The sequence below is a fragment of the Coffea arabica genome, chromosome 6e, assembly GCF_036785885.1.
Source record: "Coffea arabica cultivar ET-39 chromosome 6e, Coffea Arabica ET-39 HiFi, whole genome shotgun sequence".
Classification (NCBI taxonomy): Eukaryota; Viridiplantae; Streptophyta; class Magnoliopsida; order Gentianales; family Rubiaceae; genus Coffea; species Coffea arabica.
The window spans coordinates 19,797,510-19,861,982 of NC_092321.1; the positions used below are offsets into that span (position 1 = coordinate 19,797,510).

General features: G+C 34.8%; 1 protein-coding gene and 2 long non-coding RNA genes across 3 annotated transcripts; 1 reads left to right on the forward strand and 2 right to left on the reverse strand.

Moving 5' to 3' along the window:
- The first annotated feature begins 2,148 nt into the window (after positions 1 to 2,148).
- Positions 2,149 to 3,529, forward strand: LOC140009577 (uncharacterized). The gene is made up of 2 exons (XR_011817045.1): positions 2,149 to 2,905; positions 3,276 to 3,529. It is a non-coding gene; the product is annotated as an uncharacterized lncRNA (long non-coding RNA).
- Positions 3,530 to 25,728: 22,199 nt separating this feature from the next.
- LOC113696546 (ferredoxin-dependent glutamate synthase, chloroplastic) lies at positions 25,729 to 60,044 on the reverse strand. Its single transcript, XM_072055603.1, has 33 exons — positions 59,333 to 60,044; positions 56,329 to 56,641; positions 51,730 to 52,172; positions 51,493 to 51,624; positions 51,013 to 51,111; positions 50,728 to 50,798; positions 49,432 to 49,528; positions 47,418 to 47,510; positions 46,516 to 46,661; positions 45,923 to 46,082; positions 42,506 to 42,616; positions 42,115 to 42,330; positions 41,555 to 41,712; positions 39,900 to 40,029; positions 38,261 to 38,319; positions 37,607 to 37,712; positions 34,733 to 34,829; positions 34,477 to 34,592; positions 34,095 to 34,292; positions 33,874 to 33,984; positions 33,518 to 33,757; positions 33,324 to 33,422; positions 32,179 to 32,274; positions 31,877 to 32,074; positions 31,714 to 31,788; positions 30,545 to 30,673; positions 30,363 to 30,461; positions 29,381 to 29,523; positions 29,110 to 29,203; positions 28,524 to 28,762; positions 28,339 to 28,417; positions 26,683 to 26,766; positions 25,729 to 26,234 (listed from the first exon to the last, which is right to left on the reverse strand). The coding sequence occupies exons 1-33, from the start codon at positions 59,618 to 59,620 to the stop codon at positions 26,073 to 26,075; spliced, it is 4,881 nt and encodes a 1,626-aa protein (XP_071911704.1). The 5' UTR covers positions 59,621 to 60,044; the 3' UTR covers positions 25,729 to 26,072.
- LOC140009578 (uncharacterized) lies at positions 49,011 to 49,347 on the reverse strand. Its single transcript, XR_011817046.1, has 2 exons — positions 49,253 to 49,347; positions 49,011 to 49,139 (listed from the first exon to the last, which is right to left on the reverse strand). It is a non-coding gene; the product is annotated as an uncharacterized lncRNA (long non-coding RNA).
- Positions 60,045 to 64,473: the final 4,429 nt, after the last annotated feature.

Sequence of the window (64,473 nt, forward strand, 5' to 3'; positions counted from 1 at the left end):
ACTAAGCTCCCTTGAGACATTAAAAATTACACCTACCTCCTTTTGTTTATCTAAAATGATAATACCAGTTTTAACATTTCAATAAAACCCTCTTGTTGGGTATACTTATACACAAAATGAGTTTTATACCTATATTTTATTTCCTTTTGTCTCCTTATTCCTCTTTCTTTATATTTTTCCAGTAAAACAACAACCATAATATTGACCTTAGTCCTATCATTTCTAAACGTTGAATTAGTGACAATTTTTGTTTTTTACAACTTTGAATGTGACCCAATTTTTTATGGATTTTTTTTAATATCAAGAGCAACAATAACTCAAAAAGAAATGGCCCAAAACTATGATAGTTTTATCAATTTAAAAATCCAAAAATTGTAGAAAAAATTATAATGATACTTTCTTCTCTCACTTGAAAAGAATATGTATTGCCTATAAAACACTATGAAATGTAGCCTATCATAGTGATTTGTCAAAATTACTTATCAAAGAATAAATCTATGTATTGAAAACCACACTCTTTCCTTATATTTGTGCTAAACAATGTGCAATTGTTTTGCAAAGTAATTTAAACATTATAAGATAAGGGTGTTTTGGGGCATTTATTTAAAATTTTGACTGAATCTAAGATTTGGTTACCAAAAATGTTAACTTAGAGGGGGTAGTCGTAATTTTTGAAACCTCAAGAGAACTCAGTGAAATAGTCAAAAACCTCAGAAGAGATCTTTTTTTTTTTTCTTAGGAGAGGTTTATGAAATTGTCACTTAAAAGAGTATAAACTATACGCATATAAGCCATTATCATATTGATCTTTTGCAACCAATACTCATAGTTCTTCCATACGATCAACAATGCAAAAACTTAATCAAATCTTTTCTTTTTATTTCTTATCATGTCTCAAAATTGAAATACTTTTTTGTATTTTTGCAGGAAAAAAGGAAGAAAATCTCAATTCACCTATGGGGGCTAAAGCTAACGGAGCCTTCAAAACTCATAGATAAGAGATCAATTCAAATTGTGGTAAAGCAAAATGGAAATCTAAAAGCATTTAGGATTGCTTACCAAAAATTTACTAATTATATAACAACAATTTTTTAATAAGAAACTGAACTGTTATACAAAACTTTCTAAAACAATTATTTTGTACGTAACTTATTCCTTTTTTTTTTGGGTTCATGTCGCACATAAACTAATGAAGATGTACAAACTACGTTGTACTATTTGTTTTTATTTACAAAATGTGAGAGACACAAAAGAATTATTGTGGATAATTGATGATATAGTGGAAAAGAGGAAACTTAATATAAAGTTGGCTGTTGGAAGCTGTGGGAAGTTTACTTACGCCGGGGAACTAAAGAAAAATAGAAAAAGAGTTAAATCTACGTGCTACCCCTCCCTTTTTAAGTGCCTAGTCTATTCAAGGCAGTCACTAGTCTGTTTCAAAGTTTATGCACAATTACAAAGGAATTGTTTCCGATTATCCAAACAACTACCCAAAAAAAAAAGAAAAAAAAGTTACAAAGGATATTATAGGATTTAATTGTGATTGGCCCATGGGTATATTGTAAGGTTTATGGCCACCTTTGTAACAGGGTAACAAATATTAAAATTTCGGATAAAAAATTTACTAATGCTTTATTAAAGTAACCGTACATGGTAACAATAGTAGTAGTGCCATAAAAAGTAAAGAAGGATGATAATTAACTAAAATCATCAAAACCAGACACTTTTTTGACTTCCTTGAGTATGGAAAAACATATACACAGTCTTAGTACATACAAGATAAGAGTAGAAATAGAAATTGTATATTAGTATTTTTTTTTGACAAGTTAAAAGTCTTGAATCGAAAATCTTTCATTTACAATTCTTTATTTTCAAAACCTAACCCAACCCACCCTGTATAATAGTAATTTATACATCATACACGAATAAAATAGAAAATTTATGATAATAATTCATCATAGATCAGAAATTTTCTACTTTTTTTTATTTTTCTTTGTCAATAGGTTGAAAAATTGAAAATGTAAAACATCTATTATTCAAGTCAATATTTTTCCAAATCCAATTGAGATGGTTAGAGAATAGATGGGGCTACATATAAATCATATACCTCTTCCTTTTTAAATATCAAAATCAATTAAAAATAAACAAACCAACCTATTGCCAAGTGGGACAAAAACAAACTCAAAAGTAAATTACACTGCACTAAAGTAGAACTAGATGTTTATGCTTTCTTTAAGTATTTACACAAAAATCCTTTGGTACCATGAATCTACCCCTAATCTAATCTTTGTCTTTACGTTTTCGGTTGGGCGGCTTACGTGTCTGATTGACTACGACATCTGTTGCAAAACTCCCCCGACAACGTTAAAATCTCGTAACGCCTAAGTCAAGTCTCTCAAAACCTCTCTTCTACAGTTCTTCCACCTCCCCTCCGCCGTTCACCTCCTCCTGGTTGTTCAGCTCATTCCCTGCTCTTTTTTTCCTACATCAACTGGTGGGATTTCAACAGAATATTTCGCAGATGGGCAGAGGTTATGATGCATTACAAAATTGATCAGAGAACCGAAGTATCTTTTGGCCTGAACTTCAACCTTGCTGCCGTTGAAGACCAAAAGGTGCACAGGAGTTTGATGTCTAGATACTTCAACGCCAAAGGGATAGGGATAATGGTTGTTTCGACGTTGGCTCTCTTGTTGTTGCCGCTGGTGTTGCCGCCACTTCCTCCGCCTCCGGTGTTGGTTTTGTTTGTCCCAGTTTTGTTACTAGCCCTTCTTCTTTACTTCGCTTTTTTGCCTTCTAAAGTACCTACTCTGGAGATTAACTCGGGTAATGATCCTTAGAAGATGGAAGAAAGAAATTGATCCAAGGAGGGTGCACCTGTACATTAGTTCATCTGCATTTGCAGGTTGAATACTAGTATTAGTCTTTGCTGGAAATGCCTTTCTTGGTTTCAATTTTTTGGTTAATCAAATTTTGTTGACAAAAACAAGATCATGATTCAGTATGTGAAGTTTCTTGTTTTGAGTTTAACTCTAGGATGATGACTTGCAAGGTTGTTGATAAGAACGGCTTTTTTTAGATTGCTCTTTTAGCTGGATTTTAATTGAATTTGGTGAAGTTTACGCTTGCCCTTTACTCTACTCTATTGCCTTTCTAGATCAATTAATTCGTTTTACAATATTACAGTTTCAAGAAATGTACAAATTCGTTTATGAAAACACTTTTTCCCCTCCTAATGTACGACAAAGTTGGCCATTCACTGAAACTTTTGACAGAGGCAGGAGAGAAAGAGAGAAAGGAAGATGGTGGCTATGTAGTTTCCCAAGTCAAAGGCCTGATGCCTCTATGCAGCTGCAGCAATCAATCTATTATATTATGCTTTGACCTTGTAGCTTCTGAAATTTTGTGCTTTTAAACTTTAAAGTCTTTTTATTTACTTTTTCCTTTCTCCCAAAGAGTGTAACAGGAGCAATTTAGGAAAGAATTTTCCCAGGTGAGACGCTTAGAATTTTAAACGGTTGTTAGTCAACTCAAACGCGTTTGGCCCAGGTAGAGAAGAGGTGAGAAAGCAATACTTGCTAAATGCAATGAATGTTTAACAATGTCAATGTCTGGAGGAATATAGACAATATAGGAAATTCCAGAGGTAAGTGAGGTGGACGGAGTACACGAGGCAAGACATTTGGCATCAATAGCTGGTGTGTGTGTGTGTGTGCATTTTTTTTTTCTTTTTCTCCCCTTGGTTGGGGTTTTTTGTGTTGGGGGGGGGGGGGGGGGGTTGTGGACCTGGTGGTGGGTTCTTTTGACCACTGCATTTGCATGCTAAAAATAGGGAGACACGTGAGAGACGAATTTTCTAGTGTAGGGTGATGTTTTTCAAGAAAAAAGAAAAAGTAGGTTTTTTTTCCTTTACTTGTTTTTGGGGGATTGGGGTTGTATTTTTTTTTTTTTTTTTGGGGTTGTTGGGGGGGGGGGGGGGTGTTGTTCTGTGGGCTATAGATTCATCTGTATTTGGCCAAGCAATTCATCTTTACTAGGTGGTTTTAGGAAACAACCCTCTAGTGTTTATGACTTGCTGCTGCTGATGTTAATTTTTCCTCGAATCTTGATCAAATAGATTCATGCATGAAATTTTAGGAGGTTTTGACTTGGGAGACACTTCTACATTTGTACGGCTGTACACTACCTGGATTTGCATCTCCACAGGTACGGCAGCAAAATCTAACGAGCTTTGTTGTTCGAGCTTTCTTTACCTTGGATCTTATAGCATGTGAATTAGATTAATTATTCGTATTGGAGGGATAGATTCATCATTATTTATTGCATAATGAGGAATTGTAAAATCTGCTATATTGGCTGTTTCTGAAGTACTAAGTCCTTTGAACTTGCATTTTCTATTTCATCAGCATCAGAATTCAAAATTGTAAAGTGTTCATGAACGTCATGGATAAATAAATAAATGCTTCTAACCTTTTTAAATTTATGTAGAATTTGAATAAGAAGCTAGACCAAGAATATGGATGTTGATGTATGCATATTGAATTATTGATCTAAGGAAAGGAGCAAAACAATTGCTACAATTGAATTGAGTCGAGCGTTTCTTTAATTAAGCCTACGAGCTGCTACACACTGATCTTCTTGGTTTGTCCGTATGAAATGGTTAGCTGTATTTATTTATTTTTCTTTACTTCTTTTTTGAGGGTATTATTTTCTTTACTTTTAAAAGCAGTTATTGTAACTGGTATTAGGCTAGCTAAATACTCTTTGTATTTGTTCAGTTGCTCACTTTGTGGAAGTTATGCTAGACAACTAGGGTGAACGACTCTTCACACTTCCGTTAATCACGCTTATAACTTTAGGCAACTAATAGTGAATAAAGTCAGGGTTAATTACAATCAATGTTTTTAAACTCAGATCGAAGAGTGAATCAGAAAACCTTTCAGTTTGTGGTTCAGTCGGTTCAATTCCGGTTCAAAGGTTTAATAATTTCTTATTTATATTATTAGTATTAAAAATTTTGAAAAAAGCTAAAATATTTATTTTAGAAAAATAAAAACTTAATAAAAACTAGTTGAACCTCCTAATTTTTATTGATTTTTACCAGTTCAACCGGTTCTTGTTTGGGTTTGACCGGTTTAATTAATTCTTTGGATTTTTTATTAAACTGGACCGGAAGTATGGTCGGTTTTTGCGGTTCAATCGATCGAACCAATCAATCCGATCCGATTTTCAAAAAATTGATTACAATTTATCCTCCAAAAGTATATCTTAATTCTTACTTTATTCTCTAACCTTTATTTTGTGTCATTCAATCCACTAAGAGACACATATATCCCCCTATTCTACTAATTTTTTATTTCTAAATTTTCTACTTTCTTTCTCCAATGAATTTTAACAATTCAATTTTGACCACTCTAGTTGATGGTGGTGAAGTTTGACATAATAGAAATATAAATATATTAGGAATTATCCTAATACTCCCTCTGTCCCATTTTGATGGTTCTAGTTTTTTTTTTTACACAATTTAAGAAAAAGTAGTTAACTTTGTTAGAAAAACAAATTTAGATTGTTATTTTCCTAAAATACCCTTCATTAAATAAAGTTGGCTTTTCATATGTCAATATGTTTTGGAAAATCTAAATGCATTAAATGGGGTAGGTTATATTCAATACTAAAAATCTATATTAAATAAGGTAATTTATAGTAATAACAACTTACATTGAATAAAGGTATTTTAGAGAAATTAAAAGACAACTACATTCTTCAATTGGAAAGTGGACTACAATTTGGGACAGACAAAAAAGGAAAACAGGACTATCAGAGTAGGACGAAGGGAGTAATTAATTATTCTTAAAAAAAAAACCAAGAAAATATCCTAATAAGCAAAAATCTATTGCAAGAAAAAATAGAAAAAAAAAATCTAAATAACAAACATGTGAATGTGTGATTGTAGATCTAATTACAAGGAAATATAATACAAATTTTTTTCTTAATCTCTTAAATCGGAGAATAGATGAAATCAACATGTAATTAAACTACTTATGCAGAAAAATGATATAGTTCTTCAATTCTATAAATTAGAGAAATGAATATCCTAAATTTTTGGTTAGGCAAATTTTTTATTTATTTAAAAATAAAATTCAAAGAAAGAAAACTAACTTGGAATGAACAAAAAAAAGAGAAGAAAAAAGTCAGCATAATAGAGGGGTATTTTTGGCTCTCAGAAGGTTAAGTTATCCAAAATAAATACTAGGGGATAAATGAGAATTAGAATATACCTTAGGGGGATAAAGTGTAATTAACCCATAAAGTAACAATGAACATATAGGATTTTGACTAATTAACCATACATCTGAGAGCAAGACCCAAAGCATGCTGGTAGTGACCTAAATGACTTATATGTTGAAGGAATTCTGCAGTGGAACTATGGCCAAAATCAATGTAATTAGACTTGGATATGATGAGAAAACAAGAATTTTGCTATATTTTTCCAAATAATGTTGTCCATCCTAATTTCTGGAAACATTAACAGTTTTTCTAAATTTTCTCTTATTTTGGATAAATAACCTACATTCAACCTTATGCCTGAGGAACCATATTTTTCGGCAGATCATTCTGAAGAAAAAGTGAAGTTCTTTAATTAAATGACCTGTTCTAATGCTAACGTCATCTTCTAACCAGCTTCCCAAGAAACTTTAATCTGAAATACCCCACTATCCACTATTAATACTAAATTTCTATACCCGTTATTAGACACTAAAACAGATTCAACAACGCCTCAAAAACTGCTTATCTCAAATAGTAAATTCCAAAGGTCACGGCCAATTTGTAACTGCAATTAATCATTATGACTCTTGAATTTGTAATAGAATAATGTCTAATAAATCTCACTTTTTTCCGTTAGCCTACCTTAATTTATTACAAATTAAATGTCTTATAAATCCTGCTTACGTGCCTTAAATGCTGTTCGAAACTGCCAATGGACAGGAATAGAAATTTGGACCCTTAATTTCGTACAGAGTCTAAACAAAATTTAAACCTAAGTTGCCACTTATAATCTCTTAAGGATTGTGAGTGCTTCCTTTACGGATGTATTGTGCACATCTCTTCCTCAAGGTATTGGGCATGCATCTAAAGAAACAGCTTTTTTCGTAAATTTCATGTTTGGATTTGCTCTCATCTCATGTCTGCATTTCAATCCTCAACCGTGTCTGGATTCTAGTTTAGTGTGCATTACTTTCATATCTCAAGAGGTGCCAACTTGTTTTCTTGCTTGAGCGTATTAACAGGCTAGAATAACATCAAGTTAATTGATGAATTTTGGGTATAATGTTTTTTTGAAAATTAATGAATAAACGGAAAGTGGACATAGTTGCTTAATGAATCATGAATTACTGATAAACGTTACTTCCTATTAAACCATGCAAAAGCAAATTTACGTCTGGTTAATAGATAAACTTTTAAAGCACTAAACGGTTAATAATTATCTTCTGTCTTCTCCTATTCCAAATTGAAGCGATTTTTGATTTCACAAAAGTAACTACAGGAGACTTTGACGTTACAATAGAGAAAATTGGTTTTTCCCGGTCGGCCAGCATAACAGAAACAATATAAATTGAAGGTTATGCTGCTTCTTGGTGTTCCCCTATCTTGGTGGGGGAAGACTTGAAATCAAAGTATTTGCTTGACCGTTCAAAGTGGCATCCATAGTTCATTATAGGAAGGAAAATATGCTTATGATGTATGTAATTTCATATATGAGATTCTTTGATTGATAACCTCAAAAGTCCAATAGGTGCAAACTTCTTCCTTGTAAACCTTTTTTTATTTTTAGCAAATTTAACAATTTTATTGATATGCAGTAAAGCTTTACACTGGAGAGTTCCTCATCCTACTGCATCACAACTATCATTAGTGAATCAAGCGCTATATAACACTAGACCGTGACCTACATTACTGAATGATCAAATATATCAACCCCTTACTCCTGCAAACAGTCCATATTCATCCCCCACCTCAAAGCTAAGCGCCTATTCCTTTCAGTCCTAGGAGCTTTCTGTTGTAAAAAATAGAAGTATTTTAAAAGTTTTGTCCCACATCGGAAAGCTAAAGAGGTTCTTCATCATTTATAATACTTACTCATTTATTGGGCTTGTGTTAAGTTGGCAACTAGTGTGGGCTCGCGTGCATGTGAGGGGGCTTGAGTTGGGCCATTTCAGGACAAACTGATGGATTTTGAGCCCCCTCTGCGCGTGGATTAAACATGGTCCAAGTTGGTTTTGCTACGAGTAAAAATAAAATTTATTTATTTTTACTTTTACATCTTACAGATCAAAGTTAGGGCACGTAATCTGATAATAGTTTCTGTTACAAGAAATTAGCCCATGTTTTTGTTATGTTATTAGATGTTATCCTCTCCAACGTATATTTTCTAATGCCTATAAATAGTAGCTATTCTCCCTTTGAAAAATCACACCATTTTCTCCCCCTGACAGTGGATACCTTCCTGTCAGCTTTCTTCTTCTACTTCTACTCCTTGTTCTCTTCTACTAGATTTACGTTACATTTAACTAGTTCTGATCCTTCTTGTTGATGATAGGAAAAAGGCTTATTTAATCTTGGAGAAATATTTCAACCTCATGAAATAGTTTTTTAGAATAGTGCTATAAAGCACGACTCAGGCTACATTATATTAATTTCAGTTAAAAACTATTTTTTTTGGCTGTTTTCTCGTACAATCTAAGAAACTATGGCCTCCGGCAATGTTAACACTTCACAACCTGCATTCACATCAATTGTTGTTGCACTACCGTTGGCTAAACCTTTTCCAGACGTTTTCAAAATTGAAGTTTTTGCCAATGAAAACTTCAAAAGATGGCACGAACGTGTGCACTCTTCACTCGACATTCATGGAGTGGCCTATGCACCGACAGATGCACAACCAATTGCGACTACGGATATCAAGACGCAAGAATCCTGGCAATATGTCAATGAAATATGTTGGCATACTATTTTACAAATACTTTCAAATGAATTGTTTGATGTGTACTGTACCTGCAAGGAAGCTAAGAAAATTTGGGAAGCCTTGATAACAAAATTTACTGCCGAAAAAGCCACCAAACAAAAATTTATCGTGGGAAAGTACAACCAATGGCAGATGACAGAAGACAAAGAAATGAAGGTATAAATCACGGAGTACCAAATGCTGCTCGAGGATCTCAAAAATGAAGACATAAATTTGCCTGAAAAATTTGCTGTTGGCATGCTAATTGAAAAGCTGCCCGAATCATGAACAGACTACAAAAATAACCTGAAGCACAAGCAGAAAAATTACACCATTGATAAGCTCGTGAAACATATTTTGATTGAAGACTCCAACAGAAAGGAGTTAAAGACTGTCAAAGCTAAGGAGATGGCTTTCAAAGATAACCTGGTCCAAAACAACAATAAAAGGTACGCCAATAAATCTCAAAATTACAAGCCCAAAAATCCCAACTTTAAGAAAAAGAAAGGCATTTGCTATGTTTGTGGAAAACCAGGACACTATGCTGCCAAATGCAGGCACAGAAAGAAAGGTGACAAAGCAAATGGCAATCCTCCTAAGGTTAATTTAGCCGAAGGAGATGACATAATTGCTGCAGTCATCTCTCAAGTTAACATTGCAGCAAATATGAAAAAGTGGGTAGTAGACTCTGGGGCTACTCGGCACATATGTGCAAATCAAAAAGTATTTTCCTCCTATGCTCCAATAGGGGATGATGAAGAGATGATCTACCTTGAAAACTCACGAACTGTTAAAGTTCTGGGTAAGGGCAAAGTTCTCCTGAAACTTACATTTGAAAAGACTTTGGCCCTCAATGGTGTGCTGCATGTACCGAATATTCGGGCAAATCTGGTTTCTGTAGCATTACTATGAAAAATTGAAGTGAAAGTGTCATTTGATTATGACAAAATAATGACAAAAAATAATGTATTTGTGGGCAATGGCTACTGTAATCAGGGACTCTTTGTACTCAATATTTCAAATGTGATCATTGAAAATGCATATTCTTCTGCTTATATTGTTGATTCAATTTCTTTATGGCATGCTAGATTAGGACATATTAATGTTAGCTACATAAAGAAAATGCAATCAGTTGGGTTACTTTCTAGTATTAATAATAATAATATGGAAAAATGTCAAATATGTGCAGAAACTAAAATAACAAAGAAAAGTTGTCTAATTGTTCAAAGAGAAACTGAACTACTAAATCTAATTCACAAATATTTAGGTGATTTAAAACAAACTATGACTAGAGGAGGAAAAAGATACTATGTTACTTTTATAGATGATTATTCTAGATACACTAAACTTTATTTACTTAGAAATAAAGATGATACTCATAATGCCTTTTTATCTTATAAGTTTAGGTAAAAAATCAACTCAATAAAAAGATAAAAAGAATTAGATCAGATAGAGTAGGTGAATATTTAGTTTTAGATAAGTTTTGTGAATATGAAGGCATAATACATGAAATAACACCTCCTTACTCACCATAATCCAATGGAATAGCTGAAAGAAAAAATAAAACACTAAAAGAAATGATGAATTCTGTGTTAGTTAATTCTCATGCTCCAGATAACTTATGAGAAGAAGTTATATTATCTGCTTGTCATCTACAAAATAGAATTCCACATAAAAAGACTGGTAAAATACCTTATGAGTTGTGAAAAAATTATAAACCAAATTTAAAATATTTAAAAGTATGGGGGTGTCTTGCTAAAGTGTTATTACTTGAATCTAAGAAAAAAAAATTAGGTTCTAAAGCTTCTGATTGTATGTTTATTAGATATGCTGAACATAGTGTCGCATATAGATTTCTTGTTTTAAGAAGTGACGTACTTGATTGTAATACAATTATTGAGACTAAGAATGCTGAATTTTTTTAACACATTTTTCCAGTGTCCAATAAAATCTCTCATACACCTGTTAAGAAAAATAAAGAAATAACCTCTAATGAGGAATTGAGAATGAGTAAAAGGCCGAGAAAAGAATTTACCTATGAAAATGATTTTCAAACCTTTGTTGTTGACAATGATCCTTTAACTTATTCTGATGCAATTTCTTCTTCTGATTGCAAGTTTTGGAAAGAATCAACTAAATCTGAAATTGATTCTATTCTGAAAAATAAAACATGAATTTTGGTAGACTTACCCCCTGATGCAAAACCTATTGGTTGCAAATGAATTTTTAAAAGAAAATATAATTGTGATGGTTCTATAGAAAAATGCAAGGCTCATTTAGTAGCAAAAGATTTTTCTCAGAAACAAAATATGGACTATTTTGACACATTTGCACCAATAACAAGAATTTCTTCTATTCGTGTTTTATTTGCCTTAACTTCTATCCATAAACTTATTGTTCATCAAATGGATGTCAAAACAACTTTTTTAAATGACGATTCAGAAGAAGAAATTTATATGTTTCAACGTGAAGGATGTGTTGTATCTGGACAAGAAAATAAAGTGTGTAAAATAATTAAACCTCTTTATGGTCTAAAACAAACTCCTAAATAGTGGCATGAGAAATTTGATCAAATATTGATAAAAGACGGATTTTGGTCTGTAGAAATGGATAAATGTATATATACTAAAGTTGTGAATGATCAATATGTGATAATTAGTCTATATGTAGATGACATGCTTATATTTGGTACAAGTATAGAGATTCTTAATAGTACTAAATATTTCTTATCTTCTAATTTTGATATGAAAGATTTGGGTGAAATTAAAATGATATTGGGTGTTAAAATCATAAGGAGAAATAATGGTATAATGTTGTCACAAGAATATTATACAGAAAGACTTCTTAGAAAGTTTGAAAATTATCATGTGATACCTGTAAGTACTTCTTATGATGCTAACACTAAATTAAAGAAAAATAATGGCGACCCAATTGCTCAATCCAAATATGCTCAGATTATTGGGAGTCTGATGCATTTGATGAATTTTACAAGATCTGACATAGCTTATGCTGTGTGTAGACTGAGTAGATATACTTACAATTCCAATAGTGAGCATTGATTTTCATTAGTCAGACTAATAAAATATTTGAGAGGTACCATGAATTATGGTATCGTATATTGTGAATTTTTCACTATATTAGAAGGGTACAGTGATGCTAATTGGATCTCGAATTCAAATGAGACAAAATTCACTAGTGATTATGTATTCACCCTTGGTGGTGGTGTAGTAGCATGGAAATCAGTTAGATAGAAAATCATTGCTAGGTCAACTATGGAATCAGAGTTTATAGCTCTGGAGTTGACTGATTCTGAGGCTGATTGGTTAAGAAACTTCTTAGCCAATATTCCTCCGACTAAGGATCTATTGCCTCCTGTATCCATACATTGTGATTGAAAATCGGCAATTGCTATTGCTAAAAATAAATCATATAATTGTAAAAGTCGACACATGAAATTAAGACATGATGTCATAAAGCAGCTGCATAGAGATGGAATTATTTCCATTGATTTTGTGAAGTCAGATTTGAATTTGGCCGATCCTCTGACTAAACCTATAGGAAGGAAATTAATTCTTCAAACTACAAGGGAAATGAGACTGAGGCCAACAAGTTGTCAATAGAGATAGTAACCCAACCTATGTGATTGGTGATCCCATGAAATAGGTTCATATGGGTAATATCAAATCAATATTGACGGTAAAGCACTTTCAATTTTAAGTCCCTTTGGAGATAAGTGCTTTGATTACTAGTAATTGTGAGGGTGAGTTAAAACTCTTAATGAATTCATATTCCTTTAGGGAGGTGTATTTAAAGCAGTATACACTTGATGAATTCACCTATATGAGAGTGGAGTGGGGCCGCTTCTATAAGATTCATTGGTCGAATCTTTGGAGTTCTCATGAATAACCGGGCAAGCGCACTGCCTAAAAGAGTAAAATCGCGTTAACAGCAAATCGTGGGTTGCAATGTGATTGATAAAATCTCTATCATACATCAAGAGTTATTGGTTCATAGAAATCCATATTTCACTAATAATTCTGTAGGTCATATTTTATCAATCTAAGTTTGTTTCATAGTCCAAAAGACACCAAACTAATTACATTTTACACAAATAAATACAGTAGATTATTTTCTTATCTTCTGTCCAAAATCTTTTGAAATAGGAAGGAAATTGTTGTAAAAAAATAAGAGTATTTCAAAAGTTTTGTTCCACATCAGAAAGTTAAAGAGGTTCTTCATCATTTATAATACTTACTCATTTATTGGGCTTGTGTTAAATTGGTAACTAGTGTGGACTCGTGCGCATGTGAGGGGGCTTGAGTTGGGCAATTTTAGTACAAACTGATGGATTTGCGCCCCGCTGCGCGTGGGTTAAACATGGCCCAAGTTGGTTTTGCGATGAGTAAAAATAAATTTTACTTTTTACTTTTACATCTTACAGATCAAATTTTGACTGTTTCTACCGAAAGTTAGGGCACGTAATCTGATAACAATTTCTGATACAAGAAATTAGCCCACGTTTTTGTTATGTTATCAGATGTTATCCTCTTCAACGTATACTTTCTGATGCCTATAAATAGTAGCTATTCACCCTTTGAAAAATCACACCATTTTCTCCCCCTGACAGTGGATGCCTTTCTGTCAGTTTTTTTCTTCTACTTCTACTCCTTTTTCTTCTTCTTCTGCTGGATTTACGTTACATTTGCTAGTTATGATCCTTTTGTTTATGATAGGAAGAACACTTGTTTAATTTTGGAAAAACATTTTAACCTCATGAAATAGTTTCTTAGACCAGTGCTATAATGCACGACTCAAGCTACATTATATTAATTTCAATTAACACTGCTTTTTTTTTTTGGCTGTTTTCTCCTAAAATCTAAGAAACTATGGCATCCGATAATGTTAACACTTCACAACCTATATCTGCATTAGTTGCTGTTGCACTACTGTTGGCTAAACCTTTTTCAGACGTCTCCAAAATTAAAGTTTTTGCCAATGAAAACTTAAAAAAATGGCAAGAACGTGTGCACTCACCACTCGATATTCATGGAGTGACCTATGCACTGACAGATGCACAACCAATTGCTACTATGGATGTCAAGACGCAAGACGCAAGAATCCTGACAATATGCCAATGAGATATGTCGACATACTATTTTACAAACACTTTTAAATGAACTGTTTGATGTGTACTGTACCTGTAAGGAATCAAAAAAAATTTGGGAAGCCTTGATAACAAAATTTATCGCCGAAGACGCCACCAAACAAAAATTCGTTGTGGAAAAGTACAACCAATGGCAAATGACAGAAGACAAAGAAATGAAGATACAAATCACAGAGTACCAAATGCTGCTCGAGGATCTCAAAAATGAAGACATAAATTTGCCTGAAAAATTTGCTGCTGACATGCTAATTGAAAAGTTGCCCGAATCATGGACGGACTACAAAAATAACTTGAAGCACAAGCAAAAAAATTACATCATTGATGAGCTCGTGAAACATAGTTTGATTGAAGACTCCAACAGGAAGGAGTTAAGGAATGTCAAAGCTAAGGAGATGGCTTTCAAAACTAACCTAGTTCAAAACAACAGTAAAAGGTACGTCAATAAATTCCAAAATTACAAGCCCAAAAATCCCAACTTTAAAAAAAAGAAAGGCATTTGCTATGTTTGTGGAAAACTAGGATACCATGCTGCCGAATGCAGGCACAAAAAGAAAGGTGACAAAGCAAATAGCAATCCTCTTAAGGTTAATTTAGCCGAAGGAGATAACATAATTGCTGTAGTCATCTCTCAAGTCAATATTGCAGCAAGTGTGAAAGAGTGAGTAGTAGATTCTGGGGCTATTCAATACATATGTGCAAATCGAGAAGCATTTTCTCCCTATACTCCAATAGAAAATGATGAAGAGGTGATCTACCTTGGAGACTCACGAACTGTTAAAGTTCTGGGTAAGGGCAAAGTTCTCCTGAAACTTACATCTGAAAAATCTTTGACCCTCAATGATGTGCTGATTGTCAAGCGACAATTGCTATTGCTAAAAATAAATCATATAATTGTAAAAGTCGACAGATGAAATTAAAAAATGATATCGTGTAGTAGCTGCTTGTAGATGGAATTATTTCTATTAATTTTGTGAAGTCAGAGCTGAATTTGGCCGATCCTCTGACTAAACATGTAGGAAGGAAATTAATTCTTCAAACTACAAGGGAAATGGGACTGAGACCAACAAGTTGTCAATAGAGATAGTAACCCAATCTATGTGATTGGTGATCCCATGAAATAAGTTCATATGGGTAATAACAAGTCAATATTAATGGTAAAGCATTTTCAATTTTAAGTCCCTTTGGAGATAAATGCTTTGATTGCTAGTAATTGTGAGGGTGAGTTAAAACTCTTAATGAATTCATAAAGGGAGGTGTATTTAAAGCAGTATACATTTGATAAATTCACCTATATGAAAGTGGAGTGGAGCCGCTTTTATAAGATTCATTGGTCGAATCTTTGGAGCTCTCATGAATAACCGAGCAAGCGTAAGGCCTAAAAGAGTAAAATCACGTTAACAGCAAATCATGGGTTGCAATGTGAATGATAAAATCTCTATCATACATCAAGAGTTATTGGTTTATAGAAATCCATATTTCACTAATAATTCTGTAGGTCATGTTTTATCAATCTAAGTTTGGTTCATAGTCCAAAAGACACCAAATTAATTACATTTCACCCAAATAAATCCAGCAGACTATTTTCTTATTTTCTGTCCAAAATCTTTTAAATAGAAAGGAGATTGTTGTAAAAAAATAGGAGTATTTCAAAAGTTTTATCCCACATTGGAAAGCTAAAGAGGTTCTTCATCATTTATAATACTTACTCATTTATTGGGGTTGTGTTAAGTTGGCAACCAGTGTGGGCTCACACGCATGTGAAGGGGCTTGAGCTGGGCCATTTCAGTACAAACTGATGGATTTGCACCCCCCTGCATGTGGGTTAAACACGGCCCAAGTCGGTTTTGTTACAAGTAAAAATAAATTTTACTTTTTTACTTTTACATCTTACAGATCAAAGTTTGACTCTTTCTACTGAAAGTCAGGGCATGTAATCTAATAACAGTTTATGTAACAAGAAATTAGCCCACGTTTTTGTTATGTTATCAGATGTTATCCTCTCCAATGTATACTTTTTGATGCCTATAAATAATAGCTATTCCCCCTTTGAAAAATCACATCATTTTCTTCCCCTGACAGTGGATACCTTCCTGTCAGCTTTCTTCTTCTATTTCTACTCCTTCTTCTTCTCCCTCTGCTGGATTTACGTTACATTTGCTAATTCTGATCCTTCTTATTTATGATAGGAAGAGGGCTTATTTAATCCTGGAGAAACATTTCAACCTCCTGAAATAGTTTATTAGCACAGTGCTATAAAACACGACTCAAGTTACATTATATTAATTTCAATTCACATTGTTTTTTTTGGCTGTTTTCTCCTACACTTTCAGTCAAGTTGTCCCAGTATTCTGCACAACTTTAACTATGAGTTCCATAACTTTGGCACCATATAGAGCCATAGATTGAAGGATTCTTCTATTCTTTTCGTGCCATATATGCCACATAGAAGAAGCAAGAGCCAATCTTCTTACTTTGTCTGAAAATGTTCCAGCACCAGCATGTTGACACCACCGCAATACTTCTTGTTCCCAGGGTAACACTCCTCTATACAAGAGGCACAATCTCTGAATTTTTTCCCAAATAGATCTAGAAAACTCACATTGGAAAAATAAGTGCTTTGTCGACTCATTCCCCTGATCGCATAACACATGCCTAGGAGATATATTCACCATTCCTCATTTAAGTAATCTATCCTTAGTCATTTTCAGTGACGGAGCCAGGATTTTTTTTTTTTTGGGGCCAAAATTGAAATTCCATTCAAAGATGACTAATTCATATATATATATATATATATATATATATATATATATATATATATATATATCAACTCTCATAATATAAACTAAAATTGAAAAAATTTAGGGGGGGCCAATTTTATTTTACACACATATTTACATATTATGAATTAAAATTCTCAAAACTTAGGGGGGGCCATGGCCCCCCTCTGTCCCCCCTTGGCTCCGTCATTGGTCATTTTCTTCTGCATTATCAATCACAAGATGAAAGCATATTTAGAGACATAACCTTTACCACAAACCAAAGGAAACCCTGCCACAGTTTCTCCTGAACCAAATAACTCTTTAATATATGATTTAACAGAAAATTCGCCAACCCCTGCTACATTCCATTGTGCACAGTCAACTCTATGCAACTGTTGCAACAAGCTATCAAGAGTAACAAACTGGAACTCCTTAAACATGGCAGTATATCTTCTGCCACTAGGCCAGCACCATCCATCATTACTAATAAAATCCCCCACTTTCGAAGTTACAGTCAATCTGAAAGCTTTAAGCAAAGATTCTGGATAATTCAAATATAAAGGACCAAGAGGATGCCAATTATCCAACCAGGAAAAAGTACTATGACCATTTCCAATCAAAGGTTTGATTAATGGTTGAACAAGTGGTCTTAATTGAAGTAATTTCCTCCATATCCAGGAACTATCAACTGGTATATTTACTTCCCAAATACTATGGCCTTTTAACATCATAGAATGCACCCATCTTGCTCACAAAGAATCTTTTTTCTTGCAGATATTTCATATAAGTTTCGGCAGCAAGAACTTATTCCACTGAGAAAAGATTATAGACTCCAAACATTTTAAAAAGAAAAAAGAACGTCAAATGTGGAGTCATGGTATAATTTTTTTTATTACTACATTCATCCGGGGGATCTCAGATGATAATCAAATCCAGCTAGCATATTGCTTGACTACTAAATTGTGACAAACAAATGCCTAGCATTTTGAAGGAAAAACATATACATCTTAATCATGCATGAAAGAAAATTTTCTAGGCAATGCTTTTGGTAACTAAGATGTTACAATTATTTTTTAAAAAAAGAAGTAACTAATAAAAAAACTAACATGTCGTGATTAGGGCACGAATCAAGTGCACTAGGAGCCTTCTTCCCTTCCCCCCCTTCTCCCACCTCTAGGGTAGAGTAATTTAAAGGGTCGTAGCGCTTTCTATTCTTTTGTCAATCTTATACAGTTATAGTTTACGATGACGCTTAGTTTATACTGTATTTAGTTTGTGTTAGCAAAGTAAACTAAGATTTGGGCTCTATAGTTTGACTTGTGATTGCCTTCAAAGTAAAAAGAAAAAAAATAAATCTCAACAAACTGATGACATAATTGATACTGAACTTCTTAAGAGTTAGATATGTTGGGTTCATGAGTAAAGGATTATGTCCCATATTGGTCCAAGAGATAGAAAACGAGCGGTTAATATATAAGTAAGGGCCCAAGACCAAATGGTTTAAGCTTTTGGATCAGAGTTCGGTTCATGACTTATATATTGTACTCTTTGGTGGACTCTTTCGAGATGTTTCCCCCTATCAAATTAGTATCAGAGCTTCAGGTTGGGAGACTGGATTACTCATGGGCAAGTGAATTCTTCTCGGAGTTGGACCAATGAAAATTCTCTTCTTGATGGTGGACCAAAGTACCACAACTGCTAAGGAGTTTGGGTAGTGTTGCATCAAGTGTGCCATGGATTTGGCAGGGGGTCTGGTTGGTGTTAGACCAAGGAGCCAAAGGTTGGTGATAAGATGGACTTGCATTGAGTATGAAAGTAGGCTTGAAGAAGGGTTTGTAAATTTGGGTTTAGGAGTTACTCATAAAGGGGAAAGTTTGTTAGACTCATGAGTAAAGAATTATATCCCACATTGGTCCGAGAGATAGAAAACGAGCGGTTAATATGTAAATAAGGGCCCGAAACCTAATGGTTTAAGTTTTTGAGTCAAAGTTAGATTTCTGACTTATATATTGGGCTATATGATGGACTCTCTCGAGGTGTTCCACCCTATCAAGATGCTTTCCATTTTTGAATTAGAAGTTTTTGCTATAGTAAAGTTCCAATAATTTTGTTCAAGATATGGAACAATGATAGTTTCTCGTCTTAGTTATTTTTTGTTAACCAAGCACTATGGGTTATATATAAGATGTTATGTTGTTGTATTTAGTTGAGAAGAGTGATAGAATTAACTATAGAGTCTTTGTATCTTGGTAGGGCTGTAAATCGAACCGAGAAACTTGGTACTTGACTTGAATTCGGTTTGAACCAGACTCATTTAAACTTGTTTGTTCAAGTATCAATCTAAACCCGAACATAATTTCAATCTCGAAAATATTAACAAACCAATCACGATATTCACGTTGTCTGGCTCGATATGTTCAGAAACATATAAGATAAGTAAATTTATAAAAATATATCTAAAATTTCCTTCCTTAACTCTACTCCTTTCCTTCCTATATATTGCTTATTTTATAAAATAGCAAACATATAATATTCTTATCTTTTGAATAGGTATAATTGATTTTAATTACATCCATAATTTATCGTAATGGATTTCTTAAATATGCGTAATTGACTTTAATTACATCCCTAATTCATCATAATAGATTTCTTGAATATTAGAGAGTAAAAAGTAAGGGAAAAAAGTAACAAATTAGGGTGAAAATCTCTATATAATACAACATGAAATTTCAAACCAAACCAAGCCAAGTTTTGATTCTATGTGCTTGAACTTGATACTAAGACAAGCCAAGCTAAACTTTTCATGAACATACATCAAAAATTTCAAGCCGAACTCGATCAATTTCTTCTAAAAAATTATCAAACACAAGTCAATTTCAAACATTCCTTTGAATTTTGAAACCAATTCTGAACATACTTCTGTCCAATTGGTTGAGGTTTGTTTTCAATCATATATCTTGGTTGTTAAAAAGGGTCGATTCCAATATGAGAGTCGCATGTACTTTATAATTGTTTAATTAATAAACTACTCTGTTTTCAAATATTTTTATACGTTTTAGATATCCTGCTGTGTTGTTTTATATATTTATAAGTGGTATCAAAGACCTAAATTGTTTTAAATATTTACAAGCGTTATTAAAAGCCTAAATTTTGATCTTAGGGTGTTTGTCAAAATTAGAGTAACAAAGTGGACACTGATAGGATTTTGAAGAGTGACTTTTTGAAGAGTTAAGAGTCCTCAAACGTCAAATAAAATTGGGCTACTAAGTTGATCTTGGGTACTCAATTGTTTGGCAAATATAGAGGAAAAATTAGTCAAAATTGTGATAGAGATCTAAAAAGAAGGACCTTATCGTATTATTGTATTGGTGATTGGAGAGTGATCAATAAAAATGGAATCAGTCAGAAGATTTATACAAAAAAAATTCCTGTCAAGTTTCATTGTGATTCATAATTGACAATTTTGATATACATTGCCATCAAGAAAGGCTAATAAGTTGAACATGAAGTGAACGGCGACAATCGGTTTATTAAATTTCATGGATTGATATGATAAATAGATATTTTAAGATAGTAAATTTTTTTAAAAAAATTTCAAATGGGTAACAGTTGAGCCAAAGTTTGGTTTAATAGAAGCGTTATTGACATGATTACAACCAAACCTAATAAGGGTTAGATCATCCGTAGTTTTGAATTAACCGTTTTTCCTATAGTCAAAATTTACTAATCTGTTTATTTATGGTATAAAATGATTACTTGATACTTTCTTGTCTTAGTTTTTGCGGTATTGTATTTAGTTGAGCAAAGTTAAGAGAAAAAAAAAATGGACAGTCTTGGTCATTATAAAGGCAATTTTACCTAGTTTTGAATAAAGGCAAGTTTTAATAGCTCCTCTTCTCCCACATATTTTTATACCCTATTGTTTTACATGCTTACAAGAACAAGCAAGAGTTGCATCTGATCAACACACCACTTAGTCACAATACACTCCAGTTTTGACATTTTCTAAACCTAACGAAGTTTCAGGGATTGAAGACTACTAAACCAAATTCTATTGCCATATATATAACAAGTAGTAATAGATTTTGTGGCGGAAAAGGCAAGAAAAGGAAAAGGAAATCAAACAAGGAAAATATAGCCAACAACAAGAATAGGAAGAGATATTTCAGTCAGATAACAAAAATATTTTTCACTTTTAGCAGAAGTAGAAGATTCTTTTTAAAGAAGATGAACACCTTAGAGACATGAACAAGAATTGAAGATGTCAAATAGGTCCAATGCATCATCTGTACAAACCTAGGTTCTTACTCCATGTTTTGTTATCATTGTGTTAAAAATTTGTTTAGATTTTGATGCTACGTGAAGATAGAAGCGTTTCTGATATAAGTTAACAATAATCACAAAATTCTGCGAATATTAGTTCACTCCAAAATAATTTGCTAGATGATGTAAATAATCACATTTTATAGATGACTCTAGATTAACATGAAATTATAACCGAGGTAGGAGACAACCTTATTAATAATTGATTTTACCGTAATTTATACTAAATAGGTGAAAATAGATTTTTTTTTTAAAACTTTTTTGGGATAAATAGGACGTCTTGGATTATCCAAGACCTCTTACTTTCAATTCTTCCCACATTACCACCCAACCCAACCAAACCCAATAGATGAATATAGTTTAACTTACCTTTGGCCTAATTGAAAGAAGGTTAGATATACTTCACCTATTATTTCAAAATACGGAAAATCTCGTTTCAGAACAAAACATTCAATTCAAACTATCCAATGTATTCAAACGGATAATACAGGCTCCATCATCCCAACTTAACTTGAAGACGGTGGAATGCCCCGTTCAATAAGTGCATTATTTTGTGCATTGTCTTTTGTGGGATTCTTGTCCTTATAGAGCCGGTGAAAGTCTAAAAGTTAGGAAAATTAAATTTGTCAAAGGTATTTGGTTCTCTAAATCAAATTGACAAACCCATCTTTGAGTATGAGGTTTGCAAGTTTTTTAGCAACCATGTTACATTCTCGTCGATACCACTGATATAACAATTGTCAATGGTACTCATCTGGTGCGAACATCTCAAAGTTCCATTTTAGGAGCCTATACATCGTATTTTCGCCCTCAAGCCCCTTCTTTTTTTTTTTTTCTAACAATCCGGCCGCATAATGGTCACTCTCGTATACAACAAAGTAGACTTTCATTTAAAAAGGGTTGAAAGTATTAAACCGTCCTAAACTTTATTCATAGTTGCACTTTATTTCTCTCAACCCAATAAATAGGTACTTTGCCCCTTCTGCTTTATGTTTTAGGACAAAAGTGTCCGTTCCATATTAATTATTACTTTATTTCTTTTTCCTCCATTTTTGCCATTTTTCTACTTGTCCCTTTTCTTTATTTTTTAAAAATTTTCTCCCTTTTCTCATGTGATCAACTACTTTCTTCTCTTTGCTATTATTATCTATATATTAATTTTAATCTTCTTAAATTTATTCTTTATTTATTTCTATCTTGTTTACCATTTGCTATTGAAAGTAATAATGACTAAAGTCTATGCTATAACAAAGTATATGTTATCTAAGCGTATAGATTATTTCATATATTACTTAAATCAATACATCTAGAGTATGGAATAAATTAATTTTTAATAATAACAGTAACAAATTCAAATCATAATAATATAGCTAGTAATCAACTATATATAAAAAAGTAAATAAAAGTATTTGTTACTTTATTTTTAGATATACCTTTAAATATTAACTAATTTAAAGTTCCAGTTGGCTAAAATCTTTTTAAATAGTCAAATTGCCAGTAATATACACTTTTTTTTATTATGGTAGGCACATATTAGTTTTTCATGCTATATAGTTTGTTTTGAATTTTCTAATAATGTAAATAAATAAAACAAGAATGAAATTATAAGTGAAAGTTAATTATAATATTATAATAAGTATACAAATTAGTAATACTAATAGGAAAGTGAAACAAAATAGTAACATGAGAAAAGTAAAAAAAAAAAAAAAAACAGTAAAAAAAGTAAAAGCAAGTAGTAGAAAAGAAAAAGAGGGAACAAATAAACCAAAAAGAAATAAAATAAAATAATAAGGACACTTTTATCTTAAAATATCAAATAGGAGGCAAAATACTTATTTAATAAATTCAGAAGGACAAAGCGCAATTAAACATAAAGTTCAGAAGGGTTCCTTTTAAAAATCTTATCCACAGTGGATTCGAGACCCTCATGACACACCGAATGTTACATGTTCATCTTGTTACGATCCACATGACACTCAACTCATAATAATTGCATTCATCGTCAAACAATACATACTGATGTAATTATCATCTTGCTGTTTTAACAAAATAAATAAATAAATCTACTAAACTGATTCAAGAAAGCCAGTCATAGTAATTATACAGGTTTGGTTTTGGGTGTTTTTGTGTAACTTGATAGCTAGCTACTATTCGCTATAAGTTTCTGCCTGTTTTTAGTTACTTCCATCATTTTTTTTTTTCAAAACATTTATGGTAAAACCATATATTGTTCTAGTGTTAAGTGCGTTCAATGTCAAATATGGTTTGTCTTCAAATGTGAATTCTTTGGGGATGGAATGAAAAGAATAACTAACAAGAGACCAATGAACGTGAGTATGTACATTTAGATGGAAAGTGACAGTAATAAAAGACAAATAAAAAGTTAGTAAATAGAAGGAGTGCAAATTTTACATATAATTTTGAATATCTTTCTATAGTTGGCTTTAAGAATTTTACAAAGCAAAGCGAAGCTAAAGGTGGCTCCAAACGTGGAATATAAGGATTTGTTTGAGTTACTTTTGGGATGCTAGGTTTTACACAAGGAAGTGGAATTAGATTAGTCATATTGTGTTCACTGACAATACAGTGTTACATGTAAAACATCATGGAAGGTTCATAAACATTACGAAAACTACAACTAAATACTGCATGAGATAGAACCAAAACGATAAATCTTCCTACTAATGCAATAAGTAAAGCTCACTTTGACATCTAAACGAATTCGATGTTTACAAAGTCAGACTGAATCAGCTGAATTTGGCCAATTGAACCAAAACCGGCCATGACATCGGCTCGATTATATGTGAAAACAAGAAAAAGTGAAAAATGATCAAATTCGATTAAAACTTGGTCAAATTGATCGAAACCAATATAACTTGAGTGATTGAACCAGCTGACCTGTAAGAATTTTTTTTTTCTTTTTACAATCTATTAGTATTATTCACATTTATTTTTTCACATGAATAAAAAATTTGAACTGTTGACTCAGTCAGTGAAATCAATTAAATAAAAAAGTGGGAACTCATCTATTACTCATTAAGTTGGGCTCAAAAATATTTACACAAATCAAATCATCCTCTAGTTTTCCAAAAGACAAATGCATGTGAAAGTTCTTACTTGATGCTCCCTAACCTGACCCAAGCGACATCCAACCAACTCGTGTTTCCTTTAAGAAAATCTTACTATCACAACTTACATTACACAACCAATAACTAGAACACATTGTAGATAGATCGTCTATAACATAAAAAAATCACTTTCCTTTTTGACAATTACAGAGATTTAAATTGCTTCAACTCCATCCAATAGTTTGAAAAGAATAACCATTAATAACAAATGACATAGACCCTTTCAATAGTTTGAAAAGAACAGCCATCAAGAACAAATTACACAGATGCATACCAGAGATAAGAAAAACGTCACATTTTTGGATACGAACTACAAAAAAAAAAAAAAAAAATTACATAAGAAATTAAAGATACAAACTTTGCACTCTTACATTATACAACACCAACGTATACGATATAATAAAACTTCAGATTATGTGGCATAAACTAAAAGAAATATCAATATAAGAAATGAGAGAGACAAATCTTGCAATTTACATATTGTTAGTCAAGTCTCTTAAGTTTATTCTAACAATTCTTTATTTCAATATTTGTTACTTTTTATTTGTAATGTCATAAAGTTGCAAGTATGCATAAATTTTAGTGGGTTTCTTGTATTGATATCAAAAAAATAACATCACCCAGGTCTATTTAATCCATACTCATATGCATTCATACCTAAATCATGTTTATTTTCTTAGGTACACTCATGAATGTTAACCCTAATTTTCAATGTTTTGAAAAACAAATCAAACCAACTGGTTCAACTAGTCAAACCACAAACTGGCCATGCCACTTGTTGATTTAATGATTAACCCAAAATTGCAATTAAACTGATCGAACTCTATCAAAAACCGATTGGACCAATAAAAATCGAACAAAATTGAAAGATTCGACCAAAGTTCACTCTTTTTTTAATATATTTTAACAAAAATATTTCACTTTCATTTATAATTCTTAATACCAAAACATACAAAAAAAAAAAAGATTAAATCATTGAGCCGAGATGAAACCGATTAAACAGCAAACCGAAGTCTCTTTCACTTCAATCCTCAATCCAGGTTTAAAAACATTGCAGACTTTATAGAGCTTTAGAGCACTCCATTTTGTCTCTTTTTAATGTCAAAATAGTTATGTTTTCTTACCTACCTTTTTTTCGTTTTTTTTTTTTTTTGGGGGGGTGGGGGTTGTGGGGGTGTTGGTATGACCAACTCAAGCGTCGATGACAGAAAATCGTAGAATGTTGATTTAGTGAAATTTTGCGTCTAAGGAATATGTTTAATATTTATAGTCTTGATCATAAATTACATGATACAAGACAACATTTACAACTTATTGGGAAGACATGGAATATCAGAGAAAGCCAGAAAGGGGCAGCAAAAGGGACTTTTTAAAGCCATATTTACATTTGCTGTTTCAAATTCCAAAATTTCCAGTCACAGGCACCAGTCCAGACAACCATCGTAAGATTCAGAAAAACCAGTATCTAACATCTGAAGTATGCGCAGCATCACTATACAGCTGCTGAAGCATGTTATGAAACACCGGTTGCTCGATGAAGATCAAGGCCTCCAGCTTCAGACGATGATGACCGTTAACGTTCGAAATCTTTTTCCATCTCTAGGAATCTGATGCCAGAAGACATAAATAATCTCCTTTACAATTCGACGATTGGTTGCAACAGGCCACAGATTTGAACTTAACTCCACTGTTGCCTATGCTGACTGCAACGTCACCTGTCCAGTGGCTACTTGTTCGTACTCTGCACAAGCCTCAGGAGTGTCTTCTTCACTAGGTGGAACTAGCTGCCAAAAGAGTGGCAAATATTTGTCCCACTCCTTGAGAATGGAGGAGCCCTTGCTACTCCCAGTTTTCTCCTACGTAGAGTATTGGTTAGGTGCATTAGAAAGGCAAGAGGACGCTAGTTCTCCAGCAAGTGTAAGTTAAGATTCTGGAGACAAACTAGCAATCAAATTGAAGTCTCATATGGAAGTACTGACAGAAGCAGTGTCCATTAAAAACCTTTTTAAGGGTAACAAATGAAGGGAAGTGCACTATGTTCCTATTTTGAACACAAACATTGCAGGAAAACTGAAAATGTTATAGTGGATACTGGTAATAGTTTAAACTTTTACCAAAGGAAGGATAGCAATATGTATCAACGACTACATCTCTTAGCCAAAAGAAAGACCGTGAACCAAAGGAACAATTCCAAGCATTCTGAAACCATACAATTTATTTTTAGGAGTCCAGAACATTCTCTCTCTTCTTCTCGTGAACAAGTATTCATGCAAGAAATAACGTGATTGATTATGTCTAACTTACAACATGGGCCTGAATAAGACTCTTAAGCTGCATCTGGCCAACAGGAGCAAGCACTCTCTGGATCTTCACAATTTCTTTGTTCACCTGTTATAAATAACATTGAATAATTCACAAGCTAGGAATCATTAAACTTAGAAAAGATACAGCAGGTATGACATTCATTAAGAGGGAAAGCATTTTTGACGCCAGACATCAACTTTATGAGTCCATGTCATAATAACACCACAAATGTAGGAAGATCAACACATGCTATTGCATAGCAAGAGCTCATGAGTTGAAGAGAAAGTAAGATCAACAATAGCAGTTGACTATCTCGTATAGTTGAAGAGAAAGTAACAAGACTACTGATGCCTCAGTTAAGAAGGGAAATGGCATATATTTTGATATAGCTTTGTTTGTAAACCCTCTGGAAAGCTCGTATTTATGCACTTCGGAATATCATGAGTATCACTACCAAGAGATCGGCACCATGTTGGCTTGCATGTGACAGGCAAACATTAATGAAATCAATAAAAAAATTTGATATAGGGCCAAAGCTGTCTCAGACTCATCCTATATAAATCAACTTACAATTCCTAACTATCCTAATCAAAGATTATGTTTTCATCTGTAACTTAAGTCATCTTCTTTCTACGTCCAGATCAAAGAAGACTGCTTACATCTGTTAGCATATAAATCATTCTCTGTGGTTTCAATTGTCTTCTTACAAGCAGTTTTTACATTATCACATTCTGCTGTTAATTTGCAACCAAACAACTTCGCACATTGAATTCACAAAAATTCAAAATTATCATTATTAACAATTTAGATTTTCCAATTGTCTCAACATTCCTCAGAAGAAAGAGCATCAGGGGCAAGCTAAATCAAAATTCTCAGTTTCTATTCAAAGGTCAGCCCCTGGCTCCGTGAATATATTTTTTCCTCCATAAAAAACATTATTGAGCTCATGAAAAATGACTTATATTGGATCTCATTGTAAAACTTGTGTAGGAGAGTGTCAGAGCAGACCTTCCTGCAAATACAAATACATTCATGTTCATTGCCTTAGTGCACCTTATTCCATCTCCTAAGGATCTCAATAGATAAATAGAAGATTAAACATAAAATACAGATGTCTACTAATAATCGAGTGCTCTAACTGGACACGCATGTTCTTATGCATACAAGAAGTAGGCTGTAAATTGTCAAAACATCTAAAGGATCAAAGTTGGTCTCAATATTCTCTATTAAATTTAACCACAGCAGTGTCCCCACTCTGTATTTGCAATAACCACAAAGAATTTCTTTATGCAGTTTCTTAAGTACTTTCACTATAGTAGAAAGTTGAAAATGTGGATGCCATCTACAAATGTGGCAGATATGTCAGACAACTTCCTTGACTCTGGAATCAGATGACATAAAGGAAAGAACCAAAGATGGTGTTTCATGCTATATTTGTAAGAGGGAGACTTTGATTTGGGAAATTCACCTCCTATTAAACGTGCCCTGGATTAGCTTTCCCTTTTTCTTTTTCTATTTTTTCTTCCTAGAGGGTCCCAGGTTGTCAAGGAGACGAGGTAGTTGGTGATCCATTTAATTAGTGTAACATAAGAATTAACATATGCATGCAGAACGTAAACATACACCTCTATTGTTCACACATCTCATATCACAAACCTTGGGGATAAGAGTATCATCCTCATCTAGAATATAAGCTAGACCTCCAGTCATACCAGCCGCAACATTTCTACCAACCCTACCAAAAAAGCAAGATACAACGTTTTTATCTGAAGGAGGACAAAGTACGTAATTGCATTCTTCTTTTCAACAATGAACAGAACATGATAAGAGAAGATACTCACTTGCCAAGCACCACCACACAACCCCCAGTCATGTATTCACAACAATGATCGCCAGTACCTTCTACAACAGCTTGAGCAAGTGAGTTTCTCACAGCGAAACGCTCCCCAGCTTTTCCTCTTACAAAGACTTGACCTCCTGTGGCCCCATACAAACAGGTATTTCCTACAATTGTAGCATCCTCTGGGCAAAATCCAGTACTCTCAGCAGGAGTTACAACTAATTCACCACCAGCCATACCCTGAAAATGAAAGCTCATCTTAGATGGCTACATAAATTAAATGCATGATGATCGTATACCTACTGGGCAGTGGGAGCATGGGATGACAAGAAATATATATCATACCCTTTTTTTCCTTTCAGTTTAGTTGTAAGTTAGCTTTATGACATAATTACGATCCATAAAGTGGACAAAAGGTGTCGGACATTAAAAAGAATAGGCCATTCAAATGAAGTGACTACCAAATCACCCAAGCAAATATTTACTTGAAAATTCTAAACATGACCCAACAACTTTTAGAAATAATAATCAAGTTCCATGATTTGGGCTACAGAATTATCTAACATATAAGAATTTCATTGACAAACCTTTCCGACATAATCATTAGCTTCTCCAGCAAGTCTGATGTTCATTCCAGGTGTGAGAAAACATCCAAATGATTGGCCAGCACTCCCTGTAAACCTGTAGAAAAGAAACAAATATGCATCCATTATTTGCAAGAACAAGTTTATGCCCTGAGAAGAAGAAACATGAAATAAGAAAGGTAAATGCATCTTGCATGTAGAGGATCACTATAACATGAGAAAACACTAAAATTTCCTTCTAAACTCAATGTTCAAATCACTAAGCCATATTTACGTTATATTGAGCTGCCCAGCGAATCCAGTGTCACCATATTTCTTTGCAACTACTCCTGCAATACGGCCACAAACAGCACGGTCCACATTGTAAATTGTGACGGTTTTGTGGACCACCTTTTCATTCTGAATCGCATCTGATATCTGTATACAAAGGAAAAGAAGAAAAAGAGCATTTGAGAAACAAGAAATTCATCAAAACAGTATGAAAAAGCAGTTTGCAGAATTTAATTATACAGGAGGTAAACTAACAAGATTCCCTATATCCTTTCGTAAAACAAACTTTCAGTAATTGCAAGCCTGTAAAATCCAGTACATGACAATGTCGTAATGAATGCTCGCTGTTGTATTCTTGTTGTTTACCAGTGCTTTACATAAAAGCATAAAATTATTCATGATACCAAATAGTGTTCACATTTTTATCGCTTACTTCCACATAAAAGTATCAAATACTTGCTTGTACAGGTGCCAGCAATCTCCAGCATGATTAGAAGACAGACAGGAACGAGAGGGAGAGACACAGAAAACAGAGGCCCGCTGGGGGTGGGAGGTGGGGGAGTGCAACTTTCCTTTATTGTTCTGTTATTACTTGTAAACCCTATCCTAACAAAAATGTGAATCATCCTGAAGCCCTCCAAGTTAGCCGGTAAAATCAACAATCAAAGATTCACGCTTGCCACCATTCAATTGATTCAAATTGGCTGTTCTGAACAACAAAATGGATATCATTCAAATTGACACCCCTTCAACCAAACCAATCACAGGCCAAAAAGGCAAATGTTTCTTTAAAAGATGTGACAAGCATTTTTCTCAATCTACCAGATGAATTTGAGGGTTCAGTCTTTAACAATCCAATAGTTAAATAACCAACTCAAAGTCTGTATATTAAAATTGACACGTAAAGTGAAACCCATATAAAGCCATTACTGCCAAAAGGCTCATTAGATTCTTTCAGTAAGAGTGTTCTTGAAGTATTATACTACCTCTGGATCTGATAGCAAATTATCATCCAGAACAGGACCATTACTGTGAACATCTTGATTCCTAATGGTAGTGCTGCTCCACTTTGGTAGTCCAACATTCTAAAAAGCAAAACAGAATATCATGGCCAAAGAAACAATCTGCAGGGTGCAAATGATCAACAAACGATTTCTAGGAGTCATACAGAAAGAATATAGCTTAGATCAAGATGTTGTGTCTTCACTAATGAAATATCTCGAGATCTTAGTAGATCCGTGCGCCCAATAACATCATCCAGTTTCTCATAACCCAGTTGTGCCAACATGCCTCTTACCTGTCAAAATATTTCCAAGAATGGCCAGCACATTAGAGAAAAGGGAGAAGCAGGTTTAACTGAAACATTTTCAGAGACTACAAGTGGAAGAGAGAGAGAGAGAGAGAGGACAAAATATATACAAGAAAATTAAATTGCTTGCTTTGTGATCCATTTTATCTGTTGTCTAAATTATAGGCTATACATTCAAATGCTGATCGACAGGAATCACTGAACCATTATGTTTTCACCAACAGTCTATACAACAGTGACGCATTTATTGGACCTACCCGCTAAGAGCCGCAATGTGTTTCCTCATCTCTCATCATACTCTGTCCAAATCATCATTCTTGTTGAAGCTAGAATCTAGACTAACTGAAAAATATAATTTTAATCAAGGTATTCCATTTCTCAAATTCCAGAGTTCTGGTATTGCACCCTTAATACATATTAGCTTCCCCAATCCACAGATCTTGGATGAAGAAACCAAAACGATATATAAGTGTTTAAGCACCAGTTTTGCATAATGAAAAGCCCAAAATGGGCAAAGCATCTCCAATATCCAAGACCAGTTGCTATGTGAACTTTGATTTTTGTGGATTTACAACTCAGTGTTCAACATAGAGAGAAGCAATCACTGTAGCACCATACTGTGATATGTTTTAAGTCGTGCAATCAGCCAATCCCAACATGAAAGACCTGTGGTCATTGGCAAGCTAGGAAATGTATATGTTCTAATAGAGTGCTCCTAAACCTTTTTTACCCATAAATGTTTTTATGATCTCCCCACATGGAAGGGAGCAGACATATTGGCTTCAAACCTAACTATCTCCTAAGTACTGCTTAGAAAATGCATAATGTCATGTTACTAAGGAGGAGAAGATGCATTCATTCTAAACTAGACATGAAAGAAGGCCTCTAGTTTTGTCAAAGGCATGTCCAAATACTACGCTAAAGCTGGAAATCTCCTTAGCATGTTCAACTGCTAAGACTGCTAATGACTAAATAGGCCCTTTCAAGTAAAGCTGAAAAATGCATGATCTTTGCAACAGAAGTATTACCTCTTCAGCAACATAGATAAAGTAGTTAACGAGGTCACCAGGCACACCAGGGAAACGAGCTCGTAGTTCTTCCCTCTAAAGAAAAATGGATCACCAGCAAAAAGTCATAAACACCAAGCATTGATAAATGCTATAGAAATATTTACTAAAGAATAATCTATACCTGGCTAGCAACGCCAACAGGACAATTGTTTGTGTGGCAAATACGAGCCATTACACAGCCAGTTGCAATCATAGCCACAGAACCAAATCCATACTCATCAGCTCCCATAGCTGCAGCCATAAGAACATCAAATCCACTTTTGAAGCCACCATCAACTCTGAGTATGACCCGTTCTCTAAGCCCATTTTCAATAAGGGTCTATAACAGAATTAACCCCAAAAGATCAATAGGAAAACATGAGATCATCATACAAAATAGGATACAGTATTATGACAATTCATTCTAACATATATTCTACAAACCTGGTGTGTTTCAGTCAGTCCAAGTTCCCAAGGACCACCTGCATGCTTAATTGAGCTTACAGGGCTAGCTCCTGTTCCACCATCATGCCCTGATATCTGATAAATCAAATTGTCAATAGAGGATTGCAGCAGCTATGGTGGATTATTGTTTATGTTTTTGTTGTTGTTTTTTCTTTGGTGGGTGGGTTTTGGGGGTGGGGGGGGGGTGCAACCAAATACTGACAACTAGAAGGAAAAACCATAGTCATAGTTAAGCCAATTGTTTTCTCTTTTTGTTTTTCCTCCTTGGATGTTCTTTGCTTAAGTGGTGATGGAGACAGTTATATACAAGGTCTGATTTAGTTTTCCTTTGATAGTTAGTTTTTGTCCCATGGTTACCACCCTGAACTAAAAAAGTTATCCATACTTGACAAAAGACCAAAGAATACTACTTAATGAAATATTGTATTCATAGATCTTGTAGATGCAAAATGAGAAGGCACTCATGAGAAAGGAAAAAAGCACAAAACGCCAATAAATTATTGTGTTCATTGATGACCAGAAATTCTCAATCATGCAAAAGTAAAGCTGTGTTCTAAGAAAGAAGCAAACTTGATCACTGAAGTAGAACAGGAAGAAAGAACAAGAACTGCAATTTTCAATCACGGCTCCAGGATCACATATATGGAAATGAATTTTCTGTTCTCAGACTCTAGCAATGTCCAAACCTCTTCCTTAAAATCCAATAGCCCCAAAAAAAAAAAATGGTAATTGCACAACTACAAGATGATAAAACTCTAACATCCCAATGTTATTATGAATTATTAGAATCTTCACCATTCTACTTCATATGAGTGAAATCCTAGAGGAATTCTGTACAACTATTCCTATCCAAGAAAAAAGCAATCGCCGTTACCTTGTTTCTTTGACAGACAAGCCATCACCAAAATGTTGGATTAGAGTTAATTAACGATTATCATTTACCCTTGCCTTTTTCTAATTTGGAATCAACCAAAGGAAGGGCAAAGTTGTTCTAGGCTTTCTGTCACAAATATCCTAAAGCTGACAATTTTGAGCAAAAAGTGCAATATACACGCAGGCACACGAACACATGCAGATGCTGAATCCTCAAAAGAGCATATAGACAATTAGTCACATCTTGATACCTGTATAATATCAGCATTACCCTTCGCAACTCCTGAAGCAACTGTGCCAATGCCAGCTTCTGCTACTAGCTTTACTGACACTTTAGCCTTCGGGTTAACCTAGTTTTAGATAGAGTCTTATAAATTACTTTTCTTGTTTGAATTGACATTTGTATTAAGCATTACAAAAAAGAATTGCATACTTAAATTTCAACCTGATGGAGGTCAAAAATCAACTGAGCAAGATCCTCAATGGAATAGATATCATGGTGTGGAGGAGGAGATATAAGGGGTACACCAGGTTTAGAATTTCTTAATCGTGCGATGTAAGCACTAACTTTTTTTCCTGGCAATTGCCCACCTTCACCAGGTTTTGCACCCTGAGCAATTTTGATCTCTATTTGATCAGCATTGACTAAAAATGTTGGAGTAACACCAAAGCGTCCGGAAGCAACCTGCAAAATAAAAATGGTAAATCCAACTATTCCCCATATTACAATATAAATGCTCTTCAATTGACACAGATAAAGGCGACATGCAAAATCTTTGAAGCTAAGTATAACATATTGACCTGCTTGATAGCACTTGTAGCAGTATCACCATTTTGAAGACCTTTAAGGTGTGGCAATGTTGGAGAATACCCATCAACGACATCCGTAAGTGGCTTCCAGCGAATTGGATCCTGTATGATTTCGAATATAACAACCATAACTTGCAAATGTTTCCAAGTTGATGAAATGAAACTAGCACAATCTTCCATTGAGGCGTCTGGCATAAAAACCAGTCGATTACCTCACCACCTTCTCCTGAATTTGATTTTCCACCCAATCTATTCATAGCAATTGCAATTGCCTCATGAGTTTCCCTAGAAATAGCTCCAAGTGACATTCCGCCAGTACAAAAGCGCAGCACAATTGAGGAAGCAGGCTCAACCCTTCCAACTGGAATAGGGGGACGATCACTTTTAAATTCAAGAAGATCCCGGAGAACCTACAAATGAAAATATGCTATATAGTTAGAGAAGCCTTATAATCTCATCCATAAAGTTACATAAATGAGTAAAACGGTGGTAAAACTCTATCTATTATCATCTTCTCTGTTAACCATGTTAATAACTTAGACGATGCTAAAAGATCAACAAGGAACGAAACAAATATTAGCCAGAGCAACTCACATTCACAGGTCGGGTAACTAAGTGCTGCTGATAAACTGAATATGCACTTTCATTTTTTTGTCGGACAGCTTTATGAAGCAGTTTTGACATCTCAGGGTTGTTGCCATGATACTCCCCTTTGGTTAAATACAATAAAAACTTTAGCACTTAAGCTTACATAAGGAATATGGTGAAGTTTCAAGCAAAATCTGAAACTAAAGGTAAAATATGTTTCATATATACATATATGTAAGATAAGCATGTACAGTAGTAATACCTCCTGGTCTGAATTGTATAAACCCAAAATTTTCAAGTCTTTTCGCTGTATCCTCAGAGAAAGCCTTCACCCAAAATGACAATGTCTCTCTTGCTAGCTGCATGAAATGAAAAAATTCCATTTGAAGATGAGAGGAAGGCTTTTTCAAGGACTGTAAGTTATGTGGCATCTCTGATGGATATTTCCACCCAATAGCACAAGTTTTGAGTTTGACACTTGGTGTTGCATATGTGCAGAACACGGACATCAAAGCCAACTATATGCAAGGAGATTATATCCTAAAACACCAAGTTATTTTGAGTCAGATTTCCAAGTATACTCTATCACAACCTCTAGATTTACTTGATCCAAGATTCTCAACGACTAAGTAACAATTTCATCCACCGAGATTATAACCATCAGTTGTTTAAGTACATTTGAGACATTGTTATTAGGTAATTCCACCTAAAATAAACATTTAAAGTCAACCTCAAAGCACAAAAATGAGTCAAGCTTACCTAACATGTCAGTCAAAATAGTTATACTCCTTGAAAAGTGAATGCAATGAAAGAGTCAGAATTTAATACACTTCATTTACAAAATGGTTCATAACTTACAACCTCTGCAATTTAGTCAAGTTACAGCCAAGACCACCAGAGATTTTGGGAACTATACAAAGAGCCCCATCAATTAGACATCCTACAGAGATTTGTAGCTGTTAAAAATGTCAAACATTTGCCTGACTTGTGTAATGATTATGTGTTATAAAAACTAAGGAGAAGAAAAAGATGCCCATTATTTCTTCTTTGTAAAAGAAAAACAAAAAACAACAGGCAAAAACTTAAATCAAAATACAAACCCCATCACTCCAAATGCACCTTTTTCCTTCTGTTTCTTCCACCTAGCTCCCTCTTTCATTCCCGAGCATTCATCTGTCGCCCTTCCCTGTTTCCTCCAGCTTAACCATGGCTACTCCACCATGCCTACCCTTCTTTCCCCTGCCTCTTCCAAGACCCCTTCATATTCTTTCCCATCTCTTCACCAATTCCATCTTCCCCAGCCTGCTTTCTCTGATCTCTTCATTATGTAGCCAATAGCCTTACCATCCTTTGCTCAGTGCAATGTTTCATGATCACGGGAGGAAAAGGAAGAGGATGAGGATTACGAGAAAGGAGAGTTTTAATTTTCATTTTGTTTCGAAGTCAGAATTATAATTAATTCTTTAGGCGGAAGGTATCCAGGAAGTTTGAATCCAGACAGAAGCTTTATTTAGTAACATGAGTTATATGTCTACTAGTCAAGGGGTATTTCTCAGTGGACTCTCAAGTCAAAGAGTGCAATTGTTAGCTATCAACACCTCTAATTGAAGTTTTCAAGGGCTGTAATGACAGTAAATGGAGCTGCAAAGAGGGAAGCGAGGGTCACTGACCCCTATCCCCTTAAAGATTGAAAATTCCTTTGGTCTGTTTTCGGGCTGTTTTAGACAAACAAATTTTTTCAGAAAGCCAACTACAGCAGCTTGCTAAAAAACCTAAAATTTTATTAGAACAAACCACCCCTCCCTCCCCCACAAAAAAAAAAAAAAAAAATCACCACCACCACCTGTACCCTTCCCTCTCCCACTCCCCCCACATGATTCCCCCACCAGCCAACCCCTCCTCCCTTTCCCTCTTCTCCACCATGTTCTTCCTCACCCTCCCCCTTTCCCGTCCCTGCTATTGCTCTCCCCTCCTTTCAACCAAATCTGGGGAGGAGAGGGGGAGACCGGGGCAGGGTGGGGGAGGAAAGTGGAGGAAATGGGAGATGGGTGGGGGGTAGAAGGTGGTGGGAGGGGGAAGGGGGTGGGAGGGTTGGGGTAGGAAAAGAAGAGGGGAAGAAGGAGGGAAGGGTGGAAAGGAGAAGCAAGAAGAGGAGGGAGTTTGAGAGTGGTGGTGGGTGTGAAAGAGAGGAGAGGGGTGCTGGTGGTGCTGGTGGTTGTGGGAAGGAGGGAGGGAGGGGAAGGGGGTGTTTTGGAAAAAATTGGTTGTCACAAAAAGCACCCAAAACAACTACATGAGCTACAGGAATGTATTGGACAAAAACCTAAATTGATATCCTATACGCCTGTGGTTATGCTGTAGAGAACCAACACTATTTTAGTCGTAAAACCTGAAGTGATCTTAGTTGTGAAGCTATTTGAACACAACAAATAACTATTACACCATCAAATGAAAAAATTAAAGCCAATTATGCAAGTGAATGTAGTCCACATCTATAATAAGGAAAAACCAACCTCCACATTGTTATACCAATAAGCAAGATATGGACAAGAAGACTTGATCTATCCAAGTAAAGACAAGCTTGTGACAACGTTGGAGGATTTCTGTTGTGTCAATAATTGACTGATTACAAAACATAAATTAATTAACCAATTAAAGCACTTAGCATACTATTTGTAACCTTTTTATTTGATATTACAAACCTGGCTATTATACGGAAAACTTCTATGTTTGGAAAGATTAGCATTTAAAACAAACAATTTTTCTCTACAAGTTATGGTACAGTGGCATATTTTACAAAAGTAATCTTGTCACATGCCCCACCCTGCTAGTGGAGATCCCTACTATTCTGGGGTCCCCAGCTCAACCAATGTGTGATGGCATTCTAGCCAAGAGCCACGGATATGAATACAGCTTATCCTTGATTTATCCCTACCAAACTCAAAATTCTAGGAAGTTATGCTAGCAAAAACAACAGTTGTACCACAAGCATATCCTTTCCTTTTTGACAGGCCTAATTGTTAGTAGTCATTCTTCCACTTAGAAGACAGTTCCATTTATTGTACTCCAAAATATTTTTCTTTACAACACAATAATATGGGACAGTAAATAAGTACTCAATGATTGAGTTTACTACCTCATCCAGGGTTAAGCCACCAATAGTCGATACACTCCCACAAAATGCTATATCAATAACATCTTTCCCCAGTCCATAGGCTTCAAATATCTGTGCACCACAATAACTAAAACCAAGTAACTTGTTAGCAGTTTCCCTCAAAGCAAGAAAATCCCAGAAGTATGATGAGTGAAAGACAAGTACATACTTGTTACCTAAAATCAGTATGGATCCCATGGCATGAAAAATTAATCAAAATATCGACAAAGAAAAAATTACTAATAGCCCCCATTTCTTAAGGATGTTATTCCCCATATTATTGCTTTACTAAAGCAACCTTTAACCTCCTTACACTTTGTACTAAAGGTAAAATGAACTATAGAATACAGAGATAAAAATTAATTAATCACTACAAACACATGACATTAACACTCCATCGCGAGGATTTCTAGGATATGAAAACAAACATGTTACTTTTCATCTTTTTGAATTGATCCCAGAAGCACTTGGCACAACACCATATACCATGTTAATTAAAGAGTATACTATTGATTCGCATGCTTGCATATGAGCACTTAACATATAGAAAACTAGAAGTTTTGACATCCATATTTCCTTGAATGTAAGAGGATAAAACCCCAAGGAACTCATCAGTAAGTTTGAAAAAGCACAAACCTTGATAGCAATGAGATGCCCATTTTGGACAGGATTTTGAGGAGACCAGCTTTAACAGCCTGAAAACAAAATTGAGCAATAAATATTTCTGCTCAGCATCTTAAGCATGCAGTACTTAGTAGTTTTCTACTTCACGAAGCAAATCATTTCCACGAAAGATTTTCTCCTGTGACTGAAGAGCTGGAAAACAAGAATTCTATATCGCGAACATTGACAAAATGAACTGTTTCCTTAACTTCACTCTTTTAAAATTGTCCTCATTAAAACTATAGTGAATCTTGCTTGGGAAGTAAGAAATCAGACCAAAGTGGAATGATATAATACAAACCCAGAACTAAATCAAACAATAGTATTATGCAAACATGAAGCTGATAATGCATAAAAACACAAATGGACAACAAGCCATTCCCTAATTATAATTTAAAAAAATTTAAGTGTAAAATCATACCATATTTTGGATTGTACCTGCAGATAGACTAAATTTTGGCCCAAGCAAAAATTGCAGAGGACACCAGAGTATAACTACATTCTTATGAGAAAAATTTGTTCATGGAAATGAAGGGTTATATTATGGATAAGACTCTAATCAAAGGAAAATTCTTAGCAGCAAGAAAATATCCAAGTATCCACAAAGCACAGAACCTTGTCTATGAGGAGGACACAAAAAAAGAGTGAAACATGGTTCACATTATTTCTATACTTCACATAAAGCATGTCATTATCCTTAAACATGATGTCACCTGAGTATTAGGCCTACTGTTTATTCAAAAAAGTAATATACAGGTAGGGCCTAAATAAGAGAATCCTCCTATACTTGTATGAGATAATTGTTGGTAAAAAATATTAATACAAAAAGATTGCAATTTACAAGAATGGTGGTAGTAGCTTGGTGGTTTTGGATTTGGCCTACTCAGCAGTGCTCGATGTAAAAATAAGTTGAAGTGCCTGTCACATCCCCTAAAGAGTTTATGAAGTGCGAATGTTGGATTGATATGTGAGAAACACTTGAGTCCTTCATAAACTAATTAAATGAAGTACTTAAGAAAAGAGAAATACTAATACAAAGTCAACAAGGTAGAATTAATATAGTTATACAAAATGGTATCCTCCATCTCATCAAGGATTTGAAAAGGGATCATCCCTCAGAAAAAATTGCTCATTTCAGCTAACAAGGACTTATCAGGCATATAGATTAGGTCAATCATGATTAAAAACATAATCACCAACCAATATTTGCGCTTAATGCATTGATCAAACCCAAAGTATTCTATTTTTCCTTACTCCTGATCATTGTATGCCTTACATGCTATGTTGCCAGCTTACATGCAAGAAACAAATCAACCCTCAAGATTCAGCTTAAATTTAACCATTCATACATAAATAACAATCAGGATTGCTATCAGTATCATATGGGAACAGACAGAAAGGGGGTTTGTTTTGTAGTTGTTTTGTTTGTTTGGGGGGGGGGGGGGGGGGGGGGGGGGGGGAGGGTTGATGACAATTCAGCTATCTAATAGAAAACATATAACTAAATCAAGTAAATTATGTAAGTAACAGGAAATTAAAAATGAACCATAGTTGACATAACCAATTAGAGCAGAATGAATAACAAATACTTTTCCACCAGAAATTTTCAGACCTTGCAGAAGTTCTTTTGTGCCTGTTCAATTGTTACTGTGGGCATCTTCCCATTCCTCATCAGATTCACCGTTTTATTGCTCAAACGCCATTGTCGACATGTCTCTAATGCCAGGTATGGGCAGATAGCACTGGAATAATGAATTTTGGAAAATAAACGATGTGTGTTATTTAGGTAAGATACAAAAAGCTAATGAAGGAATGCAGTAGCACCAAAGAGATGAAGGAAAGGATGAAAATTTGCTACAAAAAACAAAGATGTCCAAAAAATTGCTTTGATACAATACCCAGATAGGAGACAGACTCAGCTGTAAGCCAACTTTCAGGGGTTTAAGCTAATATTTTCCTTCCCCCTTTCCTTTACCTTTCTTCTTCTTTTGCTTCTTCTTCCCTTTCTTTTTCCTAACTTTTTAGGTTTTTAACGTGGAGAGTTAAGGATAGGAATCAATTTAATCTGGACATGCAAAAAGTTTCAGGCAATTACTCAACACAAGGAAGAACTTGAAACAACACAAATAGTTGCAAGACAGAGTTTCTAACAAAAGTAACCTGAATAACGAATGAATATTATCTCAACAGTTGATGGATGTTATGGTGTAAATTCTTCATATTTTGCCTACTCTATAAACAGGTCACACCCCGTTGTATAGGTACTACAAGTAGAACTAAACTGATGAATTCCTGACCACTTTTGACTAAGAAAGGCCAATTTCCATTATCACTGAAACAATTCTGATGATTGTGAAATACAGCTGTCAGTAGAGCACTAAAGTGCTAAATCAATGAAGCTTATAGAAGACACAATATACAAGTAAAAATCTTAACAGGACTTCATTTGCTTCAAGTACTAGGCTAGCCAAAGAAAGGTTACCAGAATAACAGTGGGAGAACTAATTTGTGGCTGCCACAGAGTACCATTTGCAGTGTAAATTGCCAAGATAACTAGATGCAGGTAACATGGGCCACTTACCTTCTACAAATTCAGCAAGAAGACATTTGAGTTGCTAAATATTCTTTTCATCCTACGTTATATGTTTCTGTTTTTTTAATTCAAGTAAACAAGGTCTATGTTACATGTGCAGGAGCAGTGATTTTCCAAAGATACAATATTATGATGCTTTAAGCTGCTTCTGTATATTCCACAAACAATTTACAACTACATATGATTTAGATTTTAGTGTTGAAATACACTAAGCTTACATTAAGGTGAGAATCGGCCAGCATCCAATGGAATAGACTGATAGAGCATCTTTCCAGAGAACTCAATTTGAACTTTATACATGACGAATCGTTTTCTGAATTTTCAGATGATATGTCTAATAAAGAAAATAGATGCTTTATTAACTAAAAAATTCATAAATTCATAAAAGCACAGGTAATTAGAAATAAATTTGCTGATCACCACAACTAGCAACCAAAAAAGGGATAGCACTACAGCATATCTTATTAAAATTTGCTAAACCACAGGACAAAGAGGAGCAGCAGAATGGGATTGAGGGAAAAAAGATCTTTAATCAAAACTCCTGAAATTACAAATCAAAAGATAGATCAACAAATTGAAAGCATTCCATGACAACATTTTTTGCAGAACAACACAAAAAACATTACATCAATAGAAATTAAAAAATCAATAAAATCTTGGAAAACAAAACTGACCTTGCTCCATATCCAATTAAACAAGCAAAGTGGTGAGTACTGAAACACTGAGCAGTATTGGCAACTATAGAAGCCGACATCCGAAGACCATTTTGAATCAAATGTTGGTGAACAGCACCTACAGCAAGAAGAATTGGAATCGCAGGGCGGGTCGGCTCCTAATCAAGAGCAAAAGTAGAATTATGAAATAAGGATCTTAAACTCATGATTTAATAAACATGACATTACTAGAGAAGCCTCTTATGAATAATTGTAAATGTCCCACTCAAATGGAACCAACCACACATTTCAATTGAGCAGATCCCAGAAAAATCAATAAACTACTCATTCCAGAACAAATTCAGGACTGGGACATACTCATCTACTCTATATCAGAATCATCAAATAAAAATTATAGTAATTCCCTTTGTTTTCAATTAGTTAGACAGACTTCCGTGCAGAAGCAGTAAAGTAAGCAAATGAGATTCAAGAAAGGCTTCTCGTAAAACACCGATATGTTGCTTCATCTACAAAAGGACATTGCCGAACGCAAATTCAAAGTAATTGCCATGCAAACATACCGGCTCATCAGATCTGTCAGAGAGAACAAGCAGCTGTGAACCATTTCTTACAGCTTCATCAGCAGCTTCACAGAGCTTGTATATTGTCTTCTCCAAGGAACCATCAACCCCTTTACTAATATCAAAAAAGGTTGGCAAAGCTTGTGCTTTCAAGATTGGATCTCTGAGCAAAGTGTCAAGCTCTCCTTCATTAAGTACAGGGCTTGACAGAATCATCTGCTTATAATCCAGGCAAATTAAGCACCAAAGAGAAGAAATTTTAAAAGAAACAATAAGGGAAAAAACAAACAGTAAACATGACTTACGTCATATCCAATATCAGAAAAATGGCAAAAAATGAAATGCATTTGACTATCTTAGTTAAGAAAATAAAAAGCCAAGCAAAATAAACCTGAGAGGCATTCCCCGGTCCAACTTCAAGTATATTTCCACGCTTCCCAAGATTGACTTCTAGAGACATCACTAGACCTTCTCTAAGAGGATCAATTGCTGGATTTGTGACCTGAAACCAATACAAGTTTTAAGCCAAACATGTCAACCAATCCCCCCACAAAGGGTACAATCAATGGGGAAAAAAAAACTTCATTAGCACCAAGATTGAGCAAAGATCATTAAGATTTATCTGACAGGCTTAGGAAAGCAACGTTATCTCACAGATGACTCTCCTACGGAGGATAGCAAGAAACTAATGTGGATTCAAGAGGATGCCCAAATTCTTGGAGCAATATGGAATTCTATGGAGCCACGAATTGCTTACATGTGTTCTCATTGTGAGACAACAAAAGAAGTTTGGGATTATGTCCGGTTATTATATTACAGTAATCTCTCACGGATGTATGATATTTCTTTGGAGTATTTTCAGTTGCAACAAGATAATAAAACAGTAACTGAATACTTTGCTGATCTTAAGCGAGTCTTAGAGGAATTAAATGCTGTAATGCCTCTCTCAAGTGATATCACGGTTATGCAGAGGCAAAGAGAACAAATGCTTGTGCTCAAATTCCTGGCTGGTCTCAAGCCAGAATTTGAACCAATCAAATCTCAAATTTTAGCAGGTGAACAATTACCATCCTTTGCAAAGGAGTATGCTCGGGTCTTACGTTCTGCGTCTAAGGACAATGCACAGGGTGATGGTGTTCTAATTAATGACAAATATGCTTTAATTGCTAACAACAATCGGACAGAGCAACTTAATTTTGGACGTGGCTCTCGTGGAGGAAGAAGTAGAGGAGGTCGTGGGGGTCGTGGAGGTCGAGGCACCCGTGAGTGCAATCATTGTGGTTTAAAGAATCACACTCGTGATACTTGTTGGGATTTAAATGGAAAACCACCTCGGTTTGTTAATACGGTTACCACTGACCAAGCTGAATCAAGTTCTTTAGCACAAGGGTCTCAGAAGACTGTTACCATATCTGAGGAAGATTATATCAAATTTCTGCAGTACCAAACTGCAAATCACGCATCTCTTCCCTCTACTTCTGTAGCACAAAAAGGTAATGCTATGGCTTGTCTCTCCACATCATCTAATTTTGTCTCTCCACAAGCTTTCTTCATCAGTCCTCTTGTCCTCACACTCCACAACATAATGGAGTTGCTGAAAGAAAAATTGGACATTTAATCGAAGTTGCTCGGACACTTTTGTTGCACATGAATGTGCCCAAACAATTTTGGAGTGATGCAGTTTTAACTGCATGTTATTTAATTAATCGCATGCCATCCGATATTCTTGGAGGCCAACTACCTCACTCCATTCTTTTTCCTCAGGACCCTATATTTAAATTACCTCCTCGTATTTTTGGTTGTGTGTGTTTTGTTCATCAGCTTGCTCCCGGGGTGGATAAATTAGATTCTCGTGCCATTAAGTGTATTTTCTTAGAATACGCACGAGCACAAAAGGGGTATAGATGTTACAGTCCAGTTTTAAATCTTTTTTTCACTTGTGCTGATGTTACTTTCTTTGAATCCACTCCTTATTTTATGAAGCAAGATATTTCTTGTGAGTTAGACCAGTGTTCCTCTTTTCCTCCTCCTGTTTTACCAGTCCCTTCATCTTTATTACCTGAGTTATCGGGTTCACCAGATTCCACCACTCAATTATCTCGTCCTAATCTTCAAGTTTATTCTCGTCGTTCCATGGTTGAGAAAGCTCCTGATATGCTACGCACTTCACCAATTAACTCTCAATCTTCAGATCCAGGTATGACGCCCTCCTGTGAGTCAGATCTCCCTATTGCTTTACGTAAAGATAAGAGACATTGTACTTCTCATCCTATTTCTAATTTTTTCTCCTATTCTCGTCTCTCTCTGTCATATTCTTCTTTTGTTGCATCTCTTGATTCGGTATCCATTCCTAAGTCTATTACCCATGCTCTCAATGATCCTGGTTGGAGGTTAGCTATGCAGGAAGAGATGCTTGCTTTGGAGAAAAATGGTACTTGGGATCTTGTCCCTCTTCCGTCTGGTAAGCCGGTTGTTGGTTGTAAATGGGTGTATACTATAAAAGTACAACCTAATGGTTCTATTGATAGATTGAAGGCTCGTCTGGTAGCTAAAGGATTTGCTCAGGTGTATGGCATCGATTACTTCGAAACATATTCTCCTGTTGCAAAGATTACCTCTGTTCGTCTTCTTATCTCTTTGACAGCAACTTATAATTGGCCATTGTATCAGTTGGATATGAAAAATGCATTTCTGCATGGAGATTTGGAAGAAGAGATATATATGGAACAACCTCCTGGATTTGTTGTTCAGGGGGAGAATCCGCGGTTGGTTTGTCGTTTGAAAAAATCCTTATATGGATTGAAGCAGTCTCCAAGGGCTTGGTTTGGCCGGTTTAGTAGTGTTGTCATGGAGTTCGGTCTGACAAGATGTGGAGTAGATCACTCTGTATTTTATCGGCATTCTAATGCTGGTAAAATTTTATTAGTTGTTTATGTGAATGATATTGTGATTACAGGTGATGATGTTGTGGAGATCCAGAAACTTAAATCCAATCTGCAGGCAAACTTTCAGACAAAGGATTTAGGTCATCTACAGTATTTTCTGGGTATTGAGGTAGCTCGGTCTAAATATGGGATTTATTTATGTCAAAGGAAATATGTACTCTATATGTTGAGTGAAGTTGGGATGTTAGGTTGCCGACCTGTGGATACTCCTATGGATCCCAATGTAAAATTAGCAAGAGATCAAAGTGCATTACTTGATGATCCTAAGCAATATCGAAGACTTGTGGGTAAATTAAATTATCTCACTGTAACGAGACCTGACATTTCGTTTGCAGTGAGTGTTGTGAGTCAATTTCTTGATACCCCTCGTACTAGTCATTGGGATGCTGTTGTACGGATTCTCAGATATCTTAAAAGTGCTCCTGGAAAAGGGTTGCTGTATCAAAATCATGGACACACTGATATTGAAGGATATAGTGATGCAGATTGGGCTGGTTCTGCCTCAAATCGAAGATCGATCACAGGATATTGTGTGTTTGTTGGTGGTAATTTAGTGTCGTGGAAGAGTAAGAAGCAAACAGTTGTATCCAGATCAAGTGCAGAATCTGAATACCGCGCTATGGCTCACACTGTGTGTGAGTTGGTTTGGTTGAAGAGCATGTTACTTAAGATTTGACAAGATACCAAGTTGTTGAATCTCAACCAACTAATACATTATTAATTCTTCACAAACATCCAGAGAAACACATTTGACTTTGACCAAAGACTACTAATCATAAAGTATGTGCAGTACTGTGCTCAATTTAGGGCACTATTTGTGCATGATGAGATTACCTAGAGCTTTATATAGGACTGTTGCTAACCTGAGCAAACCGTTGTTTAAAGTAATCATAAAGCATATGAGGCTTCCTTGATAATACTGCTAATGGTATATCATCTCCCATACAGAAAGTGGGCTCCTTTCCTTGTGCAGCCATGGTTTCAATCACCATTTGGACATCCTCACTTGAATATCCATACGCCCTAAAGTCAACACATGTAAGAATCAGGGATCTTCAATATGATGACCACTCAAACGGTAACAAGAGAAAAATGAAAGGAACTGTCTTTAGTTGTTGATGACAACAACTGCTATAATGTTCTAAATGTTCTCAATGTTATTTTAATTTAATTCCCAGTTAAGAAACTGTCATCAAAATTACACATTTCCTCAGGAAACTCCATCAATTGTAAAATAAAATTGCTGGCACTGGTTACTTAGAAGCAAAAAGAAGAACAAGCATCGCAATGTAGTCTGAAAAGTGATGGAGAACTGAAGAAATTGAGTTATATGAAACAGCAACACTGGAAATTTGAAAGGATGACCTGAAATCTTCATGGATGAATGGTAGCATTTTAAAGCATCTCAAGGCCACAAATAAAAAAAGTGAGATAGTTAGATACTGCAGGTGCTTACTGCTGACGCCTTAATATTGCTTCATTGTCCATAACTGTTGCAGAAAGAAAGTTTACAGGCTTCAAGGACCGCAGGTTCTCAGTAACCCATTTTCCATAAGGATTTGATAGTGCTACTCGTTTTTTAACTTCTGTGTTTTCATATACCTGTTTAGATAATAAATGGTCAGAGAAAGTGTTGTAACAGTCACAATTTTGGAGCCTCAACAGATTATGGTAGAATAGAGAAATAACTATTTCAACTAATTTATTATAATCAATCTTATTCCTGAAACCACAAATTAGAAGTGAGAACAACAGCAAAAGCTTCAAAAAAAAGTCAATAGAGCATTCTTCACAGATGTGCATTCCAGCATGATGTAATCAGATCGGAGTAGAAGAATTTCCACAGACCAATAAAAAGGAAAAAAAAGAAATAGCAAAAGAATATTGACAATCAGCAATTCCTGAAAGAGTAGTTCATAAACGGGGCAATGAACAAGAACAGCTAACCCAACATTAGATGAAAATCAAAAAGCTCAAGAAAGGTTTTTTTCAATTATGTCATGATAAATCCAAAAGGTAACAGAACTATCAGGTAGTGAGTACCATTAGACCCATCCGAAATCTATCAATATACCAGTTTTATGTGCTTTTCCTCACTGTAGACGTCATCTTACTCAAATCAATACCAGTATACACCATTGTTAATACTGGTTAACATGCATTTGTGTGGATATCTAGGTGAAACCGAAATGAAAACTAATGGCAAATTATTATGTACTGTCCATTCAAACATCATGAAAAGATAACTGTCTCTAAAGCCATTCAGCCCAAGACAGTTATGCCCCAGTTTATATGAAATGGAGAAAACAGCATATGAATGTGATAGTTAGGGTAACGACAGTAAATGAATTGTCAAACCTGGCCACTTGTTAGATCAACAGCTATCATCATTCCTGGACCTAAACGGCCTTTCATCATGACTTTTGACTCGTCGATTGGAAGAACACCAACCTAGCCAACAATCAAAGGGATCACATTCAGTTCGTCACTCCCACGTGATGGTATTCCCTTTCTGTATCAGTCTTATGTAATCGTCCATGTTCACAACTGAGATTCCGCATAGAACTATTACCATTTTAAATCATTAGAAAATGTAGAAGATGCAAAAAAGTTGACCGAAAGCTTCTTAACAAAGCATTAGAGAAAAAAGACTTGGATTTCCAATGTATATTCAGCGATTCGTGAAGGTATATTAGTTGCTCCATCTTAGAAAAGGGTTATTGCTCTAAAAAGTTGTCATTTCATGTACATGTTACCTGCTGTTTATAGAGCAAACTCTCAAACAGCATTGTGCATCCCCTCCACCACCTTTTTTCAAGAATAATCCCCAAAACTGAATGCTAATAACATGTGGAGCAGAATGTTTGAACAACGATCCACTACAGTGCACTTGCTATCACGTGCAAAATCCATGACCCTCTTCCTCATAAATAGTCCCAAAAGTTTTTTGAGTGCTAATGACACATGGAACAAAATGTTTGAAAATCCTTCCACTATAATGTCGTGCCTATACTTTGGAAAATATATGAACGCCTTTATTTAAAGTTACGGTTGGAAGAAATTGCATATTTTGGTGGTGTTTGAGAATCCAATTACGGACTAAATATTAATACGTCAAGTGCTTTTTCTAATAAGACAAAAATTTAAATCAAAGTTGTATCACTTAATTTGCTGGATTGTTGAACTAATAGATTAACATCCACTCAAAAAATACTAAGTTTCACAGGTATACATTCTCTCTGTTATATGCACATACACATTCTCCCTCTCTCTCTCTCTCTCTCTCTCTCTCTCTCTCTCAGACACACAAAAAATACATTTTTCATCTCTCAGACACATACAATTTCATGCAAACTCACAAGCCATGGTAATCTCATTTGTCTTTAGGTAGGTAATATATGTTTCTTCTTCACATTCCTCCACTAAACTATCCATTTGCAAGCATTACTTGATTTTTCCTCTGACCTCAGTTGTTTAGATGAAAAAAGAAATGGCCTATGAGGTAAATGGAAACTCATTAAGAGAAAATTAAGGTGCTACCCTAACATAGTACTAAATGAAATAGCAGGCAATCTAAGTGCAAAACTAAGAGTAGATCAACTACATGCTTCGAGAAGGGACTCAATATGTATAGCTTCAACCAGAAAGAAAATCAATCATGACTTTGAACCATGCCTACTGTAGGTCAAAAGGTTTTCTCGCATGGATAGCCTACACTTATACATACACAAATAGTGCAAGTATATGTACATATGTGTGTATTTCTACTTTTGTGTGAAACAGTGAAAGTATGGACATACAAGAGATAGTATCAAATACCATAGATATCTGTTTAAGAAGATTCATGAAATATCAAATTTACAATCAAACTTTAGCTTAGAACCACAACCAGAAGTTATTAACAGCTATACAAGATGAGTTCAAATCAAACGAAAGAGCAACAAATGATGATTTCAGATCAAACTATAATGATTCCAGCAAAGGAAAAAGATTGACACAATGGAGTAAACAACGCCATGCATGCTGCACACTCCTGGACTATTGTTACTGGCAAAAGGACACCAGGATATTTCCTAATTTCTGCATATAAACCGGTGAGTACAAATATTTGACTCTAGGCAAATATTTAAGTCTACTCAAGCGTCACTTCTCAATTTTCAACAGTAAATTGATTTGTGAAACCAGTTGCCTACCAGAATTCACTCGAATTTCATTAGCCGTTCTGCTAATAAAGATTGCATCCATGAGTTTAACAATTGCAACAGAAACTCTGTTGCAGAAAAATCTCGTAGATTTCCGAGTTGCGCAACCTCAATCATAGCTCATGAGTTGTGTATAGAGGAGAGAAGCACAGGGAACAAACGAGACGCACCTCAGATGCAACATAGACAACATTATCTTTTGTCCTCCAATACCTAGCTGGGCGAAGTCCATTACGATCAAGACAAGCTCCAACTGTTTTCCCATCACTGTGACATACAAAGGAGAAAAAAATTTATGAGATTATATTTGAGAGACTACAAAGAAACAAAAGGTGATCATTTCATCAAGTTCTTAGAACGTGCATGCACTGTATAATGTCACAGTGCACAAGAAATTTGAAAGTGCAAATACACAGCAAATCATGCATACATTCCTACAAGCAAGGTACAAAGGAGACTTGTTAACAGTTAAAAACTTCTTGTAAAGCTAAACTGAAATTTTGTCCTACAGAACTTTACTGAAACTAGGCTAAGCAGTAGCTCAAAAATGTGATAAAAAACTGTATATGGCAACTATACATGCGCCTAATCTTTGGAATTGACAGTCATATCAGTGGTAAACTCGATGCCTATCAGTGGTAAGCTCAGTCATAGGAGGCTCTTAAAATACTAAACAACTCTGCAACTCCAAAGTCGTAACCATTGTCAAAAGCTGACTCTAATAACACGCATTTGATTCTAATAACTACGTAAAAAGTAACAAAACCCAATGTGACCCTAATAATACCTCTCAGTGTGGTTTAAATGCACCAAGGGTAAAAAAAAAAAAAACTCCTAAGCAGATCAAACAAGCATGCAAATTTTGGATAGTGCATGCTTTTTAAATGAAATAGCATAGACAATTTCAACATACATGTATGGAATAAAATAATCACAGCATGCACAAGTTGCAGCAAACATTCAGAGTGTCATTGGATATCAACAAGAAAAGGCATTTTCTGGATTATGTAGACAGCTATTAAGGAAGTAACAACAACATCAACACCTTAAAAGCAATTAATGAATTTATATACAACAGAAAAATGCTAAGAAAAACTAAAGGCATTCCATCATACTTCCTACTTTTAGGAGCTTACTGTTTAGGGGCTCCTTGACATGAAACAAATGCATGGTGATTAAAATCATTAACATTTCATCATGATGAAGAACAACCATAATTACAATTGTATATCATGCCATCTGTGTATGTAGCATACTTGCCAACATGCAGCACTAAAAATTGTTAGGTAACAAGATTTTCAAAATCACAATATTCTATGAAATACTATTGTAACAAACCGAATCTTCATAACAGCCAAACAGTGGGACTCTAAAATTACAAAATCTGAAAAAAAAAAAATGAAATGAGTCATTAATCTAAATGCTAAAACACATTTTACAACAAATTATGCATTGGAAACCATCACCTAAATAAAAGTAAAGCAGGTCCATCCCAAGCTTCCATTTGACCCTTGTAGTAGTCATAAAAATCAACAACCTAAACGAGAAAAGATAGAGTCAGACCCACTTGGATTATTCAGCCTTTAGCCTAAACCCCGCTGATTAAACATACAAAAGAAAACTATATTCAGATCATTCACATGAAAGGCTGCAAAATATGAAAATTAAAATGTTTCATAGAGACTATTCATGAATTTGCATCATAAGGATTCATTCGTTGTTTCAATTGTTACTATCCTTCTTATGAGTACCTCAGCATATTTTATAGACAATGTAGGATGGTTCTTGTATGCCTCTGGGACAAGAATCATTAGAGCTTCTTCAGGAGTACGACCACTTCTTATCAACAACTGTATACAAGAAACAGAAATGGAAATTAACCAATACAAGTGTAAGTTCTAAGAGAAATGAACCAACGTATATAATTTAGACTAGCAAGAAAGCACAGTTCAACACTATCTGTCAGAATAGGCAGTTGAATCCAATTTGATTATTCATAAAATCCACCAACATAGATCAACTAGGAATTATAGTCTCATTTTTTCGTTTTAGCAGCACATACTGATAAAGATACATGACAATAAATGCAGCATGATTGATTAATCTCAGCCGAATGCAATTTACGGTTCCAAGACATGTTGGTGTGTTGTTGCCTCTAGAACTTCACTCTGTATTAAGCACATTCCAGCAACAACCACGTAAACTATTTCCATAATGAAGCAGGCTAATACCTCTGCTGTACTATCAAGATTCGCGGAGTCAGATGCCTTTGGGTTCCCAAAAGGACGAATTTCATTCTCGCGACCACGCCAAACAGAAGACTTCAATGAGGCTTCCCGAGATCGCATCCAATTCAAATTTCCCTGTATAAAGCCTTTTGGATCAATAAAATGAACCACAAAGAAATCCATGAAAAAGGAATATAAATGGCTGAAAAGAAAAGCATATTGTTCAAGTTCTGTCAAGACCTGTATAGTGTTGATCTCTCCATTGTGACCAAGAAACCTCATTGGTTGAGCTAGAGGCCATCTAGGACTGGTGTTTGTACTGTATCTCCGGTGGTAAATAGCAAATGGTGATTTATAAAGATCATTCTGTAGGTCAAAATAAAATCTCCCAAGAACTTCTGACCGCAACATTCCCTTGTAAACTATGGTTTGGTTGGACAATGAGCAGAAGTAAAGCTCATTTCCCCAGATTTCAGAGTTCACTGCTCTTTCAATCAATTTACGACAGATGTAGAGTTCTCTTTCAATGTCATCAACGTTCTCTTCTTTACCAATTCTAACAAAAACCTGCTGTATGTTGGGCAAGGTTTGTCTAGCATAAAAGCCGACTATAGAAGTATCAACTGGGACTTGCCTCCATCCAAGCACTTCAAGACCCTCTTGTTTAAAAATATTCTCAACAACTACACAAGTGAAACAGAATCAAAATAGAGAATATGTGCACAAAATGCAAAACCGCAATCAAACATCATAGCTAACCACTAACTTGGTGATTAAACCAGCAGTGAATAGAAGATCAACAAGCCTTGACATAACGTAAGCCTATTTAACACCTTGGTTCTCATAAGGCTCACCCAAAACACCGGATTTTATCTATATGTAGGTGGATAGACATTTTTTCTCAACTATCAGAAGTAAGTTATGATGGAAAAGGAAAATTGAATGCTATATCTGTGTATCAAATACAAAAGTGCATAACCTTACACATTTCTTGCATTCTCTTTTATGACTTTGCATTGCGTGAAAGGGGCACTAATGGACATAAAAATATAAAATTAGAACCCAGTGAAACCTAACCTAACAAAAAGAGTGATAAAGAATTTATACTTTCAATTCAAGTAAAACTCTTCCTACCCAAAAGAGTTGTAATAAGGACTAGAATTCTGACAAAATCCACCTCACTTCAATAACAATTAAAAGACCAACTCCAATTCATCTTATATATACAACTTCACTTCATAGTCATGCTTATTTCTTCCTTCTAAGCAACAAGCTGAAGGTATAATGAGCAGAATTATACCTGATTCACATTGTTCAAGCACACAAAGAAACCAGGTAACTATAACAAAAATCAAGTCTTAAATGAAACAAAGAGGGCATTTTCCATTTTTGGTTCATGAAATGAACCCACTTTGCATTTTACTGCCAGAAGTCTGATGTTCAAGCTAAGCCAAAGCAACATATAATCTTCTTGCTTACAACACATTCCAAGCACTTGGCAGCCACACAGTATAGCTTCAACTATGGAAAACCTTGTAGCCTCCACATGTTACCTTAAGAAGCCTCTCAAGGAGACTGGTTAGGGGCCACTTTGTTATTTCATTAGGACATAGTTCTAACTACACTATCAATTAACTTAGCACACTGATAATTGCACCAACCTGTGGGAAGTGTTAGACTAAATTGAAGTTCAAGCAATTAAAAAAGTACATGATTGCAAATCATTCAAGAGGAATTCACTATAGAGAATCCTCCTGGTCCCTAGTAAATATGAGGATGGCTTGGAGCTGCAACACTAGACAGAAAGTATTTAATTTGGTTTTGATTTGCAAAGCTATTCACGATACTTGTCTAAACATAGGGCAAGTTACGTTAAAAACAAGGCAGACTATCAATGCTTTAGTTGGGCAATTTCAGATTGAAAGATAATAATGCTGCATTAAAACATGAAAATAAAAGAAATATGATAGATAACCTTCTTCCATCCCCCATCTTTTCATTTCTCTACATGCCTATGTGTGCTGAGTGTGTAAGTTGCAGGCATCAATTCAATATAACTGAAATGGAATTTGGGTCAGTAAATTTGATTATTGGAAGGCTCAAAAATTTTGAAGTCTAAGATACTCCTAAATGCTATGCAAAAAGTTTCCAATGTGAAACAATTTTGGGGAGAATATCTGAAGTCCATCAGTCCAAACTTAAGAAGAATGGCAATCGATTTCAAATGCAGCAACATAACATCACTGTCAAAACTTTTAGTCTGGGAACAAGGACTTGGTCACAGCAACTTGTTTGTTCACAGTGTTCTATCAATAAATGAAATCAACAAACATGTTTAATGGGATAGCAAAACAACCAATGAGTAAGTATAAATATTGTTCATCAAGATGAAAGGTCACTTCCATGGTCACTGTATCTTCTCAAACTAAATATTACTACAAAGAAGCAAAAGGTTCCATGAGCTTATGAAAGAAATTACTTGTTTTCTAAATTTAATTTCTTTAACTGTTCATTCTTTAACAAAGTTTTAGTTCTTTACGAATTTGGTTCTCATCAATAAGATTTTAAAGCATTGTTCAACAATTGCAGCAAAAAAAATCAAATCAAATAAAACTGTTACTACTCAAATAAGGTTGAAAATTTAAAAACATTGCATAATCACGTAAATCCACCATATTTTCGCCTAAATAATTGTATTTGTACTATTTTATACACCTTCCAAACTTTTTGTAATAATGTTAATACATATTAAGTATTTGTCTAATAATAAATTCAGTGACATAATTATGTATCTTCTTATCAGTAATGTCTGTTTCACGAGTATTAATGGTGTAATTCTTCTATATGAAGAAATTACTTTCTGTTTTTTACTCTTACTGCTTAAATTAAACACTATAGATTGACTAAGCTCATTGAAACTGATAGAATCCTGCACCTAAACATCACCTCAACTTTGTATGCTTCAGTCATATACAGATAATTCTAGTACAGTGATGAATGTACTTCTTCATAGTTCACTACCGCCTTTGATCTTTCACTTGATTATTTAATTACATCTATCAAGAATATGCTATATAGTGTTACCTAATTTTTTTGGTAGCAGCTCTATAAAAGATATTTTGGTAAAAGGATGTATGTGATTTGTGAAAGAAACTCCAGCAACTAATTAAAAGTGATGAATGTAATTCTTCATAGTTCACTACCACCTTTGATCTTTCACTTGATTATTTAATTACATCTATCAAGGATATGCTATATAGTGTTACCTAATTTTTTTGGTAGCAGCTCTATAAAAGATATTTTGGTAAAAGGATGCATGTGATTTGTGAAAGAAACTCTAGCAACTAATTAAATCTTTATCACATAATTATTCAATTAAAACATATCAATGTTTATACTATACATGCAGTGTCCTCACAAGATTTGTATGGCAAACTGAGCAACATTAGCAAAGTCATTGGCCAGAATAAATGACGTGTAGTAAAAGGATGCACTTGGTTTCTGAAAGAAACTTGAGAACTAAATTAACTTGACACAAAAGTAAAATTAAAAAATGGGAAAGTCAAATGTGAGAGATCCAATATTGATTCTTGAGCAATTACCCTTGAATTTTAGGACTAAAAGTCAAAAGGCAATACTTAGTATTTGGCTTTCTTTTTTGGTAACTAAAGTTTGTTCACTCTTTTCAGATCTTCACTATTGCATCAAAAAAATGAAATTAGCATAAAGTGGTATAACGAACTAACTTGATTATCTGCGTCATAATATTTATGCATTTGAATTTCATGATTTGAGGTCATGAAGTCATATTAGAACCAACGTGGACATAAAAAGTACTTATTAGGTACTTATTCATAAAATCAACAACTTTAATGTATCTCTACCTGAGATCAAGTATGTTCAGAATAAGGAACATTAACATAGAGGGCTCCATTTCGATGGGGTGTTTTTAGAAAACTTTACTGTAGATGGGCTTTTCAGAAACATCTTTGAGCGAAGTTCCGTAAGTTTTAATTCGAGTGTGCCAGTGTCAGAAATATTATCTTGCTTAATACTAGATGTTGCTTTAGCTAGAATAGTCTTTTCCCATTTGTGACCCCCCAAGACAAAAATGACTTAATCCATTAAATTAAAAGATGTTTGTGAATTTGTTTTCCCATATCTTACATCTATTTTTATCAAAAAAATTACTGATAAACTTTTTAAAAGTGGACAAGATTGATTGAACTCTAAAGGAAAGGCCATTGAATATTGTTCTAAGCACAAAGATATTTGAAGAAAGATATAATTTATCATGCTTGAGCCAAAGTAAAAACTGTGGAGAATAAAGGACCAACGAAATTTGCTTGAGGAAGCATTATTAGTTTGGCTCTATGTGATTTATCATGGAGAAATAAAAAAGAAAACTTTCATGTAATTAAGAGTGCCTGGCGGAAGTGGCTACCTATGTGAAAATGACAAATTTCAATATTCAAAATTTGGACTCTTCTCGTACAGACAACCACCAGACAACCATATACTCATGGAAATCTCAAGAGAGCTCAAGTTTTTTCAATCATAAGGTGTTAGTTCCCTTAAAAGACTGCACTTATCCCTTTTTCCTGCAGGCAAGTACACATAAATACTTTTATGCTCCCAACATTTTGCCTTAGCTGTTACAGCAGTCAACTCGAATTGTCCTCATAAGAATTCCTATTCATTAAGTGCACATCAATATATAGACTACTGTACCAATAACATCACTCAAACACCCAAGGACCTAGAAATCCTACATAAACCTGAATTCCTGGATATGTAGTCAACTTATTAAATAGAATGCAAACCTCTAGCATGACTGACCTGTTTTAGCTTCTTTCATTAATTCATCATCCTGGGGAAGAAAAATCATTCCAACACCTGTGTGCAACGTATCAAATGCAGCAATCCCCTGCTTGACAGCCCAATCATTAAAAAAATCCCAAGGAATAGATGTCATCACTCCAGAACCATCACCGGAATCATTATCTGCTCCACAACCTCCACGATGTTCCATACAGCCGAGGGCAGTAAGAGCATCCTTAATTATGTCGTGTGATGCTTTATTTTCCAAATTTGCAATAAATCCAACTCCACATGCCCCTCTTTCTGATATTATATCCTCCAAATTTGCAACCTTCAAACAAGAAAATACAATCAAAATACCTGTGAAGTATTTTTATGTGAAATAGATAATAAAAAGGACAAAGACCCATAGCGTATCTGCATATATCTTTATTCCATATATGGTAGACACATAAGACTTCATAGTTCTAATGAATTTAACTAAACAACTTCATATGACTTTTTAAGGAGCATAAGAGAGCACAAAAGTAGTTACCAATAAAAAATTCGCAGTTACATCTAAAAATACTTGGGGATGGAACTTGATAGCTTGAAATCATGTGATTATAGCTTTATTTTTATGCTAAAAGCTATTTTCTAGTGTTCTTAATTGCTTTTTATCTTATTTTAAGCTGTGAAAAGCTGACTCCAAGAAACAGCTCTTGAGGTGCTCCAAAAACAGTGTTTAACTATTCAAAATTTACAAAAAAAAAATGTGCTTCTATTTATTTAACAGATTTTAAATAATCAAAACTTTCTTAGCCAACTTTAAAAAAAAGCACCAAAAAAAATAGCTGTTCTTTGAATATGCTGTTAATTAATTTGTGGCACGTGATTCAGCTTTTCAAATTCACAAGGAAAAATGTGTTTTTCTTCATTCAACAGATATTCTACAACCAACTTCTTCATAACTGACTAAAGAAAACAAAAGCTGTTTCTAAAATAAGTACTTAGTTAAATAATGGCATGTGAAATTGAGTCACCCGCGTGACATGCCAACCAAACTCAACAACAAAGACAGTGTCTTTTATCACAACTTCAATGAAGCTTAAACTAAAAATATAATTAGAAATCTATGCAAACAAACATTTGTAAATGAACTAAATACAAAGTAACAAAAAACATAACCCCCTTTTTAATCTGAAATTATGAAAAGGTAGTGGGAGGTTATCAACATATCAGCAGGCAGAATGAATGGTCTTGTTATTTCAAACATGAATTAAATTCCTGTACCACTGTCTGCTTGTAGTTTCAGTTTCTCCCTAGTAAAGCAGTCAAACTAGAATGAGAAATGCATGTTTATTGTTTTTCTTGGTTTGCCTCTTAACCTCAGTCACGCTCGGATCAGCATTTAGGATGATCATAGACTCTATGCAGATGATCATAGTCAAGTTAGTACTCCTGCAGATGATCTATAATTTGTTTAGAATGATCAGAACATTCTGTTGACTGATATAACGTCCAAAGATGAGCTTGACCTTAAATGCGACTTGTGGTCACTAGTTATGATTGCTACAGAGGAGGCATTCTTATAGAAATGGTTCTGGCGTTATCTAAACAATGCAAGAACTAGCTTGCCCTTTTGCTCCACTTATCTCAACAAAATTCCAGAAACAGAATTTCATGTAGATATGCTATTGCCTGGATGTCGAAGTATTCTCTTTCTTCCTTAAAATGTCATATGAGCTGATAAACCATCTTATTCCATGGAGTTCAAAACACCTAACCAGAGTCACCTTCCAAGAAATGTCAAATTCCAGAGAAATAAAATTTTCTGTAAAATGGTCATGCAAGATGAGGGCATTATCCATCCTACAGATCATTCACAATGTACCCCAAACTGTTGCAAAAGCATCAAGATTCTCTCGTTGAAGACCAAGAAGTAACCTCTTGGGAAATTCCATGCTCCTTATTAAAAAGCATTCAAGTTGTCCCTTCACTAATGGATTCCAATAATGAGAAGCTGCAATTCACCACTAAAAGAAGTATCATGCTGCACAAAGGTGCATAAATTTCTAATATAAAATTTGATCATAGTGCAGAAAAAATAAAAGAACCCCTTTGATGCTAACAGTAAATCAACTTCCTCTCGAGAAGTTGAAGGTTGATCCTGACAAACCCCGCTCAACTCCTCAGACAAATCCAATCCACATGATTTCATCAACTGGTATGGGCTTGCCATAGACGAAAGAAAGCTCAGTTCATTAAGTAAAGCAACAGTCTAGTTCACTCTGTTTTCGATTGATTATCAAGAAAAACATTGCTGCTTCTCAATGTACTGATTCTAATTAACCCCAATTTTTTGAACAACTAGTCATAAGAGCAATGTTTCTCCTCCATATCCTGCTCCTAATAACTAAACCAGAAAATCACCATCAATTTTCAAAACATATTAGTAAGCACACATTTTAATTAGCTATTGGAAAATATCCATTCAACCCCTTCAATCAAGCAAGATATCATTCATCACATCATTTAGGGGACACTTTCCCTGGCACTATACCATTTCCCAAAAGCACTAAGCAGCATGTTTCTAGTAACAGTACAAACAGAAAAACTGCTTGAAATCACATAAAGCAAACCTACAAATCTATCACTCCAAAATCTCAGGCCTCTGTCGGCTGACTCATTAAAATGCTGCTACCAGTATCAATGAAAGGCGACCAAAATACAACACTGTTTGATATATGTAATTACATCTAAATTGGGTTTTCAATGTACTAAATGAACAGCTGGACAAGAGAAAGATAAAAGACAAAACTTTCAAAAGATAACAATTCTATCAACCTACTGCTCCATTGTTCTATTTGCTAGTCCAATGATCATTAACCTGCCTAAACTGATCCCTACACAAACGACAACGCCAAATCCATATTTAAACAAAAACAAGAACGACCAATTATTAAGCTGTAATAAATTTAAGCTAATGCTGCTCCGAAAACAATTCAACAGAAAACTCAGAACAGAGAGCTTAGAAACAAACCTTGGGCTTTGAATCATCATCAGAATGGGAGGGTACTTTAGAAGAGGAAGTACCAGTGCGTTCAAGATCAAGAACAGCCCGGATAGAAGACGAAGACCAATTATTTCGTCCTAACAGACCACGTGTCGAAGGGGTAGTGGACGAAACTCCAAGTTTCCGGCGAGACCTTCTGAACTTACACCCCAGTCCAACAAAATCAACAAAAACCAAGTCCCTTGCATTAGAACTGGAGTAAAGCAGTCGTGGGACGACGTCAGGTCGCCCCACAACTGACTGCACTGAAGACATCAGCTCTTCTTCTCAATATTCACAACCAACGAACCCAAGATTGCTGGCTGTAAATGGCAAAGGGGGATGTGGAGAGAAATGGGATTGTGGGGATGAGGAAAATGTGTGGAGTGAAGGGAGGATGTGGGGATAAAAAGGACGAGAGGTCGAATTGGGAGGCTCTGGTTTTTTTCTGTATGGAAAAAAAAAAATCGAAGGATACGGTCTGCGTCAGTGTGGAGTTCACTTCCGACTTTCGTCTGCTGACGACGATGATGGATTTGATTTGTGCTGTTTTTTGTCTTGTTGTAGTAGTATTTGTTAGAGGGCGGTGAGGACTGAGGAGTGAGGTGTAGCTTGGCTGCTTCGACTTGGCGACTGTCTGTTGGAGCCAAGGGTCAGGTTTATGATCTATCGAACGTGTGGAGGAAGAGAAGAATGAATTGTCAGCCGTTTTTGGTTCAAACTTCTGCCTTGAACAGGATGCCGTAGCTCTTCTCAACTTCTATTCTACGTCAGGAAACAATCAGCTTCGTGTTTAACTTTAACTGTGTGTATTTATTAATAACACCACCCATTTACTGTGATTTTGTATATTGAAAACTTGGTCAATTACATCGATCTTTCATGAGATTAAGCCAAACTACAAAATAAATTTTGAAATTTGATCAAATTACGAAATAATCCTTTGATCTTCAAAACCAAAACAAAAGAGTCGCTGCTGCTGTTAATCTCCCACCCCCTCTGGCTTTGTCTTTTAACTTGAAAATTTCAAGATAGGAACAAAATAGTATTCAAATGGAGCCTCTTGTGACTCCATAATCACATCCGGGAAACCATTTCATTTCATCAAATGCAATGAAAAGACTTCAACAAATATCAAACAAGTCTTCTAAATATGTCAAATGTTGCTATTTTTATACCCAACAAAAGATCTTCAATATGAAATTGTCCCATTCATCTTTTGCTGAATCCCTTGTGTTTTCGATCTTTTCTCTTCAAGTTCATGAGTTGTAAATTCAACTGGATGTGTTTCTGGACATTTATTTAATTGTTTAGGAAAGATGGGAATAATAAACTAGATGAGTACAATGGATTTATGACACGTTTTGGTTAAGTGGGTGATAGGGTGTTAATTGTTGGTATTTTTATTATTAATTTTCCCTTCTATCCCTGACAAATATTGTGTTAATTGCTGATATTTACTCATATTTGGTATCGGGACTTAATTTCAGGAATGAAGCAGAAAACTACCAAAAAGGAGGGACTTTATGGAGAATATGGAGACTTCTAAGGGTTTCAATCCTTAGGCCTTGGATTGGTGGGGACCACAAAGCTATAAGTCATTTGGGCTCTTAAAAGAAAGGAACGTAGAGAGACTTGGAAGAAGAAGTAATTTTGGAGACTTTGTCCACATGTGTGGGGACCACCGGAGAGAGCTTTGAGTCATCTTACTTTTGGCTTTTTAAGGAGAGGACGTACGGAAGCAAAAGGGGGGGACCTCTAGTTTAGTTTTTTAGTTTAGTTCTAGTTTCCTTTCTCTGGACTGGCCTCTGACACACGTCAGGTGTTCGACAATATTTCCCAACGGGAAAAACATCTTTTATTCCTTGCTTTCTAGTAAAAACGCAATGCCTTTGCAATCCAGTACTTTTGGCTGCAATTCAACTATGAGGAGTGGCTAATTTCTTCATCTAGTCAGAGGTTAAATCGAAGCTTTGGTTCGACAAAACTGTGAGATCGAATTGATTTATCTACGTTCTTTAATTTGCAAGTATTTATATATTTCCTGTTCACTTATGCATATGATTATTTCTTGCAATTAAATATTTGATCACTGTTTAATTGTGTGAGTAATTAACAGCCATCTAAGAGTGCTCAATCCGTAATTGTTGGGTAATTTTAGTGCATGTGGCAAGTGATATGATTCAATTGTAGTAGAAACTTTTGAGTCGTTGTTGCGGAAATATATGATATAGCCTAAATAAACCGAGCGTGTGTGTTTGTTGGTTATAATTAGTGGCCAGTCTAATGATTAATGCTGTCAATAGGTTAAATCCTAAGAGCGTGTTTAGGACTGCTTAATTGGCTAGGGCAATAACTACAGAGCTTGTTGTGGTTATCGAATCAGGAAGGTTAGGCAGGTTGTCAGAGCTTGTTGACAACCATAACCAGTTTATTTGTAAATGAAAGATTTTATCTCTGCATCTGTGATCAGTGATTCGAACCATAAGTGGAGATTATACCTTTGACTAGAGATTTTCCTTCCGTCAATTTACTTTATATTTTTAATTTGAGCAATTAAATTAGACAGTTCCATATCAACTCCCCCCATTTTTATTTAATGTTACATTCATTCAAAATAAATTCCCAAGTCCCTGTGGATTCGACCCTGCTCGCTGCTATATTCGAATTTTGTCTTTCACGTAATTAATATACTTTGGTATATCGGATCAAGCAAACTCTGGCACCAGGGTGAAGCTAGTAACCCATTGCACAGCCTAAGTCCCTGCTCCAGTACCATAGTGGACTTAATTCGTGACTTAAGAGTAGGAATTTTATTTTTGTTGGTTTGACACCCAACAGTGGGAGATACAGAATGACGAAAAGAAGACAACAAAGAATAGGGAAGAGGTAATTGCCACCCGCAAGAGGATAAATTTGCAAGCAAAGCTTTTTCCTTTTGTATTTTCTTTCTTGTTTTATGAGTCTTCAATTTCCTTCCTACCATTTATGATTTTATTTTTCTTTTTTTTATTGTTGAAGGATTTTTTTTTTTTTAAGTTTCTTTGGTAATTCTTTTTGCTTTCGATTAGTGATTCCATTTTTTTTTTTTTACATTTGGTTTTCTTTTATCTATAGACCTTTCACATGGATTTGGAATTTTTTTCCTTTCCTTAAATCTTTATGAATTTTACATATCTGTTGTTTTTTTCATATTTGTTGAAAATTTCATGTAAAGGGGTATGTTTGTCATTTCATGGCCTCCATGGATGGAGTTTACATTACTAGCAAGGGAGATCAATGATATTTGGCTAAACATCAAGGTAAATTTGATAGTTTGACCTAACTTCAAAGGAGGCAAATGTAGTTAACTCAGGGACTTTCACTTACAAGGGTATCTTTAAATTTTAAAATTTTATTAGGATATTTTTAAAATTTTCTTTTTCTTCCTTATCACAACTATGTATCACCTTCTCTCCACCTCCTCTCTGGACCACCACCAACAGGCAGCAACTATATCGCTCTATACCCACTTGTACTCCCCTTTTCCTCTCTCTTCCATCTTTCTCTTAGATATTCTGGCCATGACCAAATCTGGTCATCGTGACCAAATTTGATCGCAAGCAGGGAGGGGAAGAGGTGTGAGAGATGGGATGAGAGGAAGAAGGGGAAGAGGAAAAAGAAAGGAGAGAGGAGACGTAGGGAAGAGTAGATAGTGGTATAGGTGGTGGAGGTGGGGCTGGTAGAGGCATCAGCGGTGGTGTCGTAAAGAGGAGGAGGAAGGGATAGTAGTAAGAAAATAGGAGAGAGGAGAGAAGTGCGAAGAGAAGTAGGAGAGAGATGACAGTGGTGGTAGTGATAAATAATGGTGGCTGGAGGAAGAAAGTGGTAGCCGGTTTTTTTTTTTTTTTTGAGTGCTTTGTAAGGTGTATTTAAAATTGTATGCAAAGTTTTTTTTTTTTTCAATTAAAGGGTATTTAAAGTGTTATTGAGCTGTATTGTTGTGGTAGTATATGTGAAAACCTCCCGATCCAAACAGACTAGAGTGTTTAATTGGTAATCAGGATGTCGTAGCTCTTCTCTATTCTCTAGAGCAAGACTTAAATGTCGTAATAATATCGTTCTTTTTTCCTCCACAACCTAACTTATTTGATCGGTTCAACTAATATAGATTGAGTGGAACAGTTAATTTCAAATTTCTAACTTTATGTTCGAGCAACCTAATTGAATTATTAATCATATTAGAAAAGATGTATAGTGTTATAAGGAGTTCCTTTTTTCTTTTTCTTTTTTTGTTTTAATCATTCCTATGGGACGACACGTGGAAATTGGCATTACACACAAACAAGTGAAACTGAAACCTTGGAACGTTAAGGCCTTGCTTGGTTTGCAGTTTTTTTTTTGAAAAAAATATATACATTTTCTATGAACACGTTTCTCAGTCAATTTTTTACTTCACATATATCGAATCGTTACAGTATATTTTTTAACAAAAATTTCAAAAAATAGCAATCCAAACTAGCCTAAAAGACACTCCTTCCTCGAAGGGATACCAAAATATCACATAGTGCAAATGTGCATGGGGAGTGAGCGTGCACTAGCTACTCTTTTTCACTTCAATTTCCAAGTCTTAGCTCCCCATTGTTGAGTCTTGTGGATGCCTCCAAATATCCGAACTTTGAGCGTGGATGGAATTGGAAACTCAAAACTTTGTGAGGTGGACAGTGGTATACTAGCCTGCTATCTCGTCAAAGTTAGGATCTAAGCCGCATAACCAGTATGAAAGTTGTGTCTTAATGTGTTCGTAGGCAGCTACGAGTCGGTCTAATATATATAAAAAAAATACTAAATCAAGGAAGGCCAGTCCCAGAGCTAACTAGATCTATCTAATGGTTACAATTGAAAATTATTATTGTTAAGTCAACAGGTGATTACAATTGAAAGTTGTGTCTACTTGCAAGTGTACACATTACAAAGACAACAATAAATATAGAGCATAGGAGTAGATCACAATTTGAATTTGGAGCTTTATAATACAACTTTTATTGTTCTTCAGTTCTGGAGTATCCTTTCTTCATATCTTTTCTTTGATATCTATGTATGTTTGATGATGTAATTTCTGTTATTACTGCAGATTTTAATGAAATTAT

Bases quoted from the DNA above. Each gene is read 5' to 3' on its own strand.
- LOC113696546 (XM_072055603.1), bottom strand. From the start codon at position 59,620: ATGTCTTCAGTGCAGTCAGTTGTGGGGCGACCTGACGTCGTCCCACGA. The intron at 42,617-45,922 runs GTTAGCAACAGT...TATTGGTTTCAG, and splicing joins TTAAACAACGGTTTGCTCAG to GTCACAAATCCAGCAATTGA. The intron at 30,462-30,544 runs GTATGACTCCTA...TTTGCTTTTTAG, and splicing joins ATCTAAGCTATATTCTTTCT to AATGTTGGACTACCAAAGTG.